Source organism: Squalius cephalus, assembly GCF_949319135.1.
Source record: "Squalius cephalus genome assembly, chromosome: 2".
NCBI classification, from domain to species: domain Eukaryota; kingdom Metazoa; phylum Chordata; class Actinopteri; order Cypriniformes; family Leuciscidae; genus Squalius; species Squalius cephalus.
The window spans coordinates 62,238,368-62,310,456 of NC_137123.1; the positions used below are offsets into that span (position 1 = coordinate 62,238,368).

Below are 72,089 nucleotides of genomic sequence, written 5' to 3' on the forward strand. Positions count from 1 at the left end.
TTTTTGTCTTTGCTTCACTTTATCAGAGAGAAATGGTTTCATGGATCTTGTTTAAGCCCTGTTGCGACCGACAATCATTTCCTTGAGGATGCATGGTAATGGATGCTTGATGAATAGAAAGTGAACTTGAAAACAACACTGCGCTGTAAATCATCATTTGGATCCATGGTGTGTTTTTTATAGTCATGGCAGCGTGTTCATCGGTTTTTCCATGTGCACTTGTTGGTGGAAAAATCCCAGGCACACAGTGAAGGAAACCAGAACAGCACAGAGACTCTTTTCACTTGGGCCAATTTTGTGACTTTTTCCATGTTTAGATGGGAAGATATTTATGGAGTACTTTATGGCATGACATTCTCACATATTCATCCAGATAAAGCTGTTTTGTGGTGTTGTTTACTGACTCTATTATTAAAGATGTGCACGAGTTTGTTGTTCTGAACGTGTCGTAAAATAAACCCAATCCCAGGCTCCGACACGCTCCATTAAGGCTCTCAGCAGAAGTTAGTGGGGAATGTGCATTAGCAAACTGACTATGCACGAGACTCCAGGGCCCTTGTTTTACTGTCTACACACACACACACACACAGACACACACACACACACACACACACACACACACACACACACACACACAGAAATAGCTGATGCAATGCTTCCAAGATACATGATACAAAGTCTGCTTTATTGGTTTCGTCATAACAGTCTTCATTCTCATACAATCACATTTGGGTTCTGCATATACAAACATGTTTCAATGAGCTAAAATGATCAACAAGCTTAATTTTTAACGGATTTAATTAGATTGTTGTGACATGCATGTCTGTCCACTGTTGAGGGGGCTTCAAACATTAAAGCTGCTTTGAGGAGAGTTTATTTGCAGGCTCTCCAAAATGGTTTTCACTCCCTAACAAACCAAACACATTGGGGAACAACCTAGTTTTTAAATGCAAAGTGATGTGAAAGTCATGCAAAAATCATGCAGCAACACAACATGAATAAACATGGCTGGTACAAACTGAACAAAATTCTCTCCTCGCCTTTGTTACGCAATTGTCCCACTCCAGAAAAATTTATTAATTCTGGTTTCATTTTGTGTCTGCTCTGACCTTGCCCTGACCCTTCACCCTAGAGAATACTTCACCAGTATCTGCCATTGATTGATTGGGGAAAATAAAAATGATTAATTAACAGAAAGCATAACGTTAAATCAGGGGAAACATTAACGATACTACATCATGTAGAAATGGCTGGTCCATTAAGATTGTAATGGACTTTTATTGAATTAAAATCAGCATATATTCCCCCAGTATGTGAATGCAAATACTTACAGCTGTATTTTTGTAATAATTAAAGGGAATTACAGTAGCTACTGAGAACTGAGAAAAGAGGGTTTTTTGTTTTGTTTTGTTTTTTCATGAAAACAATGCACAATTATTGGTCCTAAAATTAGGACTTTCTTTATGCAAGATTTAATTTCTTTTGATTTTAGGCTGAAAGTCCCAGATGATTTCACGCCATTCACCCTTTTGATGAGCAACTTTGACTTGGAGTGACTGGCAGTTAGTTAATAGTTTAAAAACTGTCCTTGTGGCTCAACTCAGACTTTGTACGTTACGTAATCATTGGAAAAGTTGAATGAAAAAGGTCAAACAGCTTGTTATAACCTTGTGTTTCAGGAAAAGCTGCACAAAATGAGCTTTTCTCAGCGGGTGGAGCGGATACTTCAAAACACAGAGAACACATGCTATCAGGTTTAATGGCGCATCTTTCCGTGAAACGGCAATGGAATGAACTGCGAGTTAATTGCGGGTAATTAAACTATCAACCGCCGACATCCTATGAACCCAAATAAAACACATGGAAGGTAAATGCAGTTTCAACAGCCTCATTTGAGAGATAGAAAATAGCTGTTACTCAACAGAATAAGATTCAAGCTCATCCAGGTTTGAACTTCACAACCCCTCTCCAGTCTCAACCCCACCCGACCGCATTTTCCCAGCATGGCCCTCAGCCAAAGTTCCCTGGGAAACAGATATGCACCTCAGGGAGATTGAGCTGTTAACCCGGGGCCATCATCCGAAGAGAGAGCGAGAGAACAAGGGAAGGTAAAACACGATGTTGAAGACTCATGCTACTTGCTCCAAATTATTGAAGATAGAAGTGTTTAAGAATACTTGTATGCAGATATGCACTGATAATTGGTTTTACCGATATTTACTCATCTACTTGATCGGTTCTTCAATGTTAAGTCAATAAACTATCCATGCATCTTTCTCAAAAAGAAAGAAAAAAAGATGCATTTACAAGTGTTCATCAGAGTACAAGACAGGACGGGTAAATAATTGAATGCATTACTTGCATAAATTTCTCAACTTTTTACGTAACATGCAGAATTAAGATAGACATAGCCCTCCAAAAAAAGAAATTAAATGCATTACTGTTTAGATGGCTAAAACATTCAATTATATTCACAATGCATATTTTTATTGTAGTGCATGATCAGATTTAATTTAGATATTGCGACAAAAGCAAAAACTGATTCTACATATATCGGCCATTGTACTTTTTGGTTTTAGTTGTTGGTATCAGTCATAAATAAAGTAAAAACTCAATCCCTTTCCCTGCCCTCTCTGGGGATTCTGACTCGAGATACTTTATTGACTGGAACCTTGTTGGACGTGTTTCCGTGCCAGATCTCAGTAGAGTGGGTGGAGAGAAGTGGATCTCCAGTCTCCTCCAGGCTTGAGACCAGGATTACACTTTCCAAACCCGTTTAAAACACACCCACTCTCATTAAGAAGGATATTGCACTGGAAAATGTTATTTTTCAGTAGCTGAGGCTGTTGAAATGGACAGAAGGCAAGAGCTTATTTCCCTTCCCAACATTTTTAACAGTCGTGCACAAACTAATGAAATTTCCCTTAGAGAAATAAAAATAATAATTTACCATGGTAACCACATCATAATTTTTTCACCAAAGTTACTATGATTAATGTTATTATTAGGTTTTCTGAAAACATCTTCAATTGCTTTAACGACATTTCAAGCATTCCATGCAATAAATGCTTCAACATTGATATTTGTTGATATTTTGGTTGAAACTGTGGTTATCATGGTACATTTTTGAAAGGGTTACATATAAAGGTAAAGCACCAAGAGTACCAAACAAACGGGCATTCTGGGCATGCACTCAAGCTCCGAGCACTTTCCACATTAAAACAAAACTTAGAAATGAAAAACAAGGAAATGACACAAATGTGGGACCTGACTGCAAGTTTATTTTTATATAACACTTTTAAAAACATGTATAAAATTGGTCCGGCTTTGGAAACAAGGCACGCAATGTCTTGATTCACGATCTCAGTGTTTGTATCAAGCATTCCCTATATAAAAACATCCAAATTACGGAGGATAAAATTCCGAGCAGCGAGACAACCATGCAAATAAACTTGTGTGATGCAGACTGAATGCTTTAATAGTAGGTCTCCCTCTCCACCCAACCTATGACAAAGATACAAAATTCAAATTAGTTTAGCAGGACAACTGCATGCATGTAAACTCTAACCTAGTGACCTAGGCAGCATTTCAAGTCAAACACTGGGCTCAATCACATATGTTCTTCACTAAGACAATCCCAGAATGCATTGCAACATGAAAAAATCCATCCGAGGTGGCAGATGGAGTCAACAGAAATCTTTAAATGATTAAAAATACTAACTAGGTTTTGAAAAACAAGATTTATCTCATTATGCAAATAAAAATGATCTCCGATTGTTTTGAGGCATGGTGCGATTTAATATTTTCTTACCTCCTGGGCTGCGTCGAATGATAAGTTTTCGGATTTCATCATAAATAAAGATGAGGAGTGAGTAAGGGAAGGCGCAGAACCACCAGTTTGGTCTGGAGAAGAAAACGTACCAAAATTACAAATCACACCTGTTCTAGACTATAGCTGTTTGATATGCATTACTTTAGCAATACAATTTCTCGATAAACTCTCTCAACAAAATACATTTTCCCCTCAAAATTCATTTAACATTGAGTGTCACCAAACACAAGAGTTTAGTGACTTGCATGAAAAATATTAGTAAGTAAATTAATGCAACAAAATTTTACAAATAAAACCGTAAAGCCACTATGGCACAAATGTCTAAATGTATTGCATAAACTGTCCTGATGCAAAAAAAAAAACTATAAAACTATTCTTACACTTAATAAAAATATACAACAAATGACCCCAAAATATTGCAAAACTTACTTCAATGGATACATTCTGAGGGCAACATCCATGCCTGGACAGTAGGACAGGAAAGCAGCCAAAGCCGTTTCTTCAAACAGTCCAAAGATGAGAATCTTATTCCTGCAAAGAACAAAAGTCACTTTATATCCGTTTTGGGCAAACCAAATTAGGACAAATTATTGGCCATCTACTCACTTCATTCCTTGCTGGAAGACTGAGTTTCTTCTGGTCTTGCAGATGATCAAATCAGCCCACTGTACTATTACAATACTGGTGAAGAAGGCTGTGTGGCATGTGAACTCCACAATCTTCCTCTGCTCGTATGTCTAAGATGGCCAAGAACATGAGTTCAGACGGGACTGTGGAAAAGCGGAATGATTGGAACATTGGAAGATTGAAAACACTCACCCATTGCTGGCCATAACTGTCCTCCAGGTCGTTCATGTATTTGTCGTCCCAATACACTCGAATGCCCAGCAATGACGATGGCAGAAAGCCATTTTCAGCCAAGATGACAAAATACGTGAAGAACCCGGCCAGAGCTTGAATCATTCCTGTGGAGAAAGCAGAAGCAAGGAGATTCAATCATCCAACTTCTTTACGTAACTGCTTTGCACCAGGGATGCAGAGAAAAGGCACTGCACAAGATGATCGTTTATACTAATAAAATATGAACTCTTACCGATCTGACCGTAGGCTATGCTAATGAGTCTTTCATTTACAAGTTTGTCAGTCTTGGGGTTTCTGGGTTGACGCTTCATGATGTCACTCTCAGCAGCTTCATAGGCCAATGAGATAGCAGGAACCTTGAAGATAAGAGGACAAATGGCATTTATGCAAGAACGTGATTTGGCTGACCAATCAAAGAAATAATTACTAGTCAAGTGTGGTGCTTACCATGTCTGTTCCCAGGTCAATGCAGAGAATGGTGACGGTACCCAAAGGAAGAGGGATGTTGGCAATGATGAAGAAGAGGAAGGGGGTGATCTCTGGGATGTTACTGGTCAGGGTGTAGGCAATGGACTTCTTCAAGTTGTCAAAGATCAGACGGCCTAAAGTGGAAGACACATTTGAGAATTAAGTCTTAAAGTAATCTTTATAATTCCTCAGTCAATTAAGTTTCCAATAACATCATACCTTCTTCTACACCAGTGACAATTGAGGCAAAGTTGTCATCCAGAAGGATCATGTCAGCAGCCTGTTTGGAAACATCAGATCCAGCAATACCCATAGCCACACCAATGTCAGCCTTCTTCAGAGCAGGAGAATCATTGACACCATCACCGGTTACGGCTACAATGGCACCCTGTGGACAAACACAAATTAATCTTACACCATGCCACGACACGCCTAAGTTCTTGTCCTAACCAACTACGAATCCAACAAGCCATTTAGTCAATCCTTTGGTTTCTACTGCTGTTGTGTCACGCTGGGTTGCTGCACCAACAGTTAAAGCTCACTGATCCAAAATCCTGCTTCTCATAGCTTTATATTAGACTTCAAATATGTTCAGTGTGGGCAGAAGTTACTTGACGCTGGAAACTGGTCAAGTTGTACTAGCCAGGTCAAGTATTTAACTCTTATCTTATCAAAACAACCTGGTGAAGTTTTGATTGATCTGAGATCGTAATGACAACTAACCTGTCTCTGGCAGCCTTCAACGATAATCAGCTTCTGCTGAGGAGAAGTTCTGGCAAACACAATTTCTGTGTGGTACTTCAAGATGTCATCTAATTGCTCAGGGGTCAGATCCTTCAGGTCACCACCATGGATAACACAAGCCTTGGCATCCCTTCAAAGAACATTACATGAAATGAAAAACTAAACGCAATAAATATCCAGACAAAAACATTCAAATCAAGGAGAAGGAACCCGTTACCTTGGGTTGACCTCATTAATAGGAATGTTCAAGCGAGCAGCAATGTCTTCAACGGTCTCGTTGCCCTCAGAGATGATACCCACTCCCTTGGCAATGGCCTTTGCTGTGATTGGATGATCACCAGTAACCATGATAACCTAGAAGTGCGAAAATCAAGATGTTTCTGGTTGTTTCTTCCAGACGACAAGCAGTTATTCGCAATGACTATGACGTACCTTGATTCCAGCACTCCTGCACTTTCCCACAGCATCTGGTACAGCAGCACGAGGAGGATCAATCATGGACATAAGCCCAATGAAGCACAGGTTCTCAGTGGGAAAGTTCACCTCTTCTGTATCAAACTGGAAATCCTCAGGAAACTGTTCGTCAGGAAGGTTGAAGTGGCAGAATCCTGTGGAGAATCAACATGTTGAAGGAAAGCGTAGAATGGGCATGCATAGTTTAGAAACGGCATTACAAAAAAAGCTAAATTACCAAGTACTCTTTCTCCAAGGCCACCAAGTTCCAAGTATGCATTCTGGAAGGCGTCCCTCATCTCATCATCAAGTGGCTGCTCTTTTCCTTGGATCAAAATAGAGGTGCACCTGTCCAGGATTCTCTCAGGAGCACCTTTCATTACCAGCAGGTGATTGGTTTCAGTTTTATTGCTATTGATGTTCTTATGGATGGATAGCTAAAAGGGTCCACAGACAGAAAGCGTTAGACATCATAAATGTATCCAAAGACTTGCCCCAAGCAGGAGATGGCTTTACCTGGTATTTGTTGGTAGAGTTGAATGGGATCTCTGCAATCTTGTTGTATCTCTCTCTCATCTCTTTCACTGATCCACAGCAGAGCTCGATACACTTCAGCAGGGCAGATTCGGAGGCGTCACCAGCCACGTCTCTCTGTGAGAGGAAACAGCAAAGTGTGAGAACAAGGAACAGTCTGTCTGTTGCATGTTAAGAAAGACTGCTTTGATGTTCCAGCAAATGCAAGCAATGCAGTTTAATTTGAGGTAACAGTCCAACAAATTAGTCCCATTACAAAAGTCAGAATTGGCAGAAATTGGAGGGTGTTTACAGGGAAACACTGTGTTCCAGTCAAAAGCTCAAGGGAGCTCAAGGGGCTAAAACAATCCCTGGAGGCAACCAGCAGAACAAAGCACAAGCAGTCAAACATGGCTAGCAAATAGTAAACAACTCTCCAATGGCGTCAGTAAGATGCAAAACTACTTTGTGAAGATCTGTCAAAAGATTTTACAGTCTGACAAAGTATCAACACAGACCTTAAGAATTGCGATACTTTCTTGCTCAGCAAGGAAGACGGCACGGTTGCACAGACCGGCGACACGTGCGAGGGCAGCCCAAGTAGCAGAGCTCCTGTCAAACGAGGTTCCACTCTGGTTCTCTGTTGTGTCTGCTTCATGAATCTGGTTGTCAAACCACATGTGAGCGACGGTCATTCGGTTCTGGGTCAAAGTTCCAGTCTTGTCAGAGCAGATGGTGGAGGTTGAGCCAAGAGTCTCCACGGCTTCCAGATTCTTAACCAGGCAGTTCTTCTTTGCCATTCGTTTGGCAGTCAGAGTTAAGCACACCTGGAAATAACAAGATAACAAGATAAATAGATACAGCGGTTTATCTATATTTGATATTACAAATAATCCAAGCTGTTATTGTTCTGCAACTACACAACTGCAATTATTCTGGCACTTACAGTTACAGTAGCCAAGAGACCCTCTGGCACATTAGCAACAATGATACCAATAAGGAAGATGACAGCTTCCAGCCAAGAGTATCCAAGGATCAGAGAGAGGATAAAGAAGGACACGCCCAGGAAGACAGCTACACCCGTGATGATGTGGATGAAGTGCTCGATCTCAATAGAGATGGGAGTGCGACCAACTTCAAGACCAGAAGCAAGAGTGGCGATACGACCCATGACAGTGCGGTCACCAGTGTTAATGACGACCCCTCTGGCAGTACCTACAAGCAAAACAAATTCCAATGAAAATGGCTACTTTTAACAAACACAAATTTGACTTCCAAAAGGCTTCATGTTTTTGTACCTTCAACACAGTTGGTAGAGAAGAACGCAATGTTCCTGGTCTCAAGTGGGTTTTCATTGGAGAAGTCAGGAGTACGACTCTGGGGCTCAGATTCACCAGTGAGGGAGGAGTTGTCCACCTGGAAAGGACAAGATTGCTTGTAGAGATGGAATGTGCCAATGGAGAAGACATTTCACCATGATTTAAAATGGTACTTCACTTTGCATCCATGAGCAGAAATGATGCGCAGATCAGCAGGGATTCTGTCACCACCTTTGACTTCCACCAGATCTCCAATCACAACTTCTTCAGCATTGATATTACTCTTCTCACCATCACGGATGACCAAGGCTTGCTACGGACAAAGTGGAAATTCACTTAACACCACTTAAGAAAATAAAAAGATCCTGATAATATGTAAGGATTATTGTCAGTACCTGAGGGACAAGGTTCTTGAAAGAGTCCATGATCTTGGAGCTCTTGGCCTCTTGATAGTACGAGAAACATCCAGTGATCATCACAACAGCAGAGAGCACAATACCCAGATACAACTGCACAGGATAGCAGAGGAGACGTTAGGGGTACTGCTATGTTATCTTAAAAGGCATACCCTTAAGAAACACAAACAGGGTTTTCTCCTTACGTTATCATTGGCAGGTTCCTCCTCGGAGGCAGCCAGGATGCCGTAGGCAAGAAAACAAAGGATGGCTCCAATCCACAGGAGAGTTGAGAATCCTCCAAAGAGCTGCTTGCAGAACTTGACCCATTCTGGGGTTGTTGGAGGTGGAGTCAAAGCATTGGGTCCATCACGTTCCAAGATCTCCTTAGCACGAGCGGATGACAGTCCCTGGAGAACGAGATAAGTTAGACAATGAAGATCCAGCCTGAGAGCTTTATGCCATTACACTTCAAAAACAGTCAATCCTTAATTTCAAATCCAGTACTGAATCAGATTTACCTTGTTTAAATCAGTGCCATATTTCCTATTGAGTTCATCCAGGGACAGTTTGTGATCATCCTACAACAGTGCAAAAAAAGAACATTTTACCATCTCATCAAAGACTACTGTAATAGTTTTGCCAACAAGTGTTTTGAATCACTAAACGGACTTACCAAGTCCACCTCTTTTTTTAGTTCATCCATGTCTTTATCCTTCTCTTTCTTGCCCTTGGGCTTTGACTTTTTGCCCCCCTGCTCAGAGGTGGCCGCCAGCTCATATTGTTCTCGACCTTCCTGTGGTGGAGCAGGCAAAAGCAAACATTAAATCTCCTGTGCACGGTCTAACAATAGTATTTTTCTTAAAATGGATGCAACTACTAGAATCTGTGAAATCAATTCAGAAATCACAAAGTGTGATGCAAGACTGTAACTTTTAACTGACAACATTTATTGATGGGATTGGTTTTTAGGATAGACTTGTAAATGCACAAGAAACTGGTATTATCCAACTTATGTGTGCAAGAGATGCATGTAAAATATTAGCAAGCGGTAACGTAGTGCTGATTGCACAATCCGAATGTGTAGTAATTAACATTTAACTTGAAGGAAAATTAACCAAGTGACCTCTACTAGTGTTAAGCAACAGTTCTTATCACAACGGCATTCTGTGAATACAATAGGTGACTCATTGTCTAGGCAAGCACATGAGCTGTTAAATGAACCACTAAAGTATAAAGCATGTGATTGCTAGTTTGCATTTGAACCAAGTTGATTGTCATTTTCAGTCAGCTCAGTAATCAACAGGCTCTTTGTTTGAAACACGATGTGTCAATTTACTGAATAAATATGCAATTATACGTTTTTCAGTATACTGAAAAGAGAAAGTCCACAGCATGTATGAGCACATAAAGACAGTAAAAGATAGTCTAGTTTCAGAAAATATCTAACCTACAATCTTATCTAATCAAACTATCTAACTTTGTGGCATCATAGACATAGGCCATTAACATACAACTGACATCTTTGATGACTACGGATCATCTTACTAAGATATTTATCTCAGCCTGAAATCTATTTGGTTTTGGCAGGTCCTGATATAAATCTGCAAGTACATCGGACTGGATATTTTTTTGCACATGAAAGCAACAGCTGATGCAAGTGGCCACAAACAAAGAACTCAACACATGTAGTGCTCAACTGAACATGACAGCTTACTTCAGCGCTCTCTCGTCTGCTTATGCCTAGTCATCAGGTTCAATATGCATATGCACATGTGTGTGGAAAATGTCAAAAGGTTGAAAGAAAGTGAGCCAGAGGGTGAAAGATTAATCAACCATGGCAGAACCAACTCATAAATGGTCACATTTGTGAGAGAATATTCTGTTTGGATGCTACCATGTTAATATTCTTCCAAATATTTCCTACCTTGCACATAAGCCAAAATCGGTTCGCTCATGCATATCAGTCCTATCATACTGGGACTTTGCCCTGTTGCCATTGGAAACAGAGCCACACCTCTAGACCTGTGAATGGGTTAAGTCACGTGTCAGACCCAACACTCTTTGTTTCAGAAGTGGCGAATGAACAGAGGAGGGTGAAAAGAAAACATGGTGTACAAACTCCTCCACACCAGTCACAGGTCAATTAGTGCTAAACTACAGCTTTTCATAAGCTCATTTCAGTTTAGGAGCACGGATAGAAAATTAACAAAAAAGTACAGTGGGGCCCAAGAGTTTGCATTTTAATACCCAACCTGACATCAAAGATTACATTTTTTAGCATAAAAAAAAAAAAAAAAAAAAAAACTGTAAACTTCAGAATAAATAGAATATTCTCTCACAAATGTGACCATTTATGGTATTATACATTCATGAACAAAACCTGATGATCATGCATGATTTTAGACATTGCAAAGAGCATCTTGATTTTCAATGAATGAAGAACATCAAAGGGTCACACGGTCACTGACACTCATTTAACTAGTCGCCTAAAGATATTAACATTTTCAAATTCTAAAAAGTCGCAAATTACAGATTTTCAATGTAGTCTGAGACTTTTGGACCCCAATGTAGTTTAAAAAAAATGTCAAGATAAACATCTATGCATTCTGGAAAGTTATTTCTTTCTCCATTCGTGGAGGAAAAGCAACGTTTTAGAATGGAGGTTAAATGCATTTTACTATACACACAGTACCAAAAAAGGTAAGGGGGCCATGAGACAGCCTGTCGGGGTCGGCAGCCTCTGTCAGATAGGATTGTCAATGACAAAAGGTCTCACTAACACAGAGTGACCGATGAATGGAAAGAATGTTAAACCCTTGGGAGACGGAATGTCAGTCTTAGCTTATAAACACACTCGGGAGAGCGACTACACAGCTGTGGTCAACACCTGATGCTGGTCCAAAAACACACAGTAAACTAACATTTATGTATGAAACAATACTTTACCCTAACTTCAAAGTACCTTACAGTATAGTTTAAATACTATGTATATGAATACGGTTACATGGCATACGTTTTGGTACTACAATACGATGCCATCTACAGTACTTTAAAAGGTTAAATTAGCACATATATATAATATATGTCAATTCACATTCTGATTTCAATATGACACACATAGCAAAATAGACTAAATGCTGTTATTTAATTTCGGTCTTCTGTACACAAAGACTACAACAACCCTGTGTCTGCAGAGGCGAGACATCTGCCCCATTGCGGTGGGATTTAATGGGGCTGGGGGCGTAGCTCAATGCACCAAACCCAGATGAAACATGCGGATGGCTGTTTGCTCTCCATCACATGAAGCATCCTGGGACTGAATGCATAATTTAAATATACACTGGTGCTCAGAGCCTCACATTAGGGAGTGGTATTCAGCTCTTATGCAATGCCACTGCATACTGGAATCATATTAGGAGTTAATGAACCCCACAGGAAGCAAATCAGAAGACTATGACTGAATGTGAAAAGAGAAATGGAAATTTAAGCATATGAGGTGTTTTACAGCGATTAACATTCATTCACCTTGATTGCAAGACACAAAAACGATGCTCCCGTTTATTTGAAGTCAAGCATTTGTTGAACCTACTCAGCCTGAGATAAAGATGACAAACAGACGCGATGAGAACTAGTCCACTAACACGAGACAACTTTATCGTGTCAACTACACCCTCAAATGTCACATGGTTTACTTGGCGTTACTGTACGGTTAGAGACAAAACATGAACCACAACATCACGCCATTACATTTGTACTTCAAATAGTTGAACTACGCGTCGCGTTCATTTAGAGGTTTTTAAACTATCTCGTAGTTTTAAATGTAGTAGTTTGACGAAATAGCTCGTGGTAAAAGGGAGTTAACTGTTTATCTTGTGTAGGAGTTGCATGAATAGTCATATTTTATGGTTAAACGCTACATTGCGATTTTCAGTATACGGGTAGTTTAAAACGAGCAATACACGTGCTAGTGTTTTGTTGAAATAAAAATGTGGAGTATTTTTTTTAATACACACCTCAATCACCCTCAACATTTTAAAGGGATATTTAGACTCTTAAGTGGATGTATGTCAAGATTTTGAAACAATGTATCTACACCGAATATTTAAACTAAGCGCGGCGTTCCATTTCGAGGTTTACGCGGTTAAATTGTTACAATGTATCTCGAGGTTTCGTTAGTCAGAAACACGTTGTCGGCCAAGCTAGATGTAAAGTAAAGGTAAAAAGCTGACGATTTTTCTCAGAGCTGCTAAACGTAAGGGTTACACTTAGCTGTTCTATTATTAGTTCAGCAATATAAAAGTCACGAGATTGACTTTATCTGCTTCGACAAACAGGCCATGCAACATCGCGGCCATATAGGAGGAAGTTTGTCTGCTACATTCCTGAAATCTTTGTACTGAACCAAGAAAGTCTTAAAGGGGTGCTTGGCTCTCTTTTAAAGCCACAGACCTCAAACCTGTTGCTCCATCCGAGAATACAGACTTTATATGGTTTAGACGAACCCTCGCGCACATTTCATTCATTTAAACCAACTAATTTGAATATTCGAACTGCGGAAGTCTCGCGCTCTGGGAAGCCATTTGGAACTCTTTACCAAAACATTCGAATTACTTTGAAACAACCTGTTTGAACACGGAAATTCCAAAACAGCCTTTAAACATTAAACGACAAAACACGTTCACACTTACTCCTCGTCCCATGTTGCTTCTTTTGGTTAAAAACGACCACCTGAGTTTCCAAAAGAAAAATCCAAGTTTTCTTTTTAAAACAACAAATTAAAAGTCCCCAATCCCGTTTCCTTTTTTCTCTGGGCTGTTTTTCCTTGGTCACCGCTGGACTTGTCGTTCAACCCGGACACGCATCCAAGCCGCGTTACAGTCTCTGAACATTCAATGCTTATATATACAGTGGGGTTTTTCACTGTGACGTCTGCCCGGATTGTCATGGTAACGCGGAGGAAAGGGGCGTGGTCTGCAGGGGAGGCTAGATCTGGCCTGGGGGATTGTGTGTCAGACTTTTACCTCTGAACTTTGATCACGTTGAAAAAATGCCCATGAATCTCTTCTCCATATCAGAGTGAAGATACTCTTTTTGTTTGATCTTATCTTTATGAAATGCGGCCGGGTAGTATATTAAGTACTTATAAGTACCCTTGAAATCTCTTGAAAGTTACTACCCTGTTAGAAAATCCAGTTTGAGATTATAGCTGTGTTTTACAACATGCCTTCTAGCTGGTCATGTTCAGAAAACCAGCTGGTTTACTGCAGGTCTACCAGCATGTACCAGACCATCTACAATCCAGTTTATCTATGATTTTACATCTCTTTAATCACTACATGGTTGCATGCAAACCTGGTTTAAAATGTGTTTAAAAGTATTAAACTATTTACTATTAGCAGTTAAAAAGTATACTATCAAACTATTAACATGGCCTTCTACTTGTGGCATGTGCTTAGACAAGCGAACGTAATCATGTTCATGGTGTTAATCAGTCTAAAAATAACGACTTGCTTGGTTTTTCATTGTCTTATATCCTACATACAAGTGCAATTTTGTTAGAAAAATACATTTAGCAAATTAAAAAGCTTGTGTTCACTGTAAATAATGTGAATGTTGTTGCATTTACTCATTTATATGGGTTAATATAGTATTAAGATACCATACACTAATTTGAGCTCAATTTGTCAGGCTATTTTTGATCTTATTTCATGGTCATTATGTATGTTTTTCAGGATTATCTTCATTAGAGGGATTATGCTCATTAAACACATGTAGGCTATAGTGTGTGCTGATGATGGAAATTGACCGGTTGAAATGGTGCCTGTTGGAGACTGCATCTTCAAAGTAGGGGAGCTAAAAATATCTTGAATTTTATTTACAAGCTGTGGGCTCTAGCCTATAAATGTGTTGTCATGGAAACTATCATGTCACCCCCCTAATTTTAGACTAGAAGAACGCCCTCTAGTGATAGTAGTGAATTCTGATGTGCCTGATCACGTGCTGTGCCTATCTTTTCTGAAATGTCAATAAAGCATATTTTAAATTCTTGTTGCTTAGTTAACTTTTGCTTTTTAGATAGATTGGTATTGAGCATTAATGTATTGAAACTGAGCATTTGAGAGGAGTTTGGAAATGTTTGAGATAATGTTCAGATTGAGATAAATCACTAGTAAGCTCAATGATGTCATCATCACAAGTGTTTTTAATCATGATGGAATATTGCATCAGTTTCTATTGTTCTTAAATTAAACTGATTACAGTTACTAAAGACTGCCACTACCGTTGGTGTTTTTACACCTGAAGAAGACATACAGTAGTTTAATTAATCAATAAAGTGATTAAAGCAATTTTCCTATCAGTAATGTGATTTTTCTGGTTTTACATTTTATGTCTCTGTGAGGTTCAATATTTTATTGTTGGCTTCAGTGATTTGTTCACTCTTAAAAATAAATGTTCTTTATTGGCATCGTTGGTTCCATGAAGAACCTTTAACATACATGGAACCACTAAAGTTTCTTTATAGTGGAAAATAAAGGTCCTTTAGTTTATTAAAATGTTTTTTATGCTTCACTCTTAAAAATAAATGTTCTTTATTGGCATCGTTGGTTCCATGAAGACCCTTTAACATCCATGGAACCACTAAAGTTTCTTTATAGTGGAAAATAAAGGTCCTTTAGTTTATTAAAATGTTTTTTATGCTTCATTCTTAAAAATAAATGTTCTTTATTGGCATCGTTGGTTCCATGAAGACCCTTTAACATCCATGGAACCACTAAAGTTTCTTTATAGTGGAAAATAAAGGTCCTTTAGTTTATTAAAATGTTTTTTATGCTTCATTCTTAAAAATAAATGTTCTTTTTTGGCATCGTTGGTTCCATGAAGACCCTTTAACATCCATGGAACCACTAAAGTTTCTTTATAGTGGAAAATAAAGGTCCTTTAGTTTATTAAAATGTTTTTTATGCTTCATTCTTTAAAATAAAGGTTCCATAAAGTGCAGTGATCCATAGACCAATAATTTTCGGTTCCACAAAGAACCTTTCAGCATTCAGTTCTAAAAAGAACCTTTTTTTTTCCAAGTGTGAAGAGCATTTTAAAAATCTAAAGAACCTTTTTCAAAATAAATAACTTTTTATGGAATGGAGAAGATTACATGGATGTTAATGGTTCTTCATTACTAATATAAAATAAAAGATGGGAAGAAAAATAATAAGTCAATGCTTTTGCGTCTTTGTGAGAGAAAGCAAAGTTTCTCGGGGAACGCAAAACGGTTTGCGAGAGAACGCAAAAGCATTGACAAATATTTTAGGGGCTCTATAAGAATCTTTATTTTTAAGAGTGTACGAAAAAATGGATCTTTTAAGAACTGTTGACTAAAAGGTTCTTTGGTGAACCAAAACCAGTTCTTCTATTGCATCACTGTGAAAAAAACCCTTTTGGAACCTTTATTTTTAAGAGTAGAGAGACAATGCTCACAGTCAATACTCTTAGGTTACCAAGAACTATAAAAAGAAAAGGAGTGGGTGAAATCATGCTATCTTGCTCATATAAATCAACACTTCATCTGCATCTTTTCAGATTCATAGAGCACATTGAAGACACAAAACCAAACTCAATCTAAGTTCACAGGTTTATTGATTGAAAATGACCAGATTCTGTATCATTTTGAAAATATCAAAACGAATGTCTTCTTGCATGTGTTTGCGACATGAAGTCTTCTTGTTTCAGTAGTATGTTTCTTTTTCCACCCAGCCTGAAACAAAACAGCACAGATATTAGAGCCAGTTCATTCTTAATCTCTCAAAGCACTGAAAAACAACAAAACGCTGTTAGGAAAGTTATCAGAAGTCCCATTCATAATCCAGGGTTAACAGATACTTTAGCTTTAAAATGAAAGCAAACATAGTTGATATCAATGTCGAAGTCTGTTATTACCTCCTGGGCTCCGCCTAAGGATATATCTTCTAGCTTCATCATATACGAAGATGAGCAGCGAGTATGGGAAGGCACAGAACCACCAACATGGTCTAAATCATAATAACAATGTTAGGTGGTTAATGGTTTTCCAAAGTGCTATATGGCATAAAAAATAAAGAAAAAAACCTACTTGAGAGGATACATTCTCAAAGCAACGTCCATGCCTGGGCAGTAGGACAGGAACGCTGCCAGAGCAGTTTCTTCAAACAGTCCAAAGATAAGGATTTTGTTTCTATGAAAGAAAAGTGGTGAACATTATGACATGGCCTTTTAAAATAACACATATTACACACGTTTATGTCTGGACCCTTTGTTTACACACCTCATTCCCTGCTGTACAATGGAATTCCTTCTGGTTTTACAGATGATTAGATCAGCCCACTGCACAATCACAATACTGGCAAAGAATGCCGTATGGCACGTGAACTCCACAACCTTTCTGCGCTCATACGTCTAGGAATATAAACAGATGAGCAATATTAACATGATTGATAATTCACATTTGCAGACATCCCACCTTGCATATTGATATATTGCAAATTATATACAAGATCCCTGAAATCGAGCATGAGAGAGAGAAGCCCTGTTTCCACCTAGTATTACCAAGACAGCAACAAAAAAAAAAAAATCCGATAATACCAGGTGAAAATGGTAATATTTCTTGGCTGACCAATTGTGATTGGATCACCAAAAACGCACCTTACCCAGACCGTGACATAGTGTCGGCCCAGATCCGGGCCACATCTGGTACATGTGGATTCCATGTGTACCAGATGTGGGCCGGATCTGGACGAAACTATGTCGCGATCTGGGTAAGGTGCGTTTTTGGTGATCCAATCACAATTGGTCAGCCAAGAAATATTACCATTTTCACCTGGTATTATCGGAAATTTGTTTTTGCTTGGTGGGATGTATGCATTTGTTGTTTAATACATGTTTTTGATTTATAGAGCTGTGACACCTACCCATTGCTGGCCATAGCTGTCTTCCAGGTCGTTGAGATACTTATCATCCCAGTTGACTCGAATTCCTATTAAATCGGAGGGCAGGAATCCATTCTCGGCAAGAATTACAAAGTAGGCAAAGAACCCTGCAACTGCTTGCATCATACCTAAAAATATGTATGATGACATTAAAATTTAAGTTAGGAGGGTCTGACAATAGATTCAAATAATTGTGTATAACCTGCAATTAAATGCAAATTTGCAAATGTTTGTTCGTTGTATGTATTTATGTAATACTTAGCATTTATTTTTGAAATTGTAGTGCATTCTATTTTAATTAAGTTATTTAGATATTCTTTAAAAACAGTAGGTGGCGCTGTTCATATTTAGCAATTACAAAGTTTCGTTGACAGTTTATAAAATGTGTTAAAAGATATAGCCACCCTTCCTGGTTGTGCTTCATGAAGCCGTGGTTTACAGTGAATTTAGAACAGCTAAGCTTCGCTCAGCGTCATGCCTAACAATGCCATAAATTCACTGTAAACCACTGGGGCTTATTGCTTTAGGGCATGTTCACACGTGTAGTTTGGTTTGCTTGGTTTGTTTGGTCCGGACCAAAAAAACATTTAGTCCTGTCTGCCTAGCATTCACATTGGCATTTTTATGTTGATTCTAAAGATACTGAACCTAAAGGCATGGGGATGTCATATATTTTGAGACGGAACTTACCGAACATCCAAAACAATGCTGTGTGCTGGGCTAAATGTGCTCGTTGTATGTGCGTAGCCTTCAATTGATGGTATTTTGACCAGCTGAGAACTCGCAAAGAGCTTATAAAATGTGTAAAGGCATTAAAACAGCGGCAGGAATCCCTCCGTCATACACAAATGAAGATGAGACGCGGTTCAAATGCCTGTACTGAACTGTGCTGGGCAACATCACGACTATGACGAGAAAAAACAGGTTTGCTTGAGCATTCTGTCCTTGTTAGGGTCGTTGTGACATTTGGTCCGTGCTGCGTTCATATTTCAGTCGAACCACACCAGAGTTCGTTTGGAAGTGGAGCGAGACCCATCTTTTCAGCGGTCTCGGTCCTCTTGTTTGGTGCGCACCACGGTTCGTTCACACTTATTCAAATGAACAGCACTAACACAGCAATCGCACCAGGGTTCGTTTTAATCGAACCAAACATGCAAAGTGTGAACACACCCTTAATAAGTAACAAAGACTGCTGCAATGCATTAGTACCATCAAAGGTGTGTTTTGCTTATTGGTGATATTTTGTATGTTGAGCATCCATGCTAATTCATTTAAATGCTATGGTTAGAGTAAATTAGTTAACAATATTTAAGAACAATAAAGTTCTTGTTTAAAACCAGGTCAGTGAATGAACATACAGTAGAGCTAACAGGTATAAACATCTGTTTAGAATAACCATGCTCTTACCGATTTGACCGTAGGCCATACTTATTAGCCTCTCATTCACCAGTTTATCTGTTTGAGCGTTTCTGGGTTGTCTCTTCATGATGTCACTTTCAGCAGTTTCGTAGGCCAATGAGATAGCAGGAACCTGTGGAAACATTGAAAAACAAATCAAATGCAATGCAAGTGCAATTTCATTCCATGCATCCATTCATTGCCAAGATAAGGCCACATTTCCTGGTTGGGATGCTATTAATTGGCATCACCATACGATTATCTGAGAAAAAGCAGGGGAGGATCTGTAAGTTGGTTTATTTTAAAGATGGTGGAAACCATGATCCAATGAAGAAAAAGAATAACACGGTTCAAAGTTATTAGCAAAAATGTGTCAAACGTTGAGCTGTTGGGTAAGTTAACTTAACATGGTTAAGTCTCTTTGATCAACTGAGCTCACAATGCTTTTGAGAAAAGCAGCCCAGATTGTTTATAGAGATGAACAGGAAAATAACGATCAATGATGGAAAGAGAATTCAATTCTGCTGTAAAGTAGCTCTATACAATAGTATCATTGTTCAGCAGAAGTCAGTTCAGTGTTGATTCAGTTCAGTTCAATATCTGTAAAGTTAATCAATTAAGAAATTAGTTCAGTTCGAATGCAGAAAACAATCATCCAGCTCAGGTCAACTCTCATCCAAATGATCAATCAGTTCACCAAATTTCTATACGTTTTACCATATGGCTCCAAGGCTGCCAACCCAAAGAAGAAGAGGAAAACTAATCTATACAACAGTTGTATATGCACCTTCAATGCTTGACACCCCTGATTCTCATACTGAACAATATTCTACACACAAAAAAAATGTGTCCTTTCACCTACCATGTCTGTTCCCAGGTCAATGCAGAGAATGGTGACTGTGCCCAAAGGTAGAGGAATATTAGCAATGATGAACAAGAGGAAAGGTGAGATTTCAGGGATGTTACTGGTCAGGGTGTAGGCAATGGACTTCTTCAAGTTGTCAAAGATCAAACGTCCTAAAATTGAAGACACATTTGAGAAATAAGTCTTAAAGAATCCTTAATAATTCCTTAGTCAATTAAGTTTCCAATAACATGTCATACCTTCTTCTACTCCAGTGACAATTGAGGCAAAGTTGTCGTCCAGAAGGATCATGTCAGCAGCCTGTTTGGAAACATCAGATCCAGCAATACCCATAGCCACACCAATGTCAGCCTTCTTCAGAGCAGGAGAATCATTGACACCATCACCGGTTACGGCAACAATGGCACCCTGATAAGAGCAAAAAATCCATTAAAATGGTCCCTGTTGGGTAAAATCATCTACGATCAACTAGGATTGGATAGATAACTCTCTGACGGTACCTGTCGCTGAAAACCTTCCACAATGATCAGCTTTTGTTGAGGAGAAGTTCTGGCGAACACAATTTCTGTATGATGTTTCAGGATATCATCCAACTCGTCTTCACTCATATTCTTCAGTTCTCCACCATGGACCACACAGGCCTTAGCATCTCTAGAGGCACACTTTGTGTTAGCAGACATCTAGAGTAAATGCAAAACGTGTTGTCCATAAAGTTTTTGTTTGAGATGGCGAGTTTACCTTGGATTAACCTCTCCAACAGGGATATTCAAACGAGCAGCAATGTCTTCCACAGTCTCGTTGCCTTCTGAGATGATACCAACACCCTTTGCAATAGCTTTAGCTGTAATTGGATGGTCACCAGTAACCATTATAACCTGTAATAGAAGATTCTGAATTAACATTTGATGAACTGAATGTCACTGCAACAAGAGCACAAAGGTGCAACATATTCAAACTGTGGATCTTGAATCAAGAACAACATCTTGATTCAAGACCCTTTACAATAGCCTTAGCTGTAATTGGATGGTCACAAGTAACCTGCGATAGAAGATATAATGCTTGATCATCTGATTAATTTACTTTAATACAGGTACAATATAATCAAGCCATCAGTCTTGAATCAAGGTGAAGCAACACCTTGATTCCAGCACTCCTGCACTTGCCCACAGCATCTGGTACAGCAGCACGAGGAGGATCGATCATGGATATAAGGCCAACAAAACACAGGTTCTCAGTGGGGAAGTTCACTTCATCAGTATCAAATGCAAAACCCTCAGGAAACTGGTCATCAGGGAGGCAAAAGTGGCAGAAACCTTTGAGAAAGAACACAATCACTAGTGTGCATAGTCATAGTTTTTTATGGCACATGGAACTTCATAAGGTGGCTTTACCCAGCACTCTTTCTCCAAGACCTCCGAGTTCTACATAAGCATTTTGGAATGAATCTTTCATTTCATCATCCAAAGCCTGCTCTTTTCCTTGAATCAAAATGGAGGAGCATCGATCCAAGATTCTCTCAGGCGCTCCCTTCATTACCATCAGGTGCTTAGACTCTGAGGAATTGAGATTCTTGTGGATTGAGAGCTGGAAAAAAGCAGATTAGGTGTTGTTAGGGCGACCAGCCAAATCTGCAAATCTCCAAAGAATACATCAACAAAAATACCTGGTATTTGTTGGTGGAGTTGAAAGGGATTTCAGCAATCTTTGTGTACTTCTCTCTCATTTCAGTGACTGAACCACAGCACAGCTCAATACACTTCAACAAGGCAGACTCAGAGGCATCACCAGCAGTTTCTCGCTGCAAAAGATTGATTAAGTTATTTTACTAATAGAGTCTTTACAAACATATATTTACTGCTGGACCTCTAAAAGTCAATCTAATGGTAAAACATCTAGATATTTAAAAATATCTAAATATCCTAAAGTTATAAATATTGAGAAACTCAAGCACACCTTAAGAATTGGGAGATGGCTCTGATCAGCAAGGAAGACGGCACGGTTGCACAAGCCAGCAACACGTGCAAGAGCAGACCAAGTAGCAGAGCTCTTGTCAAATGAGGTTCCACTCTGGTTCTCTGTTGTGTCTGCTTCATGAATCTGGTTGTCAAACCACATGTGAGCGACGGTCATTCGGTTCTGGGTCAAAGTTCCAGTCTTGTCAGAGCAGATGGTGGAGGTTGAGCCAAGAGTCTCTACGGCTTCCAGATTCTTCACCAGGCAGTTCTTCTTTGCCATTCGTTTGGCGGTCAGAGTTAGACACACCTATATGAAGTTACAAATTCAGCAATCATTTTTGGCTCAAGTGTTCTAGAAAAGAATTTGAAAAGTAGATACAGTTGACTAAACAAGAAGCATATGAAAGAAGCACCCTGACTTACAGTTACAGTGGCAAGGAGACCTTCAGGTACATTAGCGACAATGATTCCAATCAGGAAGATGACAGCTTCCAACCAACCATATCCAAGAATCAGAGAAAGAATGAAGAAGGACACGCCCAGGAACACAGCTACACCAGTGATAATGTGGATGAAGTGCTCAATCTCTTTAGCAATAGGTGTTTTTCCACCATCCAGGCTGGAGGCAAGAGTGGCAATACGACCCATGACGGTGCGGTCACCGGTGTTGATGACAATCCCTCTGGCAGTACCTATTGAATATTGTAACTTTTAATTACATAATTAGGGGTTCAAGCACATCGCTCTGAAACCCAATTGTATTGTTAGAATTTCCAAGGATCAGTATTCTCCTCTAAAAGTGATCGGGCAGACCAAACCATAAGTTGTAGAGACTTGAAACTTTGAGGGATTTTGAGGGCTCATTACTCCTAAACCTTTTGTCTCAGGCTCAAGTGTCTTATATCGTTGTAATCCTTGATCCTCAAATCCAGATTCGGTTGACACCATGGCGAAATTTTCGGGTATTTTGGATTTTTAGAAAAACCTACTTTTGCGAAGTAGTCCTAGGTTTTACGCCCAATCGGAACCAAACCAGTGCATACAGATTCTCTGGAGTCTGATTGTAAATAATTACAAAAAAATTTGAAATTTCGATTCATGTCCATGGCTACTTTTACTAAAACGGATAATTTCACCAATCTTGGTACACCTATGTATGGGCTCAGTCTGTGGTCATGTGAAAAAGGACGCAGCGACTGGCCACTTTGTGGCACTATAAAATAAAATAAAAACACAAAAATGACAATAGCTACACAAATGTCAGAACAATTGAAAACTGGCATGCAGTGTCTTTGTCCAAGGTGCCACAGTTGTCTACGAGGACATTCGCGTATCTCAAAAACATGGCCACTTTCAGCCAATGATGTTTGAGCATCTGTCAGACAAGGTTAACGAAGGCCGATTGGAACGAAACTCGCTGGGCCTGTTTGACTCACGGCCCTAGAGGCCTGTGAGAAATGTGAAAGAAATCCAGCCATCAGAGGGGGGCGCCTCTGGATTGTATATCACGCGATTTTCACACATGCCCACGACATTCATACCACATGGTAGAACAACTTTCCTTCAAGAACAGCCACTGTCAATCGAATTGTTCGTTAAATATTGGAGATTTCAAAAACCTACTTTCGCGAACTAGTCCTAGATTTTTGGCTCAACCTCGATAACTGTTAAAAAGCTTTAAAAACATATATTTCCTTAGTAAATTCCCTGTTTTGGCTTTAAATGGTATTTTCCATCTATGAGAAATAAAACATAATACCTTTATACGCATGTGCTTAAAGGCCTTAAAGCACTTGAACCCCCTTAATTGCTGCTTGCAGCTATATATTTCTGCCATTGTTTTTGTTATCCAACTAACTTTAGCTGTTTTATCATTGTACCTTCAACACAGTTGGTAGAGAAGAATGCAATGTTTCTGGTTTCCAGGGGATTTTCATTGGAGAAGTCAGGAGCACGAGTCTGGGGTTCAGATTCACCAGTGAGTGAAGAGTTGTCTACCTGCACAGAAGGAAGGAAGATTTCCATGAATATCCATGTTGGTCCAGGCTTGTTTATGGTGGTTAGTACTGGTTTGGTGTTGGTCTAGCTTAGGGGTGTCCAATGCTGTTTTACCTCTGTAAAACATTGGCCCACCAGGAGCAGGTTTGTACACTCCTGGTCTAGCTGGTAGACCAGCATAGACAACCTGTTCACCAACAAAACCTTGGTTGACTTGCATAGTAACTAGGGATGCACAATATATCAGCCACCATATCGGTATCCGCCAATATATGTTATCGTTATTGGCCCAATAAGAAAATTTGGTAGATATATCATATATATCATATATCGGTATCGGAATTTTTTTTTATATCCGTGCATCCCTACTAGCAACCAGTTAGACAAAAAAATCATTCTGGTTACGCTACTTAAAGGGATGGTTCACTTTGAAATTAAATTTTGGTATGTTTTAGCTTACCTGAAGGGCATCCAAGATGTAGGTGTCTTTTTTTCCGCAGTAGTTTCTATTTTGATATTTTTAGGTCAAACCGTTCTTGTCTGACAGTCATATTATGCAGGTCTGTGGTCACGGTCTCAAAGAGCATGCACAGAGTCCAAATGAAAACAATTCCCCATCGTCCAAATTAAACAATTCCCCATCGTAAGTACACATTGATGGCCTAAGACACGAAACGAGCGGTTTGTGTGAGAAAACGAACAGTAGTTATATCGTTTTTACCTCTTATAAAACAACCACGTCCAAGTGATCTGAGGGCGCGGGCGCTTCCTGCTGTGTGACGTGTACGCAGACTGGTGCATAGATATATATACACTAGATGTCGCATTAAAGACATTCGTTCCAATGAACTGCCGTAGCCAAGGCGACCTCTAGTGTATATATCTATGCACCAGTCTGCGCACACGTCACACACCAGGATGCGCGCTCGCCCTCAGATCACTTGGACGTGGTTGTTTTATAAGAGGTAAAAACAATATAAATACTGTTCGTTTTCTCACACAAACCGCTCGTTTCGTGTCTTAGGCCATCAATGTGTACTTACGATGGGAAATTGTTTAATTTGGACGATGGGGAATTGTTTTAATTTGGACTCTGTGCATGCTCTTTGAGATAGTGACCATAGACCTGCATGATATGACTGTCAGACAAGAACGGTTTGACCTAAAAATATCAAAATTGAAACTACTGTGGAAAAAAAGACACCTACATCTTGGATGCCCTTCAGGTAAGTTAAAACATACCAAAATTTAATTTCAAAGTGAACTATCCCTTTAAGAAGTCTGGTTGCTGGCGACCAGCATTCAAAACACAACATATCTATGTCAGTCTTTTCAACAGTATAGGAGTATGTTACTTTTGTCATTCTAATGAGCTTTAGGTCTTACCTTGCATCCATGTGCAGAGATGATACGAAGATCAGCTGGGATTCGGTCTCCACCTTTGACCTCCACAAGATCTCCAGCGACGACCTCCTCAGCATTGATGTTCTTTTTCTCTCCATCACGCACAACCAGGGCTTGCTACAAAACCAGAATGTATTAAAACGACTAGTTTTTTTGTGAGAGCTAAAATGTCTATCAGAATTATTTTTGAATTCCAGTACCTGAGGAACAAGGTTCTTAAAAGATTCCATGATCTTAGAGCTCTTGGCTTCTTGGTAGTATGAGAAGCATCCTGTGATTATGACAACACCAGCAAGCACAATCCCCAGGTAAAGCTGCAAAAATTATTCAATACAAACAAAGAAGTGATGTTTGTTGAGATATTAACTATTTATGCATAATTAAGAGAAGACCATTTTTGCTCCATAGTACATTGTCATTTGCGGGTTCGTCTTCGGAGGCAGCCTGGATTCCATATGCCAGGAAACAAAGGATCGCACCAATCCACAGCAGCGTTGAGAACCCACCAAAGAGCTGTTTGCAGAACTTGACCCATTCTGGAGTCGTAGGAGGTGGGGTCAGTGCATTCGGCCCATCCCGAGCTAAGATCTCCTTTGCACGGGAAGAAGACAAGCCCTGCCAAAAATGATTTAAAAAAAAATGAGTTGTCGTAGGGTAAGCAAACTCAAAACAGAAGCTGTGGATTTTATTAAAAAAATAAAATAAATAAATAAATGAACATAAATATGAGACTCCAGATAGATATTGTGTAATAACTGAAAGGGGCATGCTGTCCTTGAGCCGTTGGAGTGAAGTAAAGGTCAAGGTAGGGCAGAGGGTTTGGTCCAGGTAGGGGCGGAGCAAATAGTCGGACACCACCCACTGCCCTATGTCCGGGTTTGCTTAGGACAGCTCGAATAATATTAGGCACATAGGTTTCAGATCCATAGTTACATAAGTTGCAAGTGCTTGAATTAGAAGTTTTCCATTACAATGTATAATCTTCTGTTTCCAATACATATGATCTACTGTTTCCAATACATAACTACTGTTTTGCCTTGAACATGTCTTCTGTGATCTGGTTAACATCTTACACAGATGTCATATATATATATATATATATATAATGTTTGAGTAAAAGTGCTTTGATTTGACAGAAAAGAGCTTAATATTACATCATTTCAATGATTTTTTTATTCAGGTTACTAGCTGTTCTTTTTAAAGGTAGATGATAACAATAATCATTTATGCTCATCTAATCAGATAAAAAAGATGCATATGAACTATTTTAGATGCAATGAGATTTCCCAAAAGTGTCACTAAACTCACCCTGGTCAGGTCAGTGCCGTATTTGCGGTGAAGCTCGTCCAGCGTCAACTTGTGGTCGTCCTGTGGAAATGAAAAGAGCCTTGAAATCTCAGTTCCCCACATTATGATTAAATGGAGTGTTAAAAGTATGTTAATGCAATGTGTATTTTCTGAATGCACTTATATACACACCAGATCCACTTCTTTTTTAAGATCGTCCATGTCCTTTTGCTTTTTTTTTCCCTTTTTTGGCATTTTGGCTCCATCCTCTGAAGTTGCCGCCAATTTGTACTTGTCATTCCCCGTCTATCAAGAATAACAATACTTTGCATAAGCAATAAACACATTGCAGATTTAAAAAAAGCAGAGCATGAGATAAAATAAAAAAACACAACAAATGGAGCAACAAGAGTAGGAAAGCAAACTGGCAGTATAATAAAATATGGTCCACTCACGCCAAGCCCCATTTTCCTCGTTTATTCCTAATCAAAATGTATGGATTTTAGATGTCGTCGTTCTCCTGATAGCCTCTCCGGAGACAAAAAGCTCCTGTGTGTCCAAGCCAGGTTCACAAAATTTATACCCCGCCAACTCACCTGTTTCAAGGGAGGAGTTTGAGGAGATTAGGGAGGAGTTTGGCTGCTGTCATCGAGTTTTAACATTTATTCAACCTTCATCCAAACAGGTAGGTCATGTCATTGACACCAAGATGAGGAGCTATAATAATCTTATTACTAGACCTGTGGTAGTTTACACAACAATTTACTAGTATTTAAAAAACCTTCCCTGTGCACTGATTTGTCTTCAACATGAATCATTTATTTGCCGATGATTAGGCACCAGCTTATTTTTATGACCTTTGGCCACTGCTCCATTTCCAAGGTAAGTGATGAATGACTGAGTAAATTGTGTCCGTCGGCATTCAACACCCAGTAATAAATCTGATAGATCAAACTACGTTTGCACACGGCCACAAACGTATCTCAAGAATTCTGAATGTGAGTTTTGCATAGGCTTTGTCCGTGTTTTGTAAACGGCTCGCTATCTTTTCTCTGTCAACAGTGGATTAAGTTGAGTCCATATTTATGCTTTTCAACAGCTTATATGTCGGTGAGCATGGTTTGCACATTTCCTTTTGAGTTTGCATCCATTTGTTTGGTAAATAGTCCAGGAAAACCAGGAGCAGCTGGAGCCTGTTAATGACAGCATGCTTTAGGAAGAAGGGGATGAAGTGTGCAGATATTCAAGGTGAAAACAGGGTTGTGGGAAAGTCAACAGTGAAGATCAGCCAGACAGTCGCAGAAATTCATTTTAGTGGTTACATTTTAATTTTTTTTTCCTTATAGGTCTGGCACTCATTAACTTGACTGGATCATGAAATGGGGCTTTAAAATAGATACCTAACCTGTTTTAAAGAAGCATTCCAGTCTCTGAAAGGAAACATTATATACTAAAGTAGGCGGTCTGTGACTTAGCAGAGCTGAATAATCAAGAATATACAATATTAACTAGTGCACTAGTCTTTGAAAACAGCAATGCCTGGATCAAATCAGGTAACAGCTAATAATATACCCGGAAACAGTGAAAACTATTATTTAGCGATCCGGTTCCAGTGCTTCATCCCATGATTGGTGTGTCTGACACAGGGATTATTGACTAAAAGAAAGGATGATGTGTTGAAGTGGCTCATTCTGTGAAGGGGGAAGGGCTCGTACTGTATCTCTCTGGCACACGTGATTACAGCAGCCGCCCTATGATCACAAATGCAAACGAACCTCGTTGCTCAAAGGCCATCTAATGCTATAGTGTCTGGCCCATACAAAAATGTAATGTGATGTAACAGTAAAATAATTACTTTACAAATGAAAGGTGCTTCATGTTATTTGATTATTATTCGAGAGATGCAAACCAGAATATATAATATAATATAATATAATATAATATAATATAATATAATATAATTAGGGCTGTCAAAAGATTAATCGCGATTAATCGCATCCAAAATAAAAGTTTGTGTTTAAATAATATATGTGTGTGTACTGTGTATAATTATTTTGTATATATAAATACACATACATGCATGTATATATTTAAGAAATATTTGCATACATATACTGTATATATATTTATATAGTTTATATTATATATAAATATAATTTTTTTTATATATAAATAACAAATTTTTCTTAAATATATACATGCATGTGTGTGTATTTATATACACAAATTTAATTATACACAGTACACACACAAACATTTATTATTAAAAACAAACTTTTATTTTGGATGCGATTAATCGCGATTAATCTTTTGACAGCCCTAAATATAATATAATATTGTCACAGTCATCGTCTACACACCATTCTGTCTTCGTCTTCACTACACTTCCCAGAATACTCCTTGTCTCCACACCTGAACTCACTCCCTCAATTACCCACCTGTTCGTCGTCTTCATCATCCGTGTCACCTGTCCTCACCTCGTTATAGTTCATTTGTGTCTGTATTTAGTTCTCTCTGTTCAATCTGTCTTGGTCGGTTATTGTTTGTATGATGAGCACTCTGTTTGAGCACACGCTCACTGTTTCATGTTTTTCTTTATTATTAATAAACCTTTGCTATTTTGTATCTTCGCCTGACCTTCGTCTTCGATCCGTGGACATTACAAATATAATACAATGCCCGGCCAAAAAAAAAAAAAAAACACATCATGGCCATTATTTCAGAATGACAAAGCTGTCAATTTCCATCAAGAGGTGGAGGTTTAGAGTGCAACACACACACACACACACTCATTATAATAATAATACATTTTATTTGTAAGCGCTTTCCTGAATACTCAAAGACACACATAGAATCATAAAAGCAGCAGAAACAACATAATGAATTATGTTTTCATGTTTAATTAATGGGGACTTTCCATTGACCTAATGGTTTTTATATTGTACAAACTGTATATTCTCTCCTCTTACACTAACCCGACCGCTCATAGAAAACTTTCTGCATTTTTACATTTTAAAAAAACATCACAGTATGATTTGTAATCTGTTGTCCTCATGGGGATCAAAAATGTCTCCACAAGGACAAGGATTTTAGATATTGCCATCTTTGTGGGGACATTTTGTCCTCATAATGTAGGGTTTACCTGAACCACACACACACACGTGTCACCCCAAATTGAGAGATTCCAGTCTCTCTGCCGCTTCTTTATTTTCACAATATGAATGTCAGCGTTGTAAGTGCACTCTTCTGCTCATCAATGTGCAATAAGCCGTGTGGAGTGTCTCTCTCAGGCACGCAGCTGTGAGTGTGGAGGGAAATGTCAGACACTGAGAGAGAGAGAGAACGAGAGAGAATAGTAAACATGACAACTGTGAAAGAAGGCAGTGTCTCTGGTTCGCACGGCTCTCCATGAAGAACACTGCAGAAAGCAGTATGTCACTTCTAGTATGTCCCCACGATTCAGTGGCTTTATAAAAAGAGACCAACCTTAGGTCTGTATTCCACAGCATTCATGAAATATTTAAAGGGATAGTTTACCCAAAAATAAAAATTCTGTCATCATTTACTCACTATGGAAGTCAATGGGGCCCATCATCTGTTTGATTACCCATATTCGTCAAAATGTCTTCGTTTGTGTTCAGCACAAGAAAGAAATTCATATGCATGGATGCTTGACGTGCAAAAATGAATGAGATTCATTCTCGTGTTACGCATCACGTTTGAGCTTCACAAGAACCAATGAGGTTCATTCTCGTGTTACGCATCACGTTTGAGCTTTTGCAAGAACCAATGAGATTCATTCTCGTGTTACGCAGCTCGTTTGAGCTTTTGCAAGAACCAATGAGATTCATTCTCGTGTTACGCATTACGTTTGAGCTTCTGCAAGAACCAATGAGATTCATTCTCGTGTTACACATCACGTTTGAGCTTCTGCAAGAACCAATGAGGTTCATTCTCATGTTACGCATCACGTTTGAGCTTCTGCAAGAACCAATGAGATTCATTCTCCTGTTACACATCACGTTTGAGCTTTTGCAAGAACCAATGAGATTCATTCTCATGTTACGCATCACGTTTGAGCTTCTGCAAGAACCAATGAGATTCATTCTCATGTTACGCAGCTCGTTTGAGCTTCTGCAAGAACCAATGAGATTCATTCTCATGTTACGCAGCTCATTTGAGCTTTTGCAAGAACCAATGAGATTCATTCTCGTGTTACGCATCACGTTTGAGCTTCTGCAAGAACCAATGAGATTCATTCTCGTGTTACGCAGCTCGTTTGAGCTTCTGCAAGAACCAATGAGATTCATTCTCGTGTTACGCATCACGTTTGAGCTTCTGCAAGAACCAATGAGATTCATTCTCGTGTTACGCATCACGTTTGAGCTTCTGCAAGAACCAATGAGATTCATTCTCGTGTTACGCAGCTCGTTTGAGCTTCTGCAAGAACCAATGAGATTCATTCTCATGTTACGCATCACGTTTGAGCTTCTGCAAGAACCAATGAGATTCATTCTCGTGTTACGCATCACGTTTGAGCTTCTGCAAGAACCAATGAGGTTCATTCTCATGTTACGCATCACGTTTGAGCTTCTGCAAGAACCAATGAGATTCATTCTCGTGTTACGCATCACGTTTGAGCTTCTGCAAGAACCAATGAGGTTCATTCTCATGTTACGCATCACGTTTGAGCTTCTGCAAGAACCAATGAGATTCATTCTCATGTTACGCATCACGTTTGAGCTTCTGCAAGAACCAATGAGGTTCATTCTCATGTTACGCATCACGTTTGAGCTTCTGCAAGAACCAATGAGGTTCATTCTCGTGTTACGCAGCTCGTTTGAGCTTTTGCAAGAACCAATGAGATTCATTCTCGTGTTACGCAGCTCGTTTGAGCTTTTGCAAGAACCAATGAGATTCATTCTCGTGTTACGCATCACCTTTGAGCTTCTGCAAGAACCAATGAGATTCATTCTCGTGTTACGCATCACGTTTGAGCTTCTGCAAGAACCAATGAGGTTCATTCTCATGTTACGCATCACGTTTGAGCTTCTGCAAGAACCAATGAGATTCATTCTCGTGTTACGCAGCTCGTTTGAGCTTCTGCAAGAACCAATGAGATTCATTCTCATGTTACGCAGCTCGTTTGAGCTTCACAAGAACCAATGAGATTCATTCTCGTGTTACGCATTACGTTTGAGCTTCTGCAAGAACCAATGAGATTCATTCTCGTGTTACACATCACGTTTGAGCTTCTGCAAGAACCAATGAGGTTCATTCTCATGTTACGCATCACGTTTGAGCTTCTGCAAGAACCAATGAGATTCATTCTCCTGTTACACATCACGTTTGAGCTTTTGCAAGAACCAATGAGATTCATTCTCATGTTACGCATCACGTTTGAGCTTCTGCAAGAACCAATGAGATTCATTCTCATGTTACGCAGCTCGTTTGAGCTTCTGCAAGAACCAATGAGATTCATTCTCATGTTACGCAGCTCATTTGAGCTTTTGCAAGAACCAATGAGATTCATTCTCGTGTTACGCATCACGTTTGAGCTTCTGCAAGAACCAATGAGATTCATTCTCGTGTTACGCAGCTCGTTTGAGCTTCTGCAAGAACCAATGAGATTCATTCTCGTGTTACGCATCACGTTTGAGCTTCTGCAAGAACCAATGAGATTCATTCTCGTGTTACGCATCACGTTTGAGCTTCTGCAAGAACCAATGAGATTCATTCTCGTGTTACGCAGCTCGTTTGAGCTTCTGCAAGAACCAATGAGATTCATTCTCATGTTACGCATCACGTTTGAGCTTCTGCAAGAACCAATGAGATTCATTCTCGTGTTACGCATCACGTTTGAGCTTCTGCAAGAACCAATGAGGTTCATTCTCATGTTACGCATCACGTTTGAGCTTCTGCAAGAACCAATGAGATTCATTCTCGTGTTACGCATCACGTTTGAGCTTCTGCAAGAACCAATGAGGTTCATTCTCATGTTACGCATCACGTTTGAGCTTCTGCAAGAACCAATGAGATTCATTCTCATGTTACGCATCACGTTTGAGCTTCTGCAAGAACCAATGAGGTTCATTCTCATGTTACGCATCACGTTTGAGCTTCTGCAAGAACCAATGAGGTTCATTCTCGTGTTACGCAGCTCGTTTGAGCTTTTGCAAGAACCAATGAGATTCATTCTCGTGTTACGCAGCTCGTTTGAGCTTTTGCAAGAACCAATGAGATTCATTCTCGTGTTACGCATCACCTTTGAGCTTCTGCAAGAACCAATGAGATTCATTCTCGTGTTACGCATCACGTTTGAGCTTCTGCAAGAACCAATGAGGTTCATTCTCATGTTACGCATCACGTTTGAGCTTCTGCAAGAACCAATGAGATTCATTCTCGTGTTACGCAGCTCGTTTGAGCTTCTGCAAGAACCAATGAGATTCATTCTCATGTTACGCAGCTCGTTTGAGCTTCACAAGAACCAATGAGGTTCATTCTCGTGTTACGCAGCTCGTTTGAGCTTCACAAGAACCAATGAGATTCATTCTCGTTTTACGCAGCTCGTTTGAGCTTCACAAGAACCAATGAGATTCATTCTCGTGTTACGAAAGCTCTCCGATTTCATCAAACAGATCTTCATTTGTGTTCCGAAAATGAACGAAAGTCTTACGTGTCTGGAACGACATTAGTAATTAATGACAGAATTTTCATTTTTTGGGTGAACTAACCCTTTAACTGCTGGTTAGATTAGCAGTGTTCAGCAACCGTAAACAACTAAACTCTGCTTTCTGCCTAACAAACACCCTTTAGTCTCATGAATGATTTGTTTGGGTCACACTCAACCGGCTGACACATTTTTTCTATTGCACGATGAGCACTGGTGACAGAATTGTGGTTTTTGGGTAAGCTACTCCTTTAAAAGGACCATTCTAAGGCACCAGTAATCACACTCGGAGAAACTCAGCACATGATGTCCTTTCACTGCGCTCCGTCCCCGGAGACCCGGATCACTCAGCTCGCTCACATACAAGGGATATTGTGTGAGCGAGGCTTGTCGCATGTGAGAGAGCATTGTTCCCTCTCAGAGAACGTAGCTTTACCTAAGATTTGTGTCTCCAGGGTTCAGGTTACCAGACGTAATCCCCCCCAACTCTATCTGCCCACTTTGTTCCTGAACAAAATTTTCCACTCGTCTTTTCCAGGGAAAACACCTACATTCATCCGCTGCACTTCTCATCCTCTCATTACACACACGCCTAAAGCAAGAAATAGACACTTTTTATTTAATTGTGAGGCATTGAGCGCTGCGAGTGTAAACACAGAAGAGGAGAGAATAACTTATCCTTAGAAAATCCTCCAGAAGAGTCAAACTAATTATTTTTAGTGATGAAGATAGATAGTATTTTATCTGGTTCATTGTTGCATAAACTTGCATGAAACATATGTTGCACAAGGCTAAATTACATACGGCCTCTTGCTGCAAACAAACAACTTTTCAGTAATTATATCCTTTAAGCAAAACAATTAAAATGCCTTGTGTTGTGACTGTGTGTTAAAAATAAGCCCATAAATGTTAACCAGAAACTACAAAAGTTTGGGAAAGAAATTGATACTTTTATTCAGCAAGGATGCATTAAATTGATCAAAGGTGTCAGTAAACATATTTAAAATGTTACAAAATTGCTAATCAGCATATTAGAATGATTTTTGAAGGATCACGTGACACGAAGTAATGGCTGCACACACAGTTATATTAAATTTGATTATTATTTACTCTATTTTTGATCAAATAAAAGCGGCCCTGGTGAGCAGATTTCTTTCAATTCAATTGAAAGAATTTCAATTTAATTTTAAAGTCCCCTTGTAGTCAATAATTGTATCCCTTAAAACTCATCTTTGATCACCAAAATGACATATTTAAATGTTCTTTCCTTGAAAAAAATGTATTCATGCCTTAAAATAGTTTGAATGTAACTCGACACCCTTGCCTCATTTAGTATATGCGGTTCTATGAATATGCAAATGAGCCCCGCCTCCACTCACTCACTCAGCTCAGAGATCCACTGGTTGACGATCACACATTGATCTGATTGGGTACAAGGTAGTTTGTGACGTCAGAAACACCAGCGATTTCAAAGCGTGTTTTTGAGACTGTCTTTGGTTCACTGCAGTTTTAAGGAGGAAATACTCAGCAATGCTGTCGACTTATGAATTTACACATGGTTTGTCTTGAAGCAGATTAAAAACACCACATAGACACATAAACAACATGAAAAACTTTAACGGCAGTGTAACATTACGGGGAAAAAAAAAACGGTCCAAAGTTACTTTCTTAAAATCAAAATAACAATTAAAAAACACAAAAAAAAAAAAGAAAAAGAAAATTCATGTGCAAAAAAGCAAGCTGCATGAATCAACTTACATAAGACGTAAAACTAAAATGTCTATTAATATTTTACCATTTCCATTATTCATTATCTGTCATTAAACTTTTAAATATCTGTACTCTGTACTGCTAATTTATTTGCATGACACCCATTACGCTTTGCCCGTGAACCTTGAACAGTTCTGCCCTCGAGACGTCTTTGCTTACCTATAAACAGCAGGAGAAAGCAGAGACGCAGAAAAGAGTAACACGAACGTCTGAACGCAGAATGGACAGTGAAAGAAAAGATCTCGCAGGTTGACACAACAAACACTATATGTCACACGGGATCATGGAAAAGCACTCTACCGAAACTCTTTGTGAAACATTGTCCCATAAGGGCTTGACAAAGTTCTCTGGTGAAATTGTTTTAGCCCTGATAGCAATTAACATGAAGTTTAATTTCGATGGTCCTCTACTAACTATAAGTAACTTTGCAACTACATGTCAACTATCAGTCATTAGAGTATTAGTAGACTTTCTGCTTAATATCTGCTAACTCTTTATCTTGATGCTCCTCAATACTGACTCAAACTATATTATATTTACCCTAACAGTCTACTGATACTCTAATGACTGCTAGTTGCAAAGTTACTTATATAATGGACCATAAAATTAAAGTGTAACCCTTTAAGCAGTTATTAGCATTAGCCCTACAAGCACCATTAATGATTGATCTCATCCAGAACTTCTTGACTTGTCTAAGTCCTCCACACAGCAAACCTGGCTGAAGAACACAATGATCATAAACATGTTCATCAGTTCACACGGGAATGAGGACATCAGACTCCCTGCGGTTTGGTCTACAGGAACACAAATTAGAGGTCGCCTGAGTTCACTTATGTATATAAATAAATATATATATATATATATATATATGTGTGTGTGTGTATACATGTATTACAGTTTTTCTCGATTGCTTAAACACTATAACCAGGCTTTTGAACTAAAATTTCAAAACCATAACGCCATTTATCAAAAAGCACACCCATTTCACTAAACTATAAACACTATTCCCTGTTTTGACACATGAGTCAGATTTGTTGAACTGTCACTGCAAAACTCTACACACAAATCCCTTCATTTCTCATTGCTTAGACCATGTTGTCATTTAGAAAGCACTAGCATTCAATATTGTTCACTCAAGTCAGCACAGCTTCAGCTCAGTTAGCACACAATTACCCAGGTGGAAACACTAAGAGTCAAAATTTAACACACATCAATCAGAACCTTCAATAGATAGATAAAAGGGCCCAAATCAGTTTATTGAGTTTTGGAACAATGGATCCAGAAAGACATGAATGAAGAGGGATAAGAATGAGGAGGAGGAAGGGCAAGGGCAAGAAGACGAGCAATCTCAGATGAAATTCAAGCCACTCTAGTTGCCCATGTCTTTATCAATGGTATGACTATGAGGGAGGCTGGGCTACGAGTAAGGCCAAATTTGAGTCGCTTTACCATCGCCTCGAGAACCTTCAGGGAGGTGTGGTGGCAAACAAAATTCTATCACTGAATAAGAGACAAACATTTCCAATAGTCTTTGATGAGGTTTATTTTCTTGCAAGAAAAGGCCAGCAGTCGTACAGTCACACAGAGTGACACAGAGTGTGACCGCGAAGGGAGGGCATCCTTCATCCTTTATAGACTTGACTCCCAGAATGTTATCTTTATAGGCCAATGATGGTATTTCAACCATATGTGGAACATTCTTAGACGTGTTCATCATATTGTCTCCTTGAGTGGAGGCCCTCCTGTCACGACCAACACTCTTTACCATTCCAATACAATTCGAATTCCATATTAGAATATGATTTTTGTGTGTTTGTGTTTTTTAATTTTTCTTTTACTGTCATATGTTGGTCTCACATACATCTTACTGTAAGTAAATATAAAAAAAAAATTAGAGGAGAGAGTAAAAAAAAAAAGAGTAAAAAAAAAAAAAGAGTAAAACAGGAAAAAAAAAGTTTTTGTGTGTGTGTGTTTTCTGTGTATGAATAAAAATGTGCCAATGTATCCACTGGTTGTGTCTTTTGTGTTCATCATGTGAAAAGGTTTGTGATGGGGGAACCACAAGCAACATAACTTACCAGTTTTGGAAATGTTGTTTTGAATTTATTGCACCAGTGTTTTAGACTATGTTGTAGTGTGTGTGATTTTGAGGGCTTGTGTGTCCTGTCTGAGGGCAAAGTTTGGTTTTTCAGCAAGAGCGAACGGTTTTGAGTGTAGAGCTTCATTTTGACCTGAAAATAGGATGTTTTGAGAATTGGGTGAGACGTTATGGATTTGTGTTTATAGTTTTGAGAATACGAGGCATAGTTTCAAGAAATGTGTTTAAGCAATCGAGAAAAACTGTAAACAGATCAGAAGTGACAGTAATGTTACAAAAGAATAAATTTTGAATAAATGCTGGTCATTGGAACTTTCTTCGTCAAAGGATGTTTTCATGGGATCAAATGTTTTCAACATTGATAATGATAATAAATGTTTCTTGAGCATCAAATCATCATATGAGAGTGATTTCTGAAGGATCATGTGACTCTGAAGACTGGAGTAATGATGCTGAACATTCAGCTTTGATCAAAGGAATGAATTACACTTTACTATATATTCACGTAGAAAACAGCTGTTTTCATTTGTAATCATTTTTTCACAATATTAATGTTTTTACAGTGTTTTTGATACACACACACACACACACCTGTTAAAATAGCTTGATTTTGTGATGTAAAAAATTACAAAGATAAATCGTATCAGAACTTTTCAACCTCAAATTTGGAGCAGAGCTTGTTCAGATTTAACAACTTTAATTTTCTTGCAATTTTAGGTAAAACATGTTTTGGTTTTTTTTTATTGAAAATAAATTTTGTGATGTAAAACAATGAATTGTTTTTGTGCATTTTTTACAACAATAAATGTCAAATGTATAATTTTTAAAGTTCGCTTTTTAAAACTTAAAACTTCACTTGAGCAATAATCTGACAAGTGTCGTCTTTAAAAAAGAGACCACATTTAATTCTTCAAAGCATTCAAGATGACTGACAGTTTAAGTTGGAAATTTCATTTTTTAGATCAAACAGTGAATAAATGGATTATAACTGCTGCATAAATATAATTTAGTACCACAAAATCCCCTAAAAATACAAAATATCGAACTAAAAGAGTACAATCATTTAATTTGAAAAGTATTTCATTAATATGTATATTATTAATTATTCCAACCTTCTATTGTATGCTTTAGCCAGCTAATGTATGTGCACCACTCATTACGCTTCACTCTTGAACAGTTTTGCCCTCGAGACATCTTTGCTTACCTATAAACAGCAAGAAAGCAGAATTACAAAAGAAGAAAGAACACATGTATAAACTCAAAACAGTGAAAGTATTATTATGCTGCGGGTGCACGCAGGATCATGACATAATCACTCCATATATATATATATATATAATTTTACAGACGTATAAGCCCTGTGACAGTGTTAAAAAGGGTATTGTAACAGACAGTGTCTTAAATCAGCCAATGCTGAAAGCACTTTTAGGTTTCGACACTAGACGGTGCAGATCCAGAGCACCACAGATATGCATGGAAAGCATTTATAGTGAGTTTTCAGAGTCGGTCAGGGCAGCTTTGGCTAGCAAGTGCTCTCAGAATAACACAGACATCAAGTCTGACCACTTCATAAGACTCAAAAGATGGATTTATTCGCATTCCTGTTTTACAAACTGCTCATTTTTCCACAAGAACAGCATCTACAAACAAGGCTCAGTGCCCAACAGCATGGCAGATTTACAATCAGAACAAAGGTAGCTCAACATTTAAAGAGCCTTGTGCTTAAAAACAGCTTTATTCATAAACTCGGAGAGAAATACAGCTAACTTTAGTCTCTCAGCTTGGCAAGGGCTGAGAAATGAGCTGGCTCGTTTGGGAACAGATCCCAGCTGACAAAATATGTCCAGTGCTAACGTTCCCACTAAGTTATATCAAAACCTCCAGTTTTTTTTTTAAATGTTTTAAAAATGCTTTTTCTTGGTTATGAATGTGCACATTCCAAACGTTTGTTCATAACTTTGCAGGACGTTCGGTCAGCTGGGGGAGTGGACACTTCTTATGTAATAGTTGACAAAATCTGCTCAGACGGGAAGTTACTGAATGACTTACTGAGGAAACAAGGGAGTAAAGCAAAGGAGAAATGCATGTGTGTGTGTGTGTGTGTGTGTGTGTGTGTGTGTGTGTGTGTGTGTGTGTGTGTAGTCACCGTGATTTTGGCAAGTAAGACATGTTCCTGGTTCAACACATTTTGTTGATCCTGGAACAACATTACATAGTCCTAACCCTATCTCTAACCCTACACATAATTTATCCCGAGAATCAGAGTGGAATGATGTAGAAGCCCCTAGCCCTGGTTTAAAGCCTAAATATTATATAAACTGTAAACTTGTCCCTCAAATCTGATTGGTCGACTGGAATGTTGTTCCAGGAACATGTACTTAGTAAAACATGTACTTATGACATCATCGAGCTTCAAACACGCCAAGGCGAGGCAAAGCTTTTAATGAACAAACACAAGGCCACAAAATGAAGACGAGAGCAAACAAAAGATACAAAAGGTGAGCCGTTCACTTGCTTAGGCTTGCCTGTGTGGTTTTGACCAAACAAATATTGTGTATTATCCCATAGGAAAGAAAAATCACACTTTTATCCAAGACAGGAGTGACAGGAATGGAGAGATACATCCTGCGACTCAGATTTATAAGAAGAAGATCTCAGACACTATAATCTCATTATAGACATAATGTCTCAATACCCACTATCTACATTAAAGTTATATATGTAAAAAAAAAAGTTTATTAATGTAACATTAAAGTTTTATATATAATTTTTTTTTTTATAAATGTAGCATAAATAACTATATTAGAAATGAATACAGTCTATAATAGAGTACATTATATATGTATACCATCTGTTTTTATTTCTCTTAATGAATCATATGAGAAACAGCCACAACAAAATCAAATAAAATAATAAAATACAAAGTACAAAAACCTCAAGATCAACTGATCTGAGCCAGTGTTATATTTGATATTACCGTTTTTGGTTGCACTTTATTTTAAGGTGTCATTGTTACAGTGTAATTATACATTTAAGAACTGTGTAATATTAATCAACTACATGTACTTACTGTAGGGTTAGGATTAGTATGACGGATTGGTTTAGGGTTAATTGCATGTTCTTATGCATAATTTATAGTTATTACTACAGTAATTATGTCACATATGTAACAATATGACACTGTAACCCAGTATTTATTAATATTTTATAATGACAATAAATAGTTTCTATTTTTAGATGTCGGGTTTTCATTTTAATTTTAGGAAATTTTTTAGTAATTTTGTTGCGTTTTTGCCATTTTTTACATTTTTTGGATTTTTAAATGTTTAATTAGTTTATATACATTTTTTTTTTTTTTTTTAGTTTTAGTTTTACTTATTTTAGTAGGCTACATCAAGTTAAACTAAATGAAAGTGATGAATGCAGCCTTGGTGACTATTAAAGTTTGTTAATATGTTATTTTATTTCAGTTAACGTTTATTTCATTTCAAGTAACAACATTTTTAATAGTTTTAGTTTTATTTAAATATAAATATATTTATTTTATAACTTGAACAACATTTTTAACATAAATATACAATTTATAATAAAGTGTATTATAATCTATAAATGTATACATATATGTTTATTTTTATTCTATATTTTCATTTAACTTTAATGAATTTTAAGAGAAACAATAAAAAGATAATTTCCCAAGATCAACTGATCTGAGCTGTTCCATTTATTTTTTATAAAAAAATAATAATAATAATAATAAATAAATATATATATATATATATATATATATATATATAAATATATATATATATATATATGTGGATTTTTGTTATTTCCTGTCCTGTGCCATGTTTTGTAGTCCTTTGTAGTTTTTCTTGTTTATTAGTCTCCCCAGGTGTTTCTGATTAACCACACCCCCTTGTTGTCTTGTTTAGCTTGTTTGTCTGTGTATATATACCTCTGTGCTTCAGTTGTTGTTTGTTGGTCGTTGTAGCTGTTTCCTGTCCTGAGTTCCGTGTTCTTTTTGTTCTATTAAAGTATGCTTGCATATGGATTCTCTCTCCTCTTCGTCCTTGCCTCATCGTAACAAAAATAATAATAATAATAATAATATATATAATATATATATATATATACATATATATATATATATATATATTATATATATATATATTTATTATTATTATAAAAAAATTACAAAAAAAATAAATATATATATATAAATAAATGGAACAGCTCAGATCAGTTGATCTTGGGAAATTATCTTTATATAGGCCTATATATAATTATAATTTTTGAATAAACAGCTAAGACAATCTATCTAAATAAAATAATAATAAACTAATGTTCCTCTGGCACTTTATCAACCCAAAAAGCAACATAAAGACCAGAACATCTCTGAACAGTTTCCCAGTATGACCTCCGCTTGCTACACTGTCTCTGTAAGTCCCTGTGAAACACTCATCAGCCCCGCGTGAGGAAGAGGAGCTCCAGAGAGCGTGAGGAAGACGAGGAGAAGTTCCTCACAGAAGCTCCGGATCTGCAGAGGTCATTCCTCTGGTCCGGCACACTTCTCTTGTTCATTCACTCCTTTAGCTGTGCTGGAGGGTTTCAGTCCTGCCAGTTGTCGTTGCACAATGTCATTTCCAAACAGCTAAAGTTACGGGAAGACCAGCGATGCATTAACAGTTTCAGAAGATAATCCCTGACACATTCCAGGACACGCATTCACCTCCAAACAGATGGCAGTCTATTAACATGTGTGTGTGTGTGTGTGTGTGTGTGTGTGACCGGGGAAAAGGACACTGAGAGAATGTTGACTTTCAGAGTTTGGAGGCTCTAAACAGCTTCAACTTTGGATCTAAAAATAGAAACCACATTTGCAAGCAGTAATGCGACGTCCTGTTTGGAACAGGATATTAAACAAAAAGAAAATAATAGGGTGGGATTGATTTTATCCATTAGGAATTGATTGTTCCCGCTCAAAAACAGTAACATCATCATCAACAACAAGGTTTTAATACACAGACATCAGTGTTATTTTACCACCGCTGAGATATACTTTATATTCTTATAGAAGATTATATAGATTTTTACTTTTGTATTTTTAGATTTTGCATATATTTTAATTTTAGCTTCATTTTTATTAATTTTATTGTACGTTTTTGTCATTTTAATTATTTTTGTACTTTTTAAATATGTCTATTTAGTTTATATTATTTATTTATTTCAGTTATTTTATTACATCAAGTTAAACTAAATGAATGTGTCTATGTGGTGTTTTTAATATGCTTTAAGACAAACCATGTGTAAATTCATAAGTCGACACCATTGCTGAGTATTTTCTATTTCTATTTCTAACCCTAACTTGGCTCATTTGCATGTATATAGTATATAGTAAATGAGGCAAGGGTCTCGAGTTACATTCAAGATATTTTATTTTTAAGGAAAAAAACGTTTAATTATGTCATTCTGGTGATCAAAGATGAGTTTTAAGGGATAAAATGATTGACTACAGGGAGACTTTAATGGTTTTTAGTTTTGTTAACGATAATAACCCGGATGCACACACTGATAACATGAATAAGTGTCTTTGCATAAAAGTGTAATAATGCTAAAAGAAAATGTTTGAATGGTAAAAAGTAGGATTTCCATACCAAAAGGCAGAACACAAATTATATTGATACTCAAATAAATATTAATGAGGCCAAGAACATGTATAAAGGATGTCAATCTAGATTTCATGTTGACTTTAAAGACTCCACAAGAAATAAAGTGACACCGTCTCGACAGGATCGGCCGTGTCGTCGGTTCACTGATAATCGTGTGTAATCAGATTATGGTTCATTTTAATGTGACTGATCAAACACTGATGCGCTGGTGTGTTAATACTCCTAACAGCACGATTAACAGAGACTCCTGCGGTCACTGATCACAGAGAACAACTCCATGGATGCATAGTCACAGTAACAGATTAATATGTGCCTGAAATCCCCTCGCTGATTGAGTCCTGTCGATGAAGAATATATGCTCTGAAATACACAGCGATGAGTGAACAAGAGGAGGATGGGCGTAAAGATGAGTCTAAATGATTATAAGAGTGCATTTATACACTTCATGAACTGGTTTGGTAAGGTTTTTAATGTTTCTGAAAGCTCACCAAAGCTGCATTTATTTGATCAAAAATACAGTAAAAATTTTGAAATATTATTACAATTTAAAACTGCTGTTTTCCATGTGAATATATAGTAAAATATAATTTATATCCTGTGATCAAAGCTGAATTTTCAGCATCATTACTCCAGTCTTCAGTGTCACATGATCCTTCAGAAATCATTCTAATATGATGATTTGCTCTAATGTAATTTCAAAAGTATAGAGTATAGAGCTAAAAAGCAGCTCAGATCATATGGCATGAAATTAGTTCATATTGAAATAGCTATTAGACTTTTGAATGCAGACTTTAGCATCAAATCTTAAACCCCATGGTTCCATATGCAGTTAGATGTTTTTCCAATTAACTATTTTCCTTCTCTGGTTATGATCACAAAAAGAACATTTGATTGTTTTTTTTATTTAAGAGGTGCAGTGGAGAGCCATCAAGATCACATTATGCCAGAGAGAGAGAGAGAGAGAGAGAGAGAGAGAGAGAGAGAGAGAGCTGTTGCTAGGCAACCTGTGCATGCCTGAGATTATTGCGCACAATCCATGAGGCTCAAATGTCTTTTCAAATTACGCCGCGACACAAGACGAGCAATCTGAACACTGATTTCCTCGAGAGTACGGCCACTGTGAAGGAAAGACTGAACAGCTTTGCTGCTAAAACAAGTTCATATTGAACTTTCCCACGCTGCAATGCCCAAACATGCTAATGTTCATAGATTAGATCCGCATGGAGGGCCTCGGTCTCCTGTCATGCGTTCGGGGACCGCGGGGGGGAAATCAGCCTCTAATACAGTGGACACAGTTCAGTGGCTAATGCATTATCTCAGTTATTCACGAAGGAATTGCAGGCTCACTGGACAAACGCGCCTGTGGCGATCGATGTTTGTGGGAAACGACCTTACATTGCTTCTTGTGCATTTAGCAACAGATTCAAAGTGAAATGTGAGATGCGCGTTCAGTTCGATAGACATTTGTCTGCATGTTTAAAGGGTAACTAAGCCCTTTTACCCCTTTATTGGGGGGGGGGGGGGGGGGGGGGGGGATCTCTCTGTAGGCAAGGGCGTGGTTACCTGGTACCCTCTGAAGTCACAAGGTACCACACTTTCCAATAGGAAAATTCAACTGCAGTAGCCACTGTTCAACCTGAAGAGGGCAGCACTCAGACGTTTTTACACCATATATTGTAGAATTAAAACACTTTAAACCCAAAAGTCAAAAAAGTTACTTGAATCAATGAACAGCACTAATAAAGCCCCAGTCTTACAGATCATTAACTAAAAAAAAGTTGTTTTAGGGTTTAATTACCCTTTAAAGGCCCCCTGAAATCAAAATGTGCTTTTTTAGCTTTTAGTATGAATATGTTAGCCTTAAGGTTATGAATAAGCTGGTGTGCTCCAAAACAATGACAAAATTCGCATTTAGGAGATATAAGCATTCAAAACGTACAGTCTCTCACTTCCGCTAAAATTGATCATGATGTCACCGCAGACTTCAGCTTCTCATCACATCTTCTGTCCAATCAAATGCTCTAGAATCTAAAGCTCCGCCCCCTACGCTATAAATAACCAGGTGTTGACACGTCACAGAGCAATATGGGTTGGAGTGTGTGTTCGGTTGCTCAAACGCTCGAGTTTTATCCCGTTTTCCAACTCTACGTTGGTTAAGAAAGAAATGGAATTTATTCACACTTCTACTATTGAATCCAGCGTATCATCAGCGCTCGGATTCGCTTCCACGGTGCTGTCAGTCTGTGAGGGAAACTAAACGCTATTGGCTATTTGAAAAGGGGGAGGAGCCATTCAATATGTCCCGCCTTAGCTTCCTGTTTCAGTGCAAATTAAGTCAACGCCTCAAACAAAGCTGCGTGTTCCAGTGGGGCTTTAATATTTGACAAGAAACCAAAATTTCACCCAAATTATTAGTAATGCTTCCAAAAACCAAAATATGGTGCAAAAAGATTATAGATTATAGTTTATAAAGTTATAAATATGGATTATTTTTTTCTTGGTTTCAGAAGGCCTGGAGTCGTATGGATTACTTTAATGATGGACAGATGCGCTTTTTTTACGGCTTCAAAATCTCAGGCTCCATTCACTCCCATTATAAAGCTGGGAAGAGCCGGGACATTTTTTTAATATAACTCTGATTGTGTTTGGCTGAAAAAAGAAAGTCATATACACATAGGATGGCTTGAGGGCGAGTAAATTATGGATACTTTTATTTGTGGGTGAACTAACCCTTTAACTTTACGTTGAAAAAGCCATGTTTATTTGATCATGTTTCTAAGGTGGTTTGTTTAAATCATAAGCCTAACTATGAGAAGTATATGTGATGGCTCAGCAAACACCACTTATTATGGTAGTTTTCAGCTGTTCTATATATAAATGCATGTTAATAGTGAAGAATGCATCAGTTGTGCCGCTTTTTTCTTAACAGGCACTTGTTAGTCATTTTGTGTTGCTACTTCCTCAAAGTGTTCTTGACTCTTTCCCTGCGATCACATTCAGTGTTCAGCACGTCTGTCCTGCAGCTGTTCTCACTGCATATCTTCATCTGGAACGATAGCATGAAATAACCCTGCTGGCAAAAAATAGACATTCTACAATCAGCCTGTTTGTCTGACTCCTAAGCTCATCTTAAAGACCGAAATCAAAAATTGGACTTTTAGTGAAATTCAGCTTGTCTATTAGCCTGGCAAGCCAGATCAAGCCTACATCAAGATGTTAGGTCTGGCAACTCACCATAGACACGGCTCAATCCGAGGGGCGGGATAAACGGCTGTCTTTCAGATTCCCTCTGCACGCAATAGGACAGCACTTCAACCAACCAGAGCGTTTTCCCAACAGCGGAGCGATTCAACTTTTGAATCTGGCTCGGCAAAACTACGAACACATCTTCCTTTTTTAAGAATGACTTAAGTGACGTTCTTTGCTCTTTTCTCAAAGAAAAACTTAACTCCAAGTCCTCCAGAGTCGCGGCCAAACCCGATTCGAAAGACTGTTCTCCAGAAGCAGCAACTCTTCTTTGTTTTCAAGTCGCAGGGAACCGTCCGTCGCAACTCTGTCGTCATTATGTTAAGCCCGCCCCGCCTACTCTATACACGATGTGATTGGCCTGACCTGAGTTTGTTTTTTCCAGCTCGAAAGTCAACGGAGAGTTGCTAGACCACACTGGCTGCAAAATACATTTTGCTGCCGCTAGGGTGCGTCTATTTGTCTATTGTATTAAAAGTTAAAATCTATATTCTTCTAAAGGACTGAACAAAATATTGATGCATGCACTCCAAATGTTTGTCTAATAAACACAACGGCTGTGATGTAAAACATAAAGAAGTATGGAAAAGTCTCTCGTATCACTCCACACTCTTTCTTCCCACATAATAAGATCAATTATACTCAAATCAATATTTCATATGACCAGCTAGCTGTGCAATATCACAGCTGTGTGAATGAGAATATTGCTAAGAACTAAAAGAGAAGCTTAAGGTCAGTGGTGTCAGTCTGTGAATCTGAGATCTCAACACAGACGCGCTTCGTCAACTGTCAGTCAAAATGATGGGCGGAGTCTATGAGACACGAGATATGGCAAAGCCGTTTTGACTTTTATTCATTCTCAGGAAATGAATTCTTGATATCCATAATTCAATTTACACTAGATAAAATACTAATTATTTTAAATATGACTAGCAAGGGACACACATGAATGCACAGAATTATCAGCAGCAGAGTTTCCTTTCAGTGACATTTATACTGTATCCGCAGTCAAAAACACACATGTGAACTCTTTGTGATTCTGGCTTAATGTGCCTCTCGGGACTCGGTGAAGGAGATAAAGGAAGTAAATATCGTGTCATGTCTCTGAAGTCATTTCCCATCTGTGGGAGCTTTGTCAGCGAGAGACCTTTTGACCCGCGGCTTCTATCGGCTCATCCTTTAGGGAATAATAAAAAAAAAAAAGTGTGCTGTGGTTTATGTTTGGCTTATCATTGATCTGTGGTTCTGCGTGTCATGATTGTCTCTTGAAGAGAAAACGAAAGTGGCTTCAGAACATGTGACGGAAGAATAATCTCGCACGCATCCCAGGCCTTTTTAAAAAGCTTTCTAGCCTGGACTTTGTCCAGAATAATGTATTCAAATCCCAACCTTTATCATTATAAAGTAATCTGCAAAGCTGGATTCAAATCCCCTTTCAGCATAATCTGTTCCATATACAAAGCAAAGATGCGTTTCTTTAAATATATGACGACAGTCATTAATGTAACTCAAAATGGGGTCAAGATGATGTAAAGACGCTAGAGAGCGAATCTCCTGCTGTGGGAGACGGTGACCTGTTAGAATGAGTCATTCCTCATGGATCTAGTGGCTCTCAGACCCTGATGTTTAGCATATTCTTACTCTCTCCATATCATAGTTTTCACTTCTTTAAATCAACATGAAATTATAACTGTGGATAATGCATCATTGCACATTATTCTTTTTTGGTTGGCATCATCAAACCCTCGTATTTTACAATAACCTGTCATATTTACATGTATGCATTAGTATAAAAAGCGACTTACATTGCATTCAATGCATATTTTAAAATATATTTTGCCTTTGTCATGTCTCACGCAGAAATAGGTCACATTGTGGAAGTAAAGCTGTGTCTGCTGTGTTGCATGATCTACTATCACTTCATATTATCATGTGTTTTTGTAACCATTTTGCATTACATTAAATCATCTGTCACATTGATTTCTGATAGAAACGATGCTATATGATATATATATAACATTCCCACTTACACAGAACATTTCTAGACCTGAATATCACCTCATTTATTACGATGTTGAAGGCCACTGCGTCATAAACACGCTCACGAACATCTGTTTTACTGAAACGCCATCCTACACAGGATTCATTTTTTAAACAGAATTTGCCTGCCATAACTCTAATTAACATCCACTCCGCAATGTTAATTGGGCACTTGTGGCCTGAAGAAAAAGCGTGATTCTGTTAATGAAGTTTTTAATCATTCGAATGCTCCTTGTGCACGGCTTCACAGCTCAGATGAATGAAAATTAGCTGATCAGAATCAAACCGATAACAACAGATGATTCCTTTACCAGCTCGTTCTCAGAACGTTCTGACAAGGTTCCTCAATGTAACATTAAAAGAATGTTACTACTTGTTTCAGAATGTTCAGAGAACATTCAAAAGTAACGTTCACATAATGATTCTAAAATGGAATGTTTCCTTAAAGGGGACATATCATGAAAATCTAACCTTTTCCGTGTTTAAGTGCTATAATCGTGTCCCCGGTGCATCAACCAACCCAGAAAACTTGAAAAGTGAAACCCAGAAAAGTTGGTTTGGTGAGCCTTTCTCTGTAAGCATGTGAAAAAATAAGCCGGTTAGACTTCGCTCTCCTTCTGACGTATGAAAGGGATCTTATTATAATATTACCGGCCCTTATGGTGCGTTCAAGTCATCTTGTAAAGATCGTATTTACGAGTTGAGCGCACATGAACACCACCACATGTCGTAAATATGAGTGGGAAGCTCAGGTTTTTTTTTTTTTTTTTTTACAGCAAAGTAAGCTAATTGCCTGCACAGAATATGATGGCATTATAATATAATAATTAGGGCTGTCAAACGATTAATCGCGATTAATCGCATCCAAAATAAAAGTTTGTGTTTACATAATATATGTGTGTGTACGGTGTATAATTATTTTCTATATATAAATACACACACATGCATGTATATATTTAAGAAATATTTGCATGTATATACTGTGTATATATTTATATTATATATAATTTATATTATATATAAATATTTTATATATAAATAACACATTTGTCTTAAATATATATGCATGTGTGTGTATTTATATATAGAAAATAATTATACTCCATACACACACATATATTATGTAAACACAAACTTTTATTTGGGATGCGATTAATCGCGATTAATCGTTTGACAGCCCTAATAATAATGTAATATGCAACGATAAAGTTTGCAGTTGCTTCATAAATTAATTAAAAACATAAAAAAACAAATGCACATTTCTATGTTCTTCATTTTCTAGAACTAGAGTTTAAGAAACTTGCTGAATTTTTGTGTAATTAATGAAGAGAAAGTACATCTTACTCTGACGAAATTGACTTGAACGCACATGCCGTTGTAAACACGACTTCACACCTCGTAAGTACGAACTTCCCAGGAGGACTTGAACGCACGAATCTGCACGTTTACACCCACCAGCCGACATTTGGTTTCACAGGCGACAACAGTGACTAACGCAATGGCAAAAGATCCAGCAAAGCATGAAACTGTTCATCGTTGAGGCCAGACGAGCACTGAACACTATTAAGAGTCCCAGCCTCAGGTGAGACGAGAGAGGATTCATTTTATTTGGAAATTTCCCAGAAACAGATGAATAACAACTACATAAATGTATCCACTAGCCATTCAGAAACATCCAGGAGCGTCTAAGTGAAACTCTTCCTGAGTCTCTCCGTAAGGCTGTACTGGTTATTTCCGAGATTTAGATGAGTGAGATTTGCTTGTTTTGTATCTGAAGCTCGTGTAAAGGATCAGCCTCTTCTGAACTCATTTGCATTTAAACACAAAAACGGTGCGTTTTTACTCACGCCAAAAAAGCTATAATGAAATATTAGTTGTATTATGGTTAGTTGGATTATTTCAAAACCTTTGACTTATTTCAGCAAGCAAGCATCTAGAATCCAGCAATGCCCTAGAAAGCATCCAGAACACACCAGCATGGTTTCAGCTTTACCACAACAGACCTGTGACCCGCTTTCAAGTTTGTGACCTGCTTGAAAGCCACTGTAATGGATCACCTGTATTTGTGTCGGCACCTGCATGTACTGCGCTCTCTCTCTCTCTCTCTCTCTCTCTCTCTCTCTCTCTCTCTCTCTCTCTCTCTCTCTGAATGATAGCATAGATTGGTGCTGGATGTGTCTGCGAGCTCAAGGGTGATCATTAAAAGCACACACCTCTTCAATCTAGAGGTGTGTGGAGTGTGAATGTGGAAGGATATTGATGGATCACACTATAATGTCCTGTGTGGCAGGAGCTGGTGTGTGTTGAACAGCAGGAGGGTTTTATAGAGTGGATCTATGAGCATGAGAGGGTAGAAACGTGACGAGAAACATATGACAAATGATATTCACAACACTGTTCTGCTCCATAACATGATGTATTTTGAGTGCAACTGGATATTTAACACACACACACACACACACACACACACAAAGTAGGTTGGGGCTTTTATTCAAGAGGAACTGACAGGATCATGCAAAGACTCTCTAATTGACCAGTGGTTGAATATTATAATAGTTTATATAACATTATATAATATTATACAAATAATACAACATTTATAATACACAGAACAATATGTATAAATTAACATGAACATAAATTAATAAAAGATGTAAAAATGCATTGGCTTATTTTCCTTAGCTCCTGATATCCAATGCATTAGTTAACGTTTCATTTTGATATATTTATTGTAATTAAATGTAAAATTAATTGTACAAATTTATATTTTTTTAACATTAAATTTAACATACTAAAATTGAATTTAACATATTTAATTTGAATATCTAAACACTGCCTGTATATTACATTTAATTTAACATATTTAATTTTAACTTGACTATCTGAATATGCACCTGCTCTGTTCAAAGCACTTATTTTGGGCTGTGTTTGTCGTCTGCGTCTCTATGACCCATTTTGGTTCAGTGGAATTCCGAGACTCAATGCCCTTCCCAATCCCAACAGAGCACAGGTGCGGATCAGAACACGCTCCACAAACACTGATCATCAGGGGGGAATCACAGTCCCTCGGTGCGCTCGATGTGTTCATGACACACGTGCAACATCAGCCTCTCGGAAAACTCAACACACCATTAAATAATGCAGAAGAAGTGGACGATCTTCCTTATAAAGACACAGAAAACAACGTGCGGAAGTCTTGAAAGATGTTCTATAATCAGAGCATTATCATGCAAGAAGACTAACATGAGTGAATGTTGATTATTCTAAACTTTATATATAAGAAAAAAAAAATTTACTCAGTATTTTTTCTAGTACAAATATCTAAACATTCTTAAAACAAGATACACTGTAGACAATATCTACATTTAAAAAATGTTAATAGAATTATAAATTAAACTGAATTATAACGAGTTGAATCACTGTAGACAATATCTAAATTTAAAAATGTTAATAGAATTATAAATTAAACTGACTTATAACGAGTTGAATCACTGTAAACAATATCTAAATTTAAAAATGTTAATAGAATTCTATATTAAACTGACTTATAATGAGTTGAATCACTGTAAACAATATCTAAATTTAAAAATGTTAATAGAATTATAAATTATATTAAACTGACTAAAATGAGTTGAATCACTGTAAACAATATCTAAATTTAAAAATGTTAATAGAATTATAAATTATATTAAACTGACTTAAAACGAGTTGAATCACTTTAAACAATATCTAAATTAAAAAATGTTAATAGAATTATAAATTATATTAAACTGACTTAAAACGAGTTGAATCACTGTAGACAATATCTAAATTTAAAAATGTTAATAGAATTATAAATTATATTAAACTGACATAAAACGAGTTGAATCACTGTAAACAATATCTAAGTTTAAAAATGTTAATAGAATTATAAATTATATTAAACTGACTTAAAACGAGTTGAATCACTGTAAACAATATCTAAATTTATAAATGTTAATAGAATTATAAATTATATTAAACTGACATAAAACGAGTTGAATCACTGTAAACAATATCTAAATGTATAAATGTTAATAGAATTATAAATTATATTAAACTGACATAAAACGAGTTGAATCACTGTAAACAATATCTAAGTTTAAAAATGTTAATAGAATTATAAATTATATTAAACTGACTTAAAACGAGTTGAATCACTGTAAACAATATCTAAATTTAAAAATGTTAATAGAATTATAAATTATATTAAACTGACTTAAAACGAGTTGAATCACTAAACAAATATCTAAATGTAAAGATGTTAATAGAATTATATATTAAACTGACTTAAAACGAGTTGAATCACTAAACAATATCTAAATGTAAAAATGTTAATAGAATTATATATTAAACTGACTTATAACGAGTTGAATCACTTTAAACAATATCTAAATTTAAAAATGTTTATAGAATTATAAATTATATTAAACTGACTTAAAACGAGTTGAATCTTGTAAAATAAGATTTGAATTGCTTAACTTGTTTTGATGAGTCAAAGTAAAGACATGTTGTCATGACTTATTGATCATATCAGGTAAGATATTCTGGAGATAAGTTTTCTGAAAAATGTATCAAAATTAAGTGAGTTTTTGCTGAAACTCCCCTGTTTTCCCTTTGAATTAAGTTTTAATTAATCTTACCTCATTGGCAGATTTTTTAATTATTATTATTTCAAGCATGAACTCACTCAATTTACTTCACTTAAAAAATCAAGACTTAATATTTTTTCAAAGACTTAATATAAAGTCATTTTGCTTCTCAAGAAAATAGATCTTGATATAAGAACGTTTGGATATTTGTATTGGGAAAACTAAACAGAAATACCAAGTAAGAAAATAATATTTTTGCAGTGCGGCACATAATTTCAAAAGTGTGATATAATTCCATATTACCATGTGGTTTCATCCATTCTGAAATTTAAGAACATTCCAAGATTGTCCACACAAAAAGGGCCTCTTTTTTGCACCAATACATCTGAGAAACAAATACATCCCATGAGCAAAATAAATGAATATGAAAAGCATCATTCAGGGACAGGGGGTCTGCCATGGACCTGTGAGTGTTTCATTTAGGGTACATCAGTTTTTGACTACATTATCAAGCTCACTTCAAAGGCTTCAGGTGAAATGTTGGAGCACCTTCCGGTTTCAGTACACAGCTGAAAGCTCTATAAAATCACATCATGCAAAGTATAAAGAGGCCTTTTCTCATTATCAAGCATAAAACAGCACACATATATGTATACTGAGGCTGGCTTTGATCATGAGGGCCGATCGATTGCAAAAATCACACAACACATTTACATTTTTTTTGCATTATGGTCCATCAAACTCCCTGTAGCTTCAAAAACTAGTGAGCTGCATAAGCAGTGAACTTCATCCATCACACACACATCACATCACTTCAACAGTTCTAACGTATCCAAATAATAGTCAGTAAAATATTTCACTTCTAGTATTGAACAACATATTGACAATCAACATTTATCAATGTGACGACAAGCCGTCAATGCATGTGGTTCCAGCCTTTACTGGTGCTCCTCGGTCACTTTTGACTGAAAAATGTTACAATGGTTTTTTTTTATATACTTTTTTTCTTCATCGAAATGGTACGAAACTTGGGAAAGGTTTTGGCACTTGCTATGTAAACACACACACACACACAAAATCATGGACATGATTTGGACAGGTTTTGGACAAAAAAAAAAAGTCACTCTTGTGCTCCTCACGTCAAAAATGATTGAAACGATTTTCTTCTAGTGGAAGCGTTTGGTACTGCGGCCAAACTAAATAATTTTTTGAGATATCCAGCTCAAATTTTAAGTTTTTGAAAATTTAGATTTCATATAAAAATTGAAAATAGTATTTTTGCACATTTTTCATAATGATAAATATAAAATTCTGCAACTTTTTTTAAGTGCACATTTTTTTAAAACTCTTTTCCCTTCAGTAATAATCTGCCAAGTGTCGTCTTTAAAAAGAGATCAAACTTCAGTCTGTTGCTTTAAAGCAGTCAAGATTTACCACAGTTTAAAGGGATAGTTCAGGATTTTAGACATGAATCTCTATAGCTTCCCCATAAGCAGTGTGGTGCATTGACCATGGCTTACCCCCGACAGCGTCCTGTGAGCCGAGCTCCGGTCCAGTTTTGGTCAAGATGAAATTAGTCCGGCAAGTTTGCTGGGGTCACGGCAATAAAGCTTTTTTCTTCTCAAATCAATATGTGTTCAAAAGAGTGATATATTTGCGTCACTAAAACGTTGTCTATGGAGAGGTCAGACCTCGTAATGGCTTGGCACTATTTTCTCCCCTGTCATATCACTGCGCGCTGCCGCTACCTACAGCCAGCTGCGAGCTGCGCAGGCGCACACCACTTTTTCAGTTGTTCGGCAGTGTTTACAGCAGTGTTTACGTGCTCAGAACAGCTACACGAACGAGCTAACATAGCTACTCAAGAGCGATCAGTTTGTACAAGCTCCAGCTTCAACTTGTTCAACTTCTCTGTCCATCCTCTCTCTTTCTGTCCTTTCTAACTCCATCTGGCGTAACTCGTCATCTGTGTATTCAGGTTCGTAAAGATATCCTTTTGGCTGTGTGTCGAAGTCAATGTTGTCATCGTCGCTGCTGTAGTCAGACATGTTATCGTTCTCTTTACGAGCTGTAAACAAAGTGACACGTGCGCGGCTCCCAGCTGGCTGTAGGTAGCGGCAGCGCGCAGTGATATGACGGGGAAGAAAATAGTGCCAAGCCATTACGAGGTCTGACCTCTCCATAGACAGCGGTTTTGTGCTGCAAATATATCACTCTTTTGAACACATATTGATTTGAGAAGAAAAAAGCTTTATTGCCGTGACCCCAGCAAACTTGCCGGACTAATTTCATCTTGACCAAAACTGGACCGGAGCTCGGCTCACAGGACGCTGTCGGGGGTAAGTCATGGTCAATGCACCACACTGCTTATGGGGAAGCTATAGAGATTCATGTCTAAAATCCTGAACTATCCCTTTAAGTTGGAAATTAAATTTTACAGGTCTACACTCAAAAAGTGAATAAATGGATTATAAATACAGCGTAAATATAATTTAGTACCAAAAATCCCCTTAAAAATAGAAAATATGAAATAAAAAACATTATCGAATTAAAATATAAGGTAATTTCATTGAAATAAAAAACGTAATTTCGGTCATTTTTTTCAGACCGACATGCGAAGAGCACCAGAGGGTTAACTTAAAGGAACACGCTGACTTTTTGGGACTTTAGCTTATTCCCCGTATCCCCCAGAGTTAGATAAGTCCATACACACCCTTCTCATCTCCGTGTGTGCCGTATGTCTGACGCACCCACCGCTAGCTTAGCTTAGCACAAAGACTGGAGGTAAACGGCTCCAGCTAGCATACTGCTCCCAATAAGTCCAACTGGTACTCCGCCCAAGTAGCAGTGCTTCGCCTTCTGAGAATATAGTTCCCAGTATGTATACGGTTAGAAGATGGCTGTGTCTCATGTGACCTTGTTATATGTACATGCTGTGACTATACAAATCACAACATGTAAATAGGAAAATGTTGGTGTTATTTTGTCACTTACTGGGAGCAGTATGCTAGCTGGAGCCATTTACCTCCAGTCTTTGTGCTAAGCTAGGCTAGCGGTGGGTGTGTCAGACAGAGTTACGGCACGCACGGAGATGAGAAGGGTATGTATGGACTTATCTAACTCTGGGGGATACGGTGAATAAGCTAAAGTCCCAAAAAGTCGGCATGTTCCTTTAAGAACAACCCTAAAATGCCGTCTAGATAATGGAAACGAGCTTGAAAGTGATTGTCCAGTCTGCTATGAGAACTTTATTGGGTTTGAACCTGTCAAAACGAAGCCCTCCAATCTCCCATTGCTCACCCTGACAAAACAAAAACAGCTCAGCTGCGCAAACTGGCAGATGTTGTTTTGCAAAGACTCCAAAAAGGCCCCGGTTTCCCGGAATCCAGTGTTATTTTACCCAGCATGCCGAGCGCTCGCAGGTGCCTGTGGAGTGAAGGAGGAGAGGAAGGTCACGAAGGGAGACATTCTGAATCTGCACACACCTTATCTTATCCGCTGTATGTTTGTTCAGATGGACTGATAAACGCTTCCTCCCACACACACACACACACACACTCCTACTGATATTCATTAGCGCTTCACTTTATGAGTGGAGCTGCTGAGCGCCTGAGGCCATCGATCATCATCTCAGTGCGTTTTAAACTTCCTTAACTAGGCCTATTTCGAAAACACCAAATGCAGATTGATCGATCTCTAAACTAAGCTTTCATTATACATTAACTGGGTTTTTGAATGTTGGTTGCTACTGAGTTGCATAGCAAATGAGCTTCAGTTTCTAAAAGGATGCAAGTGTGTTTTTGGGTCAGAAAGCGAACAGGGAATGTTCTGGCAAACGTTCTTCCAGTAACATTAAACGAAAGTTATTTGGTCATTAATAATGTTCTGAAAATGCACACAACATTTAAACATCATTCATGGAATTTTTTTTAGACTGTAATTATACACTTAAGTACTGAGCAATATTAATTAACTACATGAACTAGGGTTTGGATTAGGGTTAGTTGCATGTAATTACGGTTACACTTTATTTTAAGGTGTCAGTGTTACAGTGTAATTATGCATTTAAATACAGAGTAATAATAATCAACAATATGTACTTACTATAGGGTTAGAGTTAGGATTGGGGATTGGTTGAGGGTTAGTTGCATGTAATTATGCATAAAACGTTCAAGCACATATTTTTCTCAGGCAGGATTGTGCAGCTTGAGAAGTTATTTTTGCAGATCTCTGGCTGACTGAACTGGTTCTTCTCGTGTTTTGGATTATCCGTTGCATTCAGGTGAAAAGAAACTTCTGAAGATAAATGTTGCCATTACCACACTAGACCACGCTTTTACCTGGTTATTGCATTATAACACTTTGCTTTCAGGACAACTTTACTCTCATTTTCTCCCAAATGGATTGAGGATTTGTCACATGGCTTCCAGCACACTCTCTGTGTGACTTCATGTTGGTTTTTCTCAGAAGTGACGTCCTGTTGATGTCTGGACAGTTTTGGCCACTTACACGTCAAATCTGTCTTGGAAAATTGTAGCTTTTTGCTTCTCTGAGAGCAGACACAAAACGAGGAAGGACTTTCAGTTGAGTTAATAGACATTATTTTCCTGTTTATCACTGTAAAGCTGCTTTGACACTGTATAAAGTGCTTTATAAAGGTGATGTGACTTGAAAATCTTTTTACAGCCTTTTATTAGTTTATCACAGATCACTGATCTTCATAACAGACTGATCTGCGGTTTTAGGCCTAAAACATATACTCTGCGCAAGTATGTGAACTCAAACAACAAGTCTGTGCAACTCAACTGGAGTTTTAATGATTTTAGCCTATTTAAAGCAAACGTATTCACAATACACATTGTTTCAAAGAATCTTTACAGGAAATCATGGTGCTAATGTTTATAATATCTCAATATATTCATGCGTTCGTCGCATAGAGCTGGTTTACATTTTGCGATAATACAAAGTGATCAGTTGAGATTTGCTGTTTAATATACACTCACCTAAAGGATTATTAGGAACACCATACTAATACTGTGTTTGACCCCCTTTCGCCTTCAGAACTGCCTTAATTCTACGTGGCATTGATTCAACAAGGTGCTGAAAGCATTCTTTAGAAATGTTGACCCATATTGATAGGATAGCATCTTGCAGTTGATGGAGATTTGTGGGACGCACATCCAGGGCACGAAGCTCCCGTTCCACCACATCCCAAAGATGCTCTATTGGGTTGAGATCTGGTGACTGTGGGGGCCATTTTAGTACAGTGAACTCATTGTCATGTTCAAGAAACCAATTTAAAATGATTCGAGCTTTGTGATATGGTGCATTATCCTGCTGGAAGTAGCCATCAGAGGATGGGTACATGGTGGTCATAAAGGGATGGACATGGTCAGAAACAATGCTCAGGTAGGCCGTGGCATTTAAACGATGCCCAATTGGCACTAAGGGGCCTAAAGTGTGCCAAGAAAACATCCCCCACACCATTATGAATGAATGAATGAATGAATGAATGAATTAAGTCTTCAACTGTCCAATTTTGGTGAGCTCGTGCAAATTGTAGCCTCTTTTTCCTATTTGTAGTGGAGATGAGTGGTACCCGGTGGGATCTTCTGCTGTTGTAGCCCATCCGCCTCAAGGTTGTGTGTGTTGTGGCTTCACAAATGCTTTGCTGCATACCTCGGTTGTAACGAGTGGTTATTTCAGTCAAAGTTGCTCTTCTATCAGCTTGAATCAGTCGGCCCATTCTCCTCTGACCTCTAGCATCAACAAGGCATTTTCGCCCACAGGACTGCCGCATACTGGATGTTTTTCCCTTTTCACACCATTCTTTGTAAACCCTAGAAATGGTTGTGCGTGAAAATCCCAGTAACTGAGCAGATTGTGAAATACTCAGACCGGCCCGTCTGGCACCAACAACCATGCCACGCTCAAAATTGCTTAAATCACCTTTCTTTCCCATTCTGACATTCAGTTTGGAGTTCAGGAGATTGTCTTGACCAGGACCACACCCCTAAATACATTGAAGCAACTGCCATGTGATTGGTTGATTAGATAATTGCATTAATGAGAAATTGAACAGGTGTTCCTAATAATCCTTTAGGTGAGGTGTATAGCTTTATGTGTATGCAGATAAAGTCGGAGCAACTTTATATAAGAGCTGGGTGATTATATAATTATTTTGTGACAAAAAAAAATCAGGTGGCTGAGAAAAAGTCGGCATGGAATTAAAATTGATCCTATTTTCTAAATGCATCACTGTTGACAATTCATCTGAACTGTAAAAAAAAATGATCAATGACAACATATGTTTTTACATTTCTTTAACATGTGAAAATTTTCATCTTTTTTTTACAGGTTATACAAGATTGAACTCATTTTTAAGTAAGTTAAATGTAATTTAAGTTGAAATAACTTACACATCCAAGTTGATTGTACTTAAAATTTAAGGCAGCATTATTTTTTATTTTTTTTACAGTGTGTGCATACATTTCATTTTTTAAGGATCAAAATGTAATATCTAGACCATCTTGTGAAAAAGCACACCACAATATGCAAGAAAAGATATGTCGCTATTTCCGTTTCAATGAGGTTTACTACCGTTTTACATGAGGACTGCATGCATGCAATGCCTTATTGGCCATGCATTAAAGTCTTCTTAGTATGTTTTTGGTCTGAAACCTCACAAAGTTTTATTTTATTTAATGCACAATTCAGAAACAACTAAACATTATATATTGGGAAGAAATCCAACTAGATATGCTTTCATTTACACTGTGCAATTCAACAGAATGAGAAATATTTGTTTTGCCTGTACATCTGTATCCACTGGGTAAAGGAATTTACATTTTTGAAACACTGGAGTCCCCCGGGTCTGTCGCAGGGGTTAAAGTGACCAGTGTTTCCAGCTGAGCGTCTACGTGTGCAAATACATTCACCATTTAAACAACTGACGTCAAATTCACATGCAAATGACAGCCTATATTTATGTGTGTAAACATACAGGCCTACTCACAACCTCAAGCCCATAAACGTTTCACAACTAACTATAATGCTGTAGTGCCATCTATAGGGCTTCACTCTGCTCTCCGCTTTCCTCATAACACTGCAGACAAAAGCACACACATTATGATCATTCACACATAAACACCAACCGGACGCCATTAAACACTGCTGGAATTCATTTGCAAGTAAAACCCTGAATAAATGTAAGGCCTGTTCCTCTCTGCCACATGCACTCGCTCCACCTCACAGAAGATCTATTGTGTTGAGACACAAGCACTGGAGGAGGACTGAATTAAACAGAGTAGGTGGACGGTCTTCATCATGACACAGTTTAAGGGGGTGGATGTTTCACAGTTTATGCATTTGTGGTCACATGTGAATGTGACATTTTAGACCTGTGCAGGTTTGTGGGTGTTTCTGGCTTCAGTCGACACAAAGACAATAACTGATGATATTGTTTATAACACATGGCCGGACTAAATCCAAACCAGTGAAGAATCAAGGGCCTGATGTTGGTATATGGAAACCAACATTTGCATGTCCAAAATCTTTTTTCCATTAAGCACTGCTGACATCATGGAAATTCAGAAACGTGAAAGGAAACACTAACCGTCTAATTAATACAACGCATTCTGTGTGCAAACACATGTCAGATATAGAGAGAGATATGCAAGCTCCACAGCTATTATCTATATATTTACATAAATACTCACAAAAAGCCCTTTCACAGTCAACCGTAATGTTGTTGCGCCCTCTAAAGGGCAACTTTGCATTTGCTATAAAAATGACATTAATACTGACATTTGAATGTTTTCCAAAAATGCAGTGTGCATAAACTATTACACCAATATAATATAATATAATATAATATAATATAATATAATATAATATAATATAATGTTTGTAGTTATTGCACATAAAGATCAAGGAAATATATTTATTGATACATAGGCTAATCATTATATTTAATTATATATTTATTAATATATATAAGTTTAATGAAACATAATCCTTCTACAATGTTCATCAGCTTTCTAGAACAGTCTGTGCCTTTAAAGGAGAGTAGTTGCGTGACCTGGATGCGTTGCGGGATTGGTCATGTGGAGAAATGCGACCATTGGGGGGAAAAAATTGTTGGCTAATATTATTCAAAGTTTATTCTTCTAGGGGGCGCTATATGGCACAAAACCACTGAACTGCATTGAAATATCAGGACGCATTTTTGATAATTTGAGCCTAGAAAGGACAGTATTACAAACATAATAATATACTAATTCCAAAAATTTAGATCGTAGACTATATACAATATAAAAATCACAATGTTAAATTACAATTATTAAGGCAAATTAGGTACATTCTCACAACGCTGAGAAAAGTACCATATATCACGTGACAAATGTTTCTTGAGCAATTTGACCATCAACTTAATAATAGCCTATTACGTGAGTAATTGAACATCATTACATTATTTTTTAAATATTTGGACATTTAGCACTTAAATTAACTCGTAATTACATTAAAGATGATTGTGAACACATGTAGGTGAGTTAAAACGCGTGTATGCTAAGCTATCAAGCTAATCGGCTATCTGTATGTTATGCTAGCACTTAAGCTAACAGACTCCGCCTCCTTCAGAAACCGGTTTCATGCTAGTTTCCGTTCTACGCATTAATTCGGGTTGAGTGATTCTCGACACGCCTCCAGAGGTCATTTTACTGTCCCATGTGAGGATTACAAGCAGCAGCTCGAGATCTGTTCAGTGTTTACCTTCATTCTACAACATAAGTCATCATGATCAACTGGCGGGTAAGACGCATGCAGTTATTATGATATATAGCCTATATAAAACCAATATCATGCCAACTGTTTCTAGTTGACAATACCTCGTTACTAATACAGTATTTACACTAACAATAGTAACATGGTGTTTAGAGCGTGTACTGTGGTAATGTTTTTAAGCATAAACTATGATACCATAATATCTAATTATATAAAATGAGAATGATACGCGTTTGTTTGTGTGTGTGCGTTTGTTTGTGTGTGTGTGTGTGTGTGTGTGTGTGTGTATATATATAGTGTGTGTGTGTGTGTGTGTGTGTGTATATATATAGAATATATAGTACCATGGTCCATGTGTAAAGGAATGTTATTGCCACATTAAGCATTCAGAAAGCTGATATTGTGTGCATATCTTAAAGCTCCAGTGCTTTTGCTCCGGGCACTAAATGACCCTCCAGTGTTAATGTGTGTAAGCAGCTGCTCTTGTCATGCAGAAACACCAGACACTTCTATAACCTCCTGTGACTGAACGGGACTGGACGTCTCATCTGGGAAGTCACACAATGCTTTATATAGGCCTGTTAAAATAGTTCCTGTAGTCCAACATTTACCATGGTAATCATAGTATTGCAAAACCTTTGTCTTTAAAAAGGACGAATGGGGTGGAATTTTTTTTATTAAAGATCATTGAGGAAATTGATCAACAATATTTTATAATATTGTGAACAAACTACAAAATTGAAATCATTTTTAATTTCACCTCTGTTCACTTCATTGTAATTTTGTCATGAAAGTAAACAAAGGAATATGATTTACAACTAAAAAATACTTTTTTGTCCAAAAACAAAACAAAAATCACTTTAGTAACATTTACCACTGTCAGCAAACTGTTATATGTATATTTATTTTTTATATATATTTTGTTTTCTTTCTTTTTTTGAGTAATGTTATGTGGTTCTGCATCAAACAAAGAAATGAAACAAAGTATCTTCTTACACAATTTTTTTTTTCAGTGAAATTGCATATTGAGTTAATATGATTTTAGTCATAACAATAACTTCTAGTAACTATACGATGTGTAAATTTAAATTCAAGTCATTCCATTTTATCTATTGTTCTTTTGTTCTATCTATCTATTATTTCATCTATCTATCTATATATCTATCTATCTATCATTTTATCTATCTATCTATCTATCTATCTATCTATCTATCTATCTATCTATCTATCTATCTATCTATCTATCCATCCATCCACCTATCCATCTATCCATCTATCTATCTATCTATCTATCTATCTATCTATCTACCCATCCATCCATCCATCCATCCATCCATCCATCCATCCATCTAATGTTAAAGTGTTTTCTTGTTCACTGATCCTGATGTGTGTGTAACTGTGTGTTCTCAGGCTCTGGACAATGTTCCTCTTCTCTTCTACATCCTGGCGGCGAAGACTCTGCTGTTGTGTTTGTTGTTTGCTGGAGCGAAGATCTATCAGAGTAAGAGAGCAGACGCTGCTCTGAAACAGCAGATGGAGATGAAGAGGAAACTCGCACAGCAAACACAGGAGCTCATCGAGAACAAGAAGGACGACTGAGGTGTGGAGAAAAGCAGGTGAATAAACGACAGTGATCGTCAAGCGTGAGCGCAGTAAATCAGTGTGTGTCTTTAACGGTGTCTCTGTCGCAGGAGAGGCGTCTTCAGTCGTGTGGATTCAGATGTTCCTCGACTCCACAACACGGACTGCTGCAAAAATCTTGTTTTTTTATACAAAGTTTTTATTTATTACCTCTGACGTTTGTAAATAAAGTTTTTGTATGTATATCCGTCCTTGCTGTGTGTTGTTTAAATAGCTCAGAATATGAGAATACAAGGAAAAGCTGTAAATGCAAACAGCTCATAATGAGTGAACATAATAAACCAGGTGAAAGACTTCATGATAGTTTTTCTGTACGCACTTGATAAACATGTTTCTCAGTGTGACCAGCAGGAGGCGCTCTTCAGATCCTGCTGTGAGATGAGTGTGAGCTGCAACAGAAATCTGAGCAGGACAAGGTTACATCGACCTGTTAACTAATACACTCACTGCTTTCTGGAAAACACCCGCTATAAACACACTTAATGAAGAACAAGCAGAGTTAAACACGCTTGAGGTCCCAAACATCTGTTTATAGAACGTATATATGTACATTCAAAATGTAGAAATCTGGATATTTTGCCCCAAAGTATAATTAGAAAATAAAAAATATATATCCGTCTATATATCTACATCTATCTATCTATCTATCTATCTATCTATCTATCTATCATCTTAAATTATCTATCTATCTATCTATTGTTCTGTGTCTATCTATCCATCTATCTATCTATCATCTTAAATTATCTATCTATCTATCTATCTATTTATCTATCATTCTGTGTCTATCTATCTATCTATCTATCTATCGTTCTATATCTATCCATCCATCTATCTATCGTTGTCTATCTATCCGTCCATCCATCCATCCATCCATCCATCCATCTATCTATCTATCTATCTATCGTTCTATCTTTCTATCGTTCTATCTTTCTATCGTTCTATCTATCGTTCTATGTCGATCTATCTGTCCATCTATCTGTCTATCTATCTGTCCATCTATCTATCTATCTATCTATCTATCTATCTATCTATCTATCTATCTATCTATCTATAGTTCTATATCCATCCATCCATCCATCCATCCATCCATCCATCTATCTATCGTTCTATGTCCATCCATCCATCCATCCATCTATCTATCTATCGTTCCATCATTCTAAGTCTATCTATCCGTCCATCTATCCATCTATCTATCGTTCTATCTATCGTTCTATCTATCTATCGTTCTATGTCCATCCATCCATCCATCCATCTATCTATCTATCTATCTGCCTGTCCATCCATCTATCTATCTATCTATCTATCTATCTATCTATCTATCTATCTATCTATCTATCGTTCTATCTATCTATCTATCTATCTATCTATCTATCTATCTATCTATCTATCGTTCTATCTATCATTCTATCTATCCGTCCATCTATCCGTCCATCTATCTGTCTATCTATCTGTCCATCTATCTATCTATCTATCTATCTATCTATCTATCTATCTATCTATCTATCTATCTATCTATCTATCTATCTATCTATCTATCTATCGTTCTATGTCCATCCATCCATCTATCCATCTATCTATCTATCGTTCTATGTCCATCCATCCATCCATCCATCTATCTATCTATCTGCCTGTCCATCCATCCATCTATCCATCTATCTATCTATCGTTCTATGTCCATCCATCCATCCATCCATCTATCTATCTATCTGCCTGTCCATCCATCCATCCATCCATCCATCCATCCATCCGTCTATGAATATGAAACATATTAACATAATTACCATATAATGACTATATTTGCTGTACAGAGCAAAATTCTTGAGACTTATATGTATCTTTACACATGACAAAATATCTTTGGTTACGGGTGAAATAACAAGCAGACACAGTATCTGCTGTTCAATTATAAGATAATTAAACTTAGTAACTCCAGAAAGTTTCCAGAATCCCTGCCTGATGTGTCTTTCTGTCCTGACGTCATTCAAAAGCATTTTAATTATGAATCAGATCATTCTTAAGCTGCTGATCCTGCATTATCATGCAGAAAACAAGCGACAGGAGATCCGCTAGGTTCATTTCAACATTATGCTTAAAGAAATGAGAAATCCCATTCAGAAGACTCTTTCAATCAGCAGTTATGTTGTATTTGCATACTATATCTGATTGGTCTTTAGACTTTCCACACATCTAAATATCTATCAGCTGCTGTATGAGTGTCAAAGATTGGTTTGTGTGACAGAAATAAACATCAGATTCCGTTCTTTGGTCAAGATAGTTTTATTAAAGGTTAATGCCTCCTCCCTTCATGTTCTTTCTACCTAATGAATACGATTTTGATGTTGTTGTTGTTGATAGAAATCCTGAAGCTTTTTATTTAATTTTATTTTTTTAAGATATTGGCTACATTCAAACACATCAAATATACACAGTATGTTATAGTTGCTTAAAATCACTGGATGACAGAACGTCTCCTACAGTAATGGAAAAGAGGACAACATCTCCAAAGACAGTAGAGCACAACAGAGCGGTTCAGAGAGCGCAACAGAAAGATCACATTCATTTTCTCCATTGGGGGTTTTATGAGAAATGTGTCTGTAAAACTACAAAGCAGTGGATATAATTATTATACTTTTTTATTTAAATCATTCAATTTATTAGCTAAATTCTGCACTAGATGAACAGAGATTCACCAATCAGAGAAGTCGCTGTTATTATGGAAATAACAAAATCAAATCAACTGCTCACTCCCATGATGCACTGCAAATGACTTACTAGACTCAAAACAACTTCTATCTAATACATTTATTTAATTTTATTTATACTTGCAGCCAATTTAATATTTTATTTTCCTTTATTTTTATTGTCAATATTCTATTTTATTTATGCATGCAAGTAATGATCTATATTTAATATTTGATTTAACTTTTTTATAGTCAATATTGTATTTTATTATTATTTTATTTATGCATGCAGCCAATTATTTATAGTCAATATTTTATTTTATTATTATTTTATTTGTGCATGCAGCCAATGATTTATAGTCAATATTGTATTTTATTATTATTTTATTATTATTTTATTTATGCATGCAGCCAATTATTTATAGTCAATATTTTATTTTATTATTATTTTATTTGTGCATGCAGCCAATGATTTGTAGTCAATATTTTATTTTACATTGTAACTAATTGGCTGCATGTATGAATAAAGTAAAAAATAATATAATGATGACTACAAACCATTGGAAGCATGTATAAATAGATCATTTTTTTAAAATTAATAATGACTCTGGATTCATTTTATTTTTATTCATTTTGATGCATTTATGTCATTCATACGGAGCTCCTAAAGGAACATATGAGATATATTTATTTATTTATTTGTTTTGTGTTTTTTGCGAGTGAACGCAAAGTTTCTCGGGGGAACACAAAACATTTGTGAGAGAACGCAAAAGCATTGACATAAAGTCTCATATTTTCTTCCTCCTCCGTACATTCACACTGATTCATGGGTTGAGTAGTTCATTCCCTCGTAACAGAATTAAAGTGCACAGATTAATACAAGAGTTTTATTTTTACCAATGTTCAAATACCTTTTGGCTTCAGATCGGATCGTGTGATTGATGGAGAAAATGAATGAGAAAAAATACTCACTTTACCAAGGCGGAAAAAAGTATGCGTTCACAGTTGCGCTCTATACACAAAGACAAGTACTTCATGTTGTTGTCGGTTTACCACATTATAAGGCTCTATTTTTAAAGTGCATAATACTTGGAGGAGCTCGCGAAGAACTTCAGCAACAATAATAATGACTTTTCAAAGACTGTACGAGTGCTTAACTGACTAAACGCAGAGATGATACATGATAATGGCGACGAGTACATGTTAGTGGCCCCCGGATGATACACACACCTCACACACGTTTGTTTGTGCTACACGTCTCGCATTTCTCCGTCGCTTTTCTCTCGGTTTATTAAAATACACACAAATACACATTGTGACGTCAAGCAAATAATGACATTCATAAGACGAGAGAAACTCTCCCAGGTCCCTGACTCCATCAGAGATGGATGTTAAGAAATGAAACGCGAGATTATGAGGATGGTCGACTTCCTCGCTAACTAGGAAGAGGATTTGACGCTCGCCACCGTCCCCGGTGGTGAGGATGACAAACTGCATGACTGCATGTTTCCTAGTTATTCCTGTGTTGGTCGTGAAGATGAAGCGGGACGCTCACTGGTTAACGGACGGGACATAGTCTGGGCGACGGGTCTGGATGATCTTGGGTCGATCGCGTTTGCCGGTCTCTGCCGTTTCCTCCTCGTCCTCGGAGCTGTCGTCCTCACACACGTGTACGATGACGCTGGGTGTGTTGGTGGTTCCAGTGTGAAGCTCGTACTGCTCACCTGCAAATACATGTAAGCGTCATGTTATAAAAGTGTCCTGTTTTTCACATGTTCATCCTTCTTTAGAGTTTGATCATGAAAAAGCTCCAGTTCTTCTCTATATGAGTGTCAGTGTTTCTGAACTCCCTGAACGCCTCCATTGTAGTCACAATATTCCTCATTTAAATAATTCATGCGCAGAATAAAGGGGCGGGGCCTGGTTGAGTTAGTCAGTAGTGTGTTAAAATGGCGGTTATGGTAAGAAGCGGGACATTTCCCAAACACACTCGAAGCAATTGACCAATCACGACACACTGCTCCAGCTGACCAATCAGAGCACAGTGTGCTTTTCAGAAGGAGGGGCTTCATAGAGACAGGAAGTAAACAGAGCGTTACTGACAGACTGGGAAGAGAGGAGCCGCAACAATGGAGAATATGAGGAGAATAATCAACATTCAAGTTCTAGTAGAGCCTGAAACAACATCAAGACTTTATAAAAGGGCATAATAGGTCATATTTAAGAAAATACAGCAAAAATAATTTCTTCCATTAAGTATTATTGTGGATTAGCAAAATTGTAGCAACTTAATATAGATTATTTAATGTTTTTGAAAGAAGTTCAACAAGGCAGTGCATTTATTTGATCAAAAATAGTGAAATATTATTCCAATGTAAATCAGCTGTTTTCTATGTGAATATATAGTAAAGTGTAATTTATTCCTGTGATAAAGCTGAATTTTCAGCATCATTACTCCAGTCTTCAGTGTCACATGATCCTTCAGAAATCACTCTAATATGATGATTTGATGCTCAAGAAACATTTATGATTATTATCAATGTTGAAAACAGTCGTGCTACATGCTATTTTTGTGGAAACTATTTTGGATTCTTCAGGATTCTCTGATGAATAGAACCAAATTTATTTGAAATGGAATCTTTTGCAGCATTATAAATATCTTTACTGTCACTTTTTGATCACTTCAGTGCATCCTTGCTGAATAAAAGTCTTAATTTCTTGAATGGAAGTGCATATGCCGCATATGTTGTTGATAAATATAGTGCAGCGCTCAGAAGGTATACGGCATACAAGTATAGCATGTAAAAGAGGTAACTGGGTTATACCTGGTCCTAGTTTAGACACAGCACACAGCAGGTCGTAGTTGAGGACGGGCATGGCGTCCTGCGATTGAGCCCAGCCTACAGGGGGCGACGCTGGCGGGGAGATCAGGAACTGCTTCTCGGGTTTCGGAGGCTCCAGGCGAGGGCTGCCGATGTGCACCGACTGGAAGAAGAAGAAGAAGCTTTATTGTTCTTCAATTCCTATCTTACTTTTTTTATTTTCCTTGTGTGTGTGTGTGTGTGTGTGTGTGTGTGTGTGTGTGTGTGTGTGTGTATAAAACTATACAAGCCTGCTGTTTTCTTCTTTTTCTTAATCTGAATTAATGTATGGTTGTATATATGTATCTATATTATTTATACTATATTGCTAAATTTAAGTTATTGTTACTTTCTGTCAGACCTAAGATGAACCAAATAAAAGCAAAAAAAAAAAAAAAAAAAAAAGTACTCTTTATTGTCATTGTATGCATACACATCAACGAAATGGAGTTAGCAGCTCTAAAATAAGATGCATGAAACAATAAGTAATGCTAAATAACTAGTAGTATAAATACAGTAGAAACAGTAGTGCAAGAGTACTTTAAAAACAACATCATTACTATAGATGCGTGCATGATTGTAAACACTGTTCATAGTAAAACAGATAAAACCGTATATTCTGATGGTAAACAGAACAAACATTAATGCTATAATAGATAATAATGTTCACTGTTATGTGTCGTAATATGTATGTAAAAAGGATGCATTAGCAGATATGCGGATGATTAGTTGCATTGTGAGTTACGTGACTGATTTAGAGCGTTCACAGCTCTAGGGAAAAAAGCTGTTCTTAAATCTGGTTGTGCGAGATTTAATGGCTCTCTAACATCTACCTGATGGTAGCAGTTAAAAACAAGAACAAGAGAACGAGAGAAAGAAAAGGAGAAAGCTAAAAAATATTTGCATTTACATTTATGCATTTATCTATAGCGAATTACATTGTATTTTATCAGATCATGCATTTCGTGAGAATTGTGTTAGTGTTTGAGCTACAGGAATCCACAACGCTAAACCAGGTTAGCAGGGCGTTTCTATGCATTCTGTCCTATTTGCATACGGTGCTCAGATTTTTAAATGGAAACCAGAGGTCAAAATACCATTGAAGTCTCACTTGTTATTGAATGGAAGCAATACATTTTTTACCTATTATTATTCATTATTATAATAATATTATTTCAAATAATAATTAGCATGAAGTCTGTGTTTAAAAAAAAAAAAATAAATAAAATAAAAATAAAATCACACTATGAAAAATGGTAACCAACATTTATAAAAATTAAATAAAAAATTATACATATATATATATATATTATTACATATATATACATATATATATACAATTATTTATACATATTTGGTTGTACTTTCACCCATGTGGTAATAGTTAAGATAATCTTTATTCATAAGACTTTATAATTAATAAAAACCTCACTAAACAAAAAATACATTGCTATTCTTTGGAGTACCATGTAACACGATAGAGTTGCACGATTCTGAATAAATAGAAAATCATGGGGGTTTTTTTGGCTTCAAATAGAGATCACGATTCTGAACAGACAACTAAACAACATAATGTAATTTACTAGATGTTTAGACAAAATGTTAAATGCTGCCATCCAATTAAAAATGTAATTATTTTTAAAAGATGACATAATTTTTTGAGTGAATGATTCAATGACTCACTCATAAAGTAATAAAAAATAAAAAATCCACTTGTTTCATTACTGAATTAATCAGCATTTCTAAACGAATCTCTTGAATGAATGATTCAGTGACTGGTAACACTTTATTTTACAGTGTCCTTGTTACATGTTACATGTACTTACCATAGAAATAACAGTAAATTATGCATAATTACATGCAACTAACCCTCAACCAAACCCTAACCCTATAGTAAGCACATGTATTTAATTATTATTACTCAGTACTTAAATATATAATTACACTGTAACAATGACACCTTAAAATAAAGTGTAACCTACATTTTTAACAGCAACTTGTCGCCACCTACTGGTGTAACGATGTAATCGATACAATCTTCATTTGAAGCGTTAAGGCCTGTTCACACCGGGACGAATTTCGCGCGTGATATTCGCCGGCGTTTAACGCCTCGTGACTAAACAAAGGGCGCCAATGTGAGTGAGCACACCGGCGCGAAAAACGCCACGCGTAAAAGCGCCATTTTTAAAAAAACGCCTCGGGTTCGTTTTTTTGGTTTGACGCGCCGCTTCAAAAACTATCCGACCAATGAGATTGGCGCTTTTGCTCACGTGTCTGGAGCTTCTGAAGTTACAGTAACACACAACTTGGGGGCGCTCAAACACAAAACGGTCTTGCCGAGCACATATACGTAACGGAGAAGAAGATATACACCAAGTAGCGTCTACACTGCCGGGAAGAAATAAGACGAGGAAGATGCAAGGCAAGATGATTGTAGAGCTGCTGGTCTCATTGGTGTCGGAACATAAAGAACTATATGACAAACGCGACAGCGACTACAAACATCTTGATAAAAGAGATCTGTTATGGAGTGGTTTCTGTTTTACATTAAGCGCCATCTAATGTCAGGGAATGAATTTGCATGTTCACTCGGCTCATCGTCAGCGAAAATCGCTTGGGTGTGAACACAAAAAACGCATTGAAAAAAGCTGGCGAATAACGCGCGCCGATATTCGTCCCGGTGTGTAGGGCCCTTTAAGCTACTTTTCAAAAGGGGATTTGCTCTATTTTGATCGCTAACATAGACATCAGCGTTAATATGGGAACTTCTGTGATAATATGAACATTTGTAACAGAAATAACGATACAGTGTGGTTTGTGAAGCTGTTTTAAACCTTTACATGACGACTGCTCTCTCTGGATCAGCGCCAACGCAGAAGTTAATATTCTGGTGTGATTTTGTCAAAGGTTTAATAGACACACGTGGGTGTTTGAATCCAGATAGCGATCTTTTAACGATTAATCGTGCAGCTCTATAGTACTATGGTATAAAAATAAGGCACCATGGAAATACTCTGTCACAATCTCTATATAACGTCTTTGTAATGGTTATTACCTGAGCGAAATACAGACGCATCTCCTTTCCATTGAAGTCACTCTTATGGAGTTTGACCCGGGCCTCGGCTGCCGCTAAAGCGTTGGTGAAGTTGATCCGAACCCGTCTGAAGCTCCTGAAGAACTGGAACGATGTGTCTGGATCAAACGCACGGAACAAAGCCTCAAACTGCTCCTGATGATGCAAAACGAGAGAAGGGGAAAAGTGTCAAATAACTGGACTGAGAAGAAACAAGACAATCATAAACAACGCAATTTCCTCAAGGAAAAACATTGCAAGAGGGTCGCCAACACCATGTATGGAAGGAAAACAAAGATCCCATGCGACCCAATCGTGAAAACGAGTAGGGCACTGCTGTAACATGCAAGAGATGCATTCATTTCAAGATTTAATGAGTAGTGTTTCTGTCATCACACCAAATATTGGATTGTTCTGCTAGCTACAGCTTGCAGGATGTTTGTCTCTTTTCTTTGTATTATATAACGTGTGCAAAACACCTGCCTGCAAAC

General features: G+C 37.4%; 3 protein-coding genes across 4 annotated transcripts in view; all 3 read right to left on the reverse strand.

Annotated features, from left to right (window-relative positions):
- Positions 1–784: 784 nt before the first annotated feature.
- On the reverse strand, positions 785–13,512 carry LOC307154292 (sodium/potassium-transporting ATPase subunit alpha-1-like). The gene is made up of 22 exons (XM_079864058.1): positions 13,277–13,512; positions 9,262–9,381; positions 9,107–9,166; positions 8,792–8,995; positions 8,586–8,699; positions 8,369–8,503; positions 8,170–8,287; positions 7,818–8,086; positions 7,390–7,698; positions 6,875–7,009; positions 6,597–6,795; positions 6,338–6,513; positions 6,123–6,259; positions 5,885–6,035; positions 5,381–5,549; positions 5,141–5,295; positions 4,926–5,049; positions 4,652–4,797; positions 4,439–4,569; positions 4,262–4,363; positions 3,812–3,903; positions 785–3,504 (listed from the first exon to the last, which is right to left on the reverse strand). The coding sequence occupies exons 1-22, from the start codon at positions 13,286–13,288 to the stop codon at positions 3,476–3,478; spliced, it is 3,087 nt and encodes a 1,028-aa protein (XP_079720184.1). The 5' UTR covers positions 13,289–13,512; the 3' UTR covers positions 785–3,475.
- A 2,689-nt stretch (positions 13,513–16,201) lies between these two features.
- On the reverse strand, positions 16,202–27,013 carry LOC307154293 (sodium/potassium-transporting ATPase subunit alpha-1). The gene is made up of 22 exons (XM_079864059.1): positions 26,911–27,013; positions 26,648–26,761; positions 26,477–26,536; positions 25,580–25,783; positions 25,369–25,482; positions 25,151–25,285; positions 23,647–23,764; positions 22,190–22,458; positions 21,765–22,073; positions 21,475–21,609; positions 21,203–21,395; positions 20,949–21,124; positions 20,550–20,686; positions 20,312–20,462; positions 20,051–20,219; positions 19,809–19,963; positions 18,956–19,079; positions 17,531–17,676; positions 16,888–17,018; positions 16,696–16,797; positions 16,524–16,615; positions 16,202–16,341 (listed from the first exon to the last, which is right to left on the reverse strand). The coding sequence occupies exons 1-22, from the start codon at positions 26,920–26,922 to the stop codon at positions 16,313–16,315; spliced, it is 3,075 nt and encodes a 1,024-aa protein (XP_079720185.1). The 5' UTR covers positions 26,923–27,013; the 3' UTR covers positions 16,202–16,312.
- Positions 27,014–66,305: 39,292 nt separating this feature from the next.
- rcan1b (regulator of calcineurin 1b) overlaps positions 66,306–72,089 on the reverse strand; it is an 18,571-nt gene continuing 12,787 nt past the window's right edge. For both annotated transcript variants that reach the window (XM_079848216.1, XM_079848217.1), the window contains exons 2-4: positions 71,581–71,754; positions 68,490–68,649; positions 66,306–67,388 (exon numbers count right to left, since the gene is read on the reverse strand). In XM_079848216.1, the coding sequence (XP_079704342.1) occupies positions 67,216–67,388; positions 68,490–68,649; positions 71,581–71,754 (507 nt within the window). In that variant the 3' untranslated portion in view covers positions 66,306–67,215. The remainder of the gene's footprint in view (positions 67,389–68,489; positions 68,650–71,580; positions 71,755–72,089) is intronic.

Bases quoted from the DNA above. Each gene is read 5' to 3' on its own strand.
- LOC307154292 (XM_079864058.1), bottom strand. The intron at 5,550-5,884 runs GTTAGTTGTCAT...GTTTGTCCACAG, and splicing joins TTGAAGGCTGCCAGAGACAG to GGTGCCATTGTAGCCGTAAC. The intron at 5,296-5,380 runs GTATGATGTTAT...CTTCCACTTTAG, and splicing joins TGTCACTGGTGTAGAAGAAG to GCCGTCTGATCTTTGACAAC.
- LOC307154293 (XM_079864059.1), bottom strand. The intron at 23,765-25,150 runs GTAAGACCTAAA...CCTTCTGTGCAG, and splicing joins TCTCTGCACATGGATGCAAG to GTAGACAACTCTTCACTCAC. The intron at 16,342-16,523 runs GTAATAACAGAC...GTTTTGTTTCAG, and splicing joins CCTTAGGCGGAGCCCAGGAG to GCTGGGTGGAAAAAGAAACA.